This window comes from Polypterus senegalus, chromosome 13, assembly GCF_016835505.1.
Source record: "Polypterus senegalus isolate Bchr_013 chromosome 13, ASM1683550v1, whole genome shotgun sequence".
Lineage (NCBI taxonomy): Eukaryota > Metazoa > Chordata > Cladistia > Polypteriformes > Polypteridae > Polypterus > Polypterus senegalus.
Genome location: NC_053166.1, coordinates 85,647,044 through 85,719,132, shown reverse-complemented (window position 1 = coordinate 85,719,132; position 72,089 = coordinate 85,647,044). Strand labels below are relative to the sequence as shown.

At 36.8% G+C, this 72,089-nt stretch overlaps 1 long non-coding RNA gene across 1 annotated transcript; it reads left to right on the top strand.

Annotated features, from left to right (window-relative positions):
- Positions 1-25,250: 25,250 nt before the first annotated feature.
- Positions 25,251-53,482, top strand: LOC120542014. The gene is made up of 3 exons (XR_005636132.1): positions 25,251-26,227; positions 42,866-42,987; positions 53,369-53,482. It is a non-coding gene; the product is annotated as an uncharacterized LOC120542014 (long non-coding RNA).
- The last annotated feature ends 18,607 nt before the right edge of the window (positions 53,483-72,089 follow it).

The following is a 72,089-nucleotide window of genomic DNA, read 5'->3' as shown; positions in this document are numbered from 1 at the left end:
TTCCATAAAATCAAGCTGAACTTATACAACAAATGACTTCAAAGTCAAACTAGGGAAAAAAAACAGAAAATTAAAAAAGAAAGCAGGAAAAAAAACAAAGCAGAATTCAACGCCCTGCATTTACTCAAAACTTGAAGGCAGCTGTTTTTAATTTGAATGTATTTATTTATTGATTGATGGATTTGCTCTACTTTTCTTAAGTAACTCATCAATTAGAAGATGCTGAATAAATTATTAAGGCATGTCCACAAGCCACACCATTCTAATGTAGTTTGTCTGGCAACTAGAGTCAGGGCAGACTTACTAGGGAGTAGGCCCCTAAGCTTGACCATTGTTTGTGCACCAACTAAGGTTGTGAGGGAAAAAATACAAGTAAACTGAGATGCCATGACAAAGCTTAGGAGTCATCTAAACTTGGGTAGCCACTATATAAGAACAGAAGTAGTGTAAGAGTAGGCAACAGGAGTTTGGATTACGGATACCAATTTAAACAACAAAAAGAACGTTTGACATTATGAGCGCTTTAGAGAGAGGGGGACAGAATATATAATGCTAAAGAATAGAATTATACTTGATAGCCATCAGAGCACAGTATGGCATATCAAATATTAAAAACAAAGTCAGAACAATCCATTTCAACAATCTCTTTTGAGAGAGAGAATAAATGGGAGGAAACATATTTTAAAACATTTTTCTAGCACAGTTAATTTCTAAATATTGGATATTCAAGATAAAAAAAAAAACAATTGAACCAAAAATAAAAAAAGTTAAAAAAATAAAATTAAACATAAAACACATCAGCATGTTTGGGTTTTCAGTAGTATCCAGGCACTTTTGTCCAGCTACCAATAAGCTTTACTTGTTGTTCAACAGAGATACCGAAAAACTAAGTAATTACAAGGTACATTTGTATCTCTTCATTGTCAAATGGCCTTTGTGATTTTTCAAAAACAACATTCTCTTAAGTTATGCAAAGTATACAGAATGATTTTATTTTTAAAAAGAATTTCTGACTTCTGTGCAAAGTGACCGATAAGATGTGGTCAACAAAATACAAACACCTGAGAAGTACGCTAAAATGTTTTTCACTCATGGTGGTCCATAAGGTGTTTCAAATTAAGGTTTTGCTGATCAGAAAATTTCAGTGTCAGGCTTCTCAATTACTAAATACAATAAGTGCAAAGAAAGCTATTAGCTCATTATACAAGTTCCCTGTAATTTGATTTCAGTGTGCAGTGCTTGATGAGCTGCTGTTCGTGTATGTTGGGCTCAGACACAATTATATCTAATATGCAATCACATATTAAAAAACTAAAGATCTCCAAGGGATTATCTGTACATGATAAATCTGCCTTGCACGCTGGAAATTACTGAAGGGCATCTGTGAAAGTTGCCTGAACCCCTTGTTACACCATGACATTCAGAAGTGGCATCAAGAGTTTATCGTTTATGTAAAGTCATCACCTTCATATGTTTCACTATCACTAGTCCTAGGATCTACTGTATAATGCTGTCCCTTTCCATTGCAGAAGGACTATCACTATACTAACACAACAAATCCCATTCTGCAGCATGTGCCTTCCGTTCCAAAAGTTCATATTCAGCTGTTCTACTGCTACAATTACTGTCCAATGGCCATCTTTCCATCAGTACATGCAGTGGAGTGGAAAAACATAAACTCAGGGATGAAGGTATGCATGTGACTAGCGGTGGAAGTTACATAATGCACTAATGAGGCTTCACCTGGAGTACTGTGTACAGTTTTGGTCTCAGAATTACATAAAAGGCATAGCAGTCCTTGAGAGAGTCCAGAGAAGAGTTACTAAGCAGATTCCAGGACTACAAAGCAGGAATTGAACTTTTTTGGTTTAAGCAAATGAAGATTAAGAGGTGACATGATCAAAATGTTTGAAATTATGAAAGAAATTGGTATAGCGGATCAATGTAATTAATTTAAAATAAATTCTTTAATACAAACACGGGGAAATGGTTGAAAATTTGTTAAGGGCATGTTCAACACAAATGCTATAAAGTTTCCTTCATGCAAAGATCCATAGACACATGGAACAAATTACCAAGTAGTATTGCGGAGAGAAGGATTTTAGGATATTATTTTGGACAGTGTAGGTGAATAGAATGAACAAGGTTGTTAGACATAATGACTCGTTCTTCTCACAATTGTTCTAATGTTCTAAACTTTGTATTATGCAGTGACTAGAGGCTCATGACAAAGGAATAATAATACAGTTCAAAGTAATATACTAAAATACAATGCTATTCAATAAACGATATATTGCATTACACAGGTAAAAATGAAGGCATAATGTATGGAAGTAGTCAGATAATATACATTTTAAAAACATAACCAGGATTAGTCAAATTCACTTTTATTTTTAACTGTGTCACACACGTATGCATGGTAAATAGCTAAAGGGCTTGAATGAGGGAAATTCCAAGGCAGACAGGGATGTGGCAGAGTGTACTGACTCTTTTTCTCAATTTTCTACAGACCGTTCATGGGAAATTCTGCCTGGTCCTGATGCTGTCAAGTCTGCTTCCGACCCCTTTGACGTCACTTTCAGGTCCGAGCCTATGGATGAAGACCCTTCCAGGTCTGGCCCCTCTGTTGTTATTTCCTATATTAGCCTTTAAAAGCCACGACCTTTCCCCTATCCCCTCAGTTCTATTTTGGATTCGTACACCTCAGTGCCATCATTTTTTTCAGTTTTTCAGCCAGGAAACAATATATGGGTGGCTGCCCCAAACCTTGTTATGGCTCTTGGTCGAGTTTGTGACATCAGCCTCACCATTACTGTAGTACTGGAACTTCTATCTTTTACGCTTGGAGTATGGTCACTTTTTCTTTCACTACCTTCTTTCATACTGGCATTTCTCACAACCACTTGGTACTATAATGACACTTGTTTTAACTGGATGCTATCACCTGGCAATTGTAACAAGGGGACCCACACATCTCCTACCAAAAATCTCTCCAATCTCCTAGCATATGTATGTGTGAAACAAGATGGCCCCCTTTAGCTGAAGCACCTGGAGTACCGTCTCTTCTTTTTCAAAAATCAGGATCAGTGAAATTAGTACAGAAGATTTTGATTATAGAATTATTTATCCAGACCTCCAATTATAATCCCAGAGGTGTTCTTTATGTATGGTTTGTACATTAGGCACTGAACATGACTTGTATTTATCACTATTTTATTATTTTCATAAGAGTATAACAAGTTGCGTTCCTATTGGATCTTTGCAATAGCCACAGAGTAGACAAATTTTGACAAAGGACAAGAATGAAAAAGAAAAGACATAGTGTTTCAGAAAAGTAAATTCTAGTTTTGACTTGGCATTCTTTCAACTTACAAGTTTAGTTTTCTGTTTTGCTTTGACAAATCATTTACAGACACCCTGTGTTTTAACAAATTACAAGTGGTATTTGACTGTAAACATGCTTAATGTCTTGGAAAAACCTCCAGTGCTAAATAAAGAAATAAAGTCAGTTATATAATGGCCATGTATTTTTTTCCTTAGATTGCAAAACTCATTTGCTATTTGTCATTATTCTGAGCATGCCAGGCATGGTTTTTGTGTCATATTTTTCTTTTATTTGGGAGTTTAATTTCTTGTCTTTTGTCTGGTTTGAATTTAACTATATGCAGTATCAGAATTGACTTTATTATTCCTACGTGCATTATGTATAAGTTACCACATGTTTGTATAGGCTTTCTCTCTTCAAATTCTATGAATTATGAAACAAGGCAGAGGACACTTACATTCAGGGTGATGTCACACATTGCGGTCCTGCTAATCCTTAAAGTATTTTATGATTTAGTGCCAAATACTCTGACAAGCAACTCAGGTTCAACTTAATTTAATCAAACTTTTAGTATTTATTAAGAATTGTGAATATTTTGTCATCTACTGCAAAATGATCAAACTGTGAAGCAATACAAGTAATCCAAAGACAAAAAGTAGATAGTAGTAGTAAAAAGTAAAAACAACTCGCTCCCTGAACCCAAAATCTAAAGCTTAGAAAAAAAATAAAAAGCTAACCGCCGGTTTCAAAAGAAACAAAAGAAGAATATATTGTGAGCAGGGGGACTGAACACACCCCTAGAAGACAGGAACTCTCCTCGAAAAACCCCTCTTAAAAAACACTGATAGACTACCTTCACATTGCTTCCTTACTTGCTGGGCTTATTTGCGGTGGCTCTGTCGTGTGATATGCTTCCCATGCGTTGCTTCGCATACTTAAAAGCCTGAACAGCACCTGTCGGTTTTTGGTTGTTTGCTTCTCTCTCTCGCTCTCTCTTTCTCAGACATTCTCTGCTCCTGACGCGCACTCCTTTGAAGAGGAAGATATGTTTGCATTCTTTTAATTGTGAGACGGAACTGTCATCTCTGTCTTGACAAGGAGAATGTTTAAACTTTTGAAAGAGACATATGTTCGTTTACAGTGTTTGAATAAAATTCCTGTCTCTACAATCTCCTGTGTTTCTGTACAAATCTTTGACTCAAGTGTGACAATATATAAGAAATCTAAACCCAGCTCCTTCCCAAAATGGTATAAGGTTCAGAACACTAGGCTAACTAGTAATAAGTAATTGACCAGTGTCTAACAAAGCCCTAAATTATCCAACTCTTTTCTCACAAGTAAGTAAAGATTTCAAAGATGTTGTATTAATGCATACTGCTGATAGCTCCAAATGGCTTAGACTAGAAAATGACCTGGGAATTAGCCAGGTCACCTTGGTTTCCATCTGAATACTAATGCCATCTTGGCTGCTATGGTTTCTAATAAAAACTTTCTTTTGGAAAGATGATAATAATGACAGGGTAAAAATGGTATTCCCTACTAGCTTGTATTGGCCAAAGATGGTGTCCTTACTGCTGTATTCACTGGCCACTGTATCCTTCCTGCTGTATTCATTGGCCACAAATCCTAAACAGTAATGGCTCATTAACTGCCAACCACAGTGCCTTATATGATATCAAAATTTCAGAGCATGGTCTGAGAGAGGGGGACAATTAAAAGAAAAGCAAGTGTAAATGTTATCAGTTGGAAGGTATGCCTCATCTTTGTGCATATCACAAGTTGTCCATTAAACACCCAGAAGTATTAGTTATATCTTAATGCATGTAAGCATTTCATTGTGCATAGTACTTGTACTTGTATATATGACAATGAACCATTGAATCCTTGAATGAATCCTAATGACCAATGGATGCATGGTGGAACTGTAATTCAAAAGCCCCATGCCATTTGAATGCTCTTCTCTCTTGTACACATGAACAATAATCTGTTTTGAACAGTATTTTAGCCAAATACATTTCAACTATGTGACACAAGTAATTTCATATTTGTTTTTAATGAAATTTTTTATATTTTTTATTATTGTTCAAGCTGGGTCTCTTTTGAAGCCCATTGTATGAGGAAGTTTGTGATTTCTATTCTCTGTGTAAACATGACATTAAAAAAATTTTCTCAACCATCACTACAAACAACAGGGGTTTTATGTAAAAAAAAAAAAACAAAACATAAAATATCATGTTACGGTTGAGTATTATTCCTTCAGTTTTATGGCCAGAAATCATCTTTAACCTAGAAAATGTAATAATGCAAAATAAGTATAATCATATTACTCCTTATAAATCTCTTGATAGCCATCTACAGATCAAATGGATCAATTATGCTGCCATAGCTGAAAGACATACATTTTTTAACTTAGCATAATATTGAGCACAAAACTGCTCATTATTTAACAAAAATGTATTGATATGCCATCTAGTGGGCCACTTTGGCCACGTTAAATTCCATATCAAGGAAGTAATGATATAGTCCATCAAAGACTGCATCCCATTTGAGAGGGATTTACCACTGTCAGGGATGCCAGGGGCAATGACCCAGCTGGGACGCCTTGAGGGACCGGAGGAGGGTCTATGCCCGCCCTGGATAACGTGGGGGCCGCTATCCTGGTTGCTTTAGGGACCACGGGTAGAGGGCTTGGAAGCCCAACCCTGTAGGGACCTGTGGTCACCGCCAGGGGGCGCCCCAATGCCTTGGGGACCCTGGACCTCAGCACTTCCGCCACACCAGGAAGTGCTGGGGGGAAGAGGAGCAGGGACACCTGGAGAGCTTCCGGGAGAACAGCTGGCTCTTCTGCTACACTGGAGCATGGCCAGGGAGGAGTGCCGGGAAACACCTGGAGCCCATCCGGGATGAAATAAAAGGGGCTGTATCCCTTCATTCGAGGCTGGAGTCGGGTGGAGGCAGGACAAGGCAAGAGAGAGAGTGGAGGCGGCCCGAAGAGAAGGCGTTGAGTGGCCAGGACTTTGTGGGGGTTTGTGTGCACGGACTATGTTCTGTAAATAGTTGTAAATAAACGTATGGTGGCGAATTAACAACATGTCTGCCTGTCTGTGCCCGGGCAGCATCCACACCACTTAAAAGTCATCTAACAGACTTTCATAAGAACAACATTTCTGGAAAGTTAAGGAAGAAGATGTAAGATGTTTGGCTAATGGAGAGAGATTGATTCAAATAAGGATGAATAGTTATATTTGCATCAGCACCAGTTGAGAACTGATAATGACATAATCAAGGAATTCAAGTTTAAGATAGAAATACATAAAACAAGGTGGCCCTACGTTTCAATGGTTTCATAACAGTTCCTATTTACAAGCTGTGAGATGTAGGAACTTTTTAAAGAAGTGGTCCAAAAGTTATTACATTGTGTTGCTGTTGGGGAATGATGATGTCATTATTCTTTATGTTGCATATTTATATTAATGTTTTATTTAAATGAGCTACACCAAATCAATTTCCATGCAACTGGCACACGGACACCAAGTTTTACCTAGCAGTAATAACTCTTTGCCTGCCTGCCTCACATACTCCATACAATTCTCACTCACTCCATCCTTAATGTCCACTGATCCTGCTGACCAATGACAAGATACAGGCTGACTCCTTGTGTGTGTGATATTTATTTACAGGCTTTTGTTGAACCAATGCATTCAGACCATGAAGTAAGAAACTTTCTGTTTCATAAATGTGGAAACCTTATCAGTTTCTTTTGTTTAAAATAAAAACATATAAACTCAAAATTAGAAACTTTCATCTGTTGAACACAAAAATCATAGTCAGTACTGACTCTTCAGTTCCTGACATATTGTGGGAACAAAGAAATAGTTTTGACAAAGATGAAGTGATTGGCTAATTTTTCTTCAAGAAAACATATGAGAAACATGTTAATCTAAAATATTTAAGCATCGACCAAGTGATGGATTAGAGAAGCATTAATGAATGCACAAGTTCAGGATATTGTCTACTATTTCAATGAGCCCGAGGGTAACTATTATTTTTTATATATAATAACAAATAATGAAGCCATTTTCCAGCACACATCTGACATCTTACATAAGAAGGAGACAAAATTCCTTCTATCGACTTAAAATCCTTCACCATTAATGAATGAGGATATGGATGCAGACAGTTAAGTGCACAGAAGAATGTTTCCATAGAAACCACTGTAAACTCAATAAATTCAACATACATAATTTAGGAGCTGGTCAGTAACTTTAGTTTTATTTCATTTGCAATTAATAAGTGGTTAGTACAATATTTGCACCAAAATATTGTTATTAGAATTAACTTCCTACACTGCATATCTTTAAGCGCTTAAGTATACTGATTAACCTGCATCTTTTTCTTGTTTGCCTAGTTTCGATCTTTTCAATGAGTGCCATCTCCTTGCTTTGCATTACTAACTGCTCAATAATCACAGCTGGGTTCAATTAGCTGCTCCTCACTTAACAATACATAAGATACACAAGTGTCAGCCCTTGTGTGCAGACCTCCTCATGTGAAAATTTACCATGTTAAAGTCCACCAAGCAAGGACACCAGACAAGGCACTGTTTTTCCTTTTAATCTTCTTGCTGAGTATGCATCTACAATAAATTCCAGTGGTTAACACTAGACATTTATCATGCCCTTTTAGCAGTAGAGGGAGAGACACTGACAAGCTTCACCTACTTGTCAAACCACCTCTTCAGGCACCCTCTTCTCCTATATCTTATGGAATTGCCAGTCTGTAGTCAACAAAGCAGACTTTATTCCCAAAGTGGTCTCCAAATGATGGCTCTGATGGAGACATGGATTCTCACAGAAGATACAGCAACACCAACAGCACTTTTCTCCAGTTTCAACTCCACCTGCTGATCCACTGGTAAGGGTAGTAGGGACAGGTATCATCGTGTCAAAGAATTGGAGATTCATCACCCTGGGTACTCTGTACAACTACACTAACTTTGAATAAGATGCAGTCACTGTCTCCCATCTAATTAACATTAACATCATTCTTTATTGCTCTCACGGTTTGCTCAAGAACTTACTTGATGAGCTGGATTAATTGCTTTCTTCCCTCTCAGATGACAGCAGCCTTCTTCTAATCATCTGGGACCTGAACATCCACCTAGACAGTCCTACTGCTACAGATTTTCTTCCTTTTCTTTCCTCCTTCAGCATAACACAGCTCCCAATCCCACCATCTCACAAGGATGGCAATCTGCTAGACCTTGTTCTCTCATGCAACCACATTCTCATAAATGCAAATGTCACTTCTCTACGTACATGACTACTTTTTCATTCAGTTCTCTCTGCCTTTTCCACCCAACTCTAACCTTCTGCCTTCACCTCCTCTCCCTTTCTTACACCAGTTTCTCTACCCTAGTCTCCTCTACTCTCCCTCCAACCAAACACCTCCTCTCATGATACTAATGCTTCTACTGACAACCTATGCTCAACTCTGGCTTACCGTTTTGACAATGTCTGTCATCTCTGTTCCAGGCCTGCACGTGAAAGAACCTCCTGCCACTGGCTTTCTGAAGCACTTCACACTCAACGGACTGAGTTTAGGCCAGCTAAAAGGACACAGAGGAAGTCAAAGGCTCAGGCAGACCTAGATAAGTATCACTCCACTGTATTATCCTTTTCCTTTGCCACCACCAACACTAAGGTCAATTTCAGAATGGGATTAACAGAACCACTGCCATGTGCTCTCTGTTCTCTACTTTTACCTTTCTTCTTATCCCTCTTTTGCCTCCTCCTCCAATGTCCTTGACTGCTGATGACTTTGCTATCTTTTTCCAGAAAAGTGTGGCTGCTATCAGCAATCACTTCTCATTATCAATGTCAGTCAATATGCCTCTTTCCAAACATCACCCAACATTCTACACATTCTCTCCACTCTGTACCACTAATGTTTCCAACCTCCTCTCAAATCACTTGCTGTCTTCTTGAGCCCATAAACTCACATCTCCTTTATGCTATCTCTCTCTCCCTCTTTTCTGCAATTAAACACATCATTAACACCTCACTCAGCTCAGGTACCTTCCCTACCAAGTTCAAAACATCCTCTTATAACCCCACTCTTCAAAAAACAAACATTCCCTCAATTTGAAGTTAGCAATTATAGGCCTGTCTCTCTCCTTTCATTCTTTCCAAAAACACCCAAACGCACTGTGTCTAAATCAGTCTCTTCCAAATCTCCCCAAGTCTTTGACACAGTCATCCATGAGATCCTTCTTGCCATCCTCTCTAACCTTGGCATTACCGGGACTGCTCTCAGATGGTCTGAGTCTTACATCTTGAGCAGGTTCCACCATATGTCCTGGTGAGGACAGATGTCAAGGGTGCATCAGTCATGAACAGCAGTGCCCCAAGGATTGCTGCTTTGTCATCTACTTTTCTCTTTCTACACCACCTCAATTAATCTATGCTTACGATACACATTTGTACCTGTTGTTCCCTTTTGAGGACAACATGGTGTTGACTAGACACTGCAGGTCTCACTGGTATTTCATCCTGAATAAAGGTTCACAATCTACAGCTCAACCTGGCAAAGACAGAGTGTCTTGTTATCCTGGCCAGCCACTTTGTTCAAATCATCATCTTTGTACAGCTTGGCACATTGTCATTAACACCTTCCAAAAGAGTATGCAACCTTAGGGTGGTGACTGATGAGCAACTGACTCTAATTCATGCAGATTCACACTGCATAACAGCCACAAAATCAGATCTTGTCTGACTTAGTATGCAGCTGCTGGTCCAGGTTTTGGTCTCATCATGTCTGGATTACTGCCACTCACTACTAGCAGGAGGACCTGAATGCACCATCACACCACTGCAGACAGTCCAAAATGCAGTGGCCCATCTTGTATTCAAACACCAAGACAAGCACGTGTCACTGCTATCTTCAAACTCCTACATTGGCTCTCTGTAGTAGCACACATTAGGTTCAAATGTGTATATAGAGACAATGGTAAAGTGCTATGCTACTTTTCATCCTCTCAGGCCTGCCAGTGAACAGTGTCTGGTGATGCCACCTCTACATGGTATCAAATCTCAAACTTGACTCTATTCATATGTAACTCCTTGCTAGTGGAATGCGCTACCCACCTCCATCAGAACTGCAAAGTAACTCAATGTGTCTAAGAAACGATTGTATTAAGAAGTAAATGCATAACGCACACTCGTGCATGTATTTTGTTATTTATGTCTGATAAAAAACAAAAGGCAATAAGTTACAAAAAGAAAGAAAGAATAAATGTTATTAAGAGAAAACAACCTTACTAGCAGAGAGTGATTGAAATAGCAGGTACAGTCAGGTGGGCATCATTTTGCTCACTGGCAACTTTGGTTACTTCTTTATAACAATTAGGAACTAAAACGTTTTCATGTATTACACAGTTTAAACAGCAAACAAACTCACACTGAACATACACGTTTGAAGAACTGGACTTTTCATTTCCCGCTCAGACCTAATAAACTGGGTGGTCATTGTGAGATAACCTTAGGTAGCATAAGAGGTCCATCCATCAATTGTTAATGCTACAGTGGGGGCAGTGGACAACTCGTGTTAGATCACCATTTGTGTATGTTGGTAAAGTGTAGGGATCACTGATGGGCATAAGTGCACATGGAATAGAATGTTGTAATGAGGCTCAAGCACTTTTAAAAAATACCTGAAGATGGGGTCTTCTACTGATGAAATGTAAATGCCAAATGCTTATGTGTTTTTTTGGTTTTGTATGCTGCTGCATCTAGAGACTGCTTAAAAACAGTGGGGATTAGTAGTTGGTGTCCTGTTTGTTTGGGTTTTTTTTTTTCTTTGCCTTGCTGTCGAATGCTGTCGATTATGCATTAGCACACTGTCCTCATCCAATCTACTGCTTGCTCTCCATTGCAATCATAATTCACTGGGAACCCAAAATATTCCCACACAGCTGATTTGGAAGAGCTCATCTGTGGCATTTACACTCACCATAGTGTGACTGACTTTCATTAATGCCAAACAGCCTGTGGCTAAACTTGATAAAGGTTTTTAGTTTAAGGTTTCCGTGTGGCATTCATGCTTGTAAATTTGGTTCCACATTTCGATAATTAATCTTTACACATTTACCACATATTCTTTGTATGACTACATGTACCTAACCAAAACACCTGTACCATGACAGTTCGGTACAAATACATGTATCATTGCAATCCTAAGATTAATATAGTAATTCTATCAGTAATACAATTAATATTGAAATAGATAAAACTGCTTGTATTGCTTTTTATTTCTCAAAAAACAGTACTGGAACAGCAGAATATAGAGAATGATTCCAATCCAGTAAAAATAAGGAAGTAACTGCAACTAAACCAAAATGGCTTTTTTTGTTCCTTTTTTTGTAGAATAGGTAGCAGAAGCAGTAGGAACCAAAAAAAAAAAAAACTCATGTGGAAATGTCATTTGAATATCTCATTTAAATTTTGCACCAAGTCCAGATAGGTAATGGTAAAAAACACAGCTCCGTTATGGAGGTTTAGGATCACACTTACTGTTCAATTCTCTAAAAGAGCACAGTAAAATTATATATCGAGCACATCTGTCTCGACTTAAACTCTCCAAAATGTTTCCTGGGCATGATCCAACCTGCAAACGTTGCAACCAAGCCCCAGCCTCACTGGGTCACATGTTCTGGGCCTGCACCAAATTAGCATTATTCTGGACAAAAATTTTGAATTACCTTACAGACAGCCTTGGACTCACAATCCCTCCTAAACCATTAACAGCTGTGTTTGGTGTTCTTCCAGAGGGGCTTAAAGTGGAGAAGGACAAACAAATTGTGATTGCATTCACTACACTCTTGGCACGCAGACTTATTCTGATAAACTGGAAGAACCCAAACTCTCCTCTTTTAAGTCAGTGGGAAACCGATGTGTTATTTTATTTGAAATTGGAAAGAATCAAATACTCAGTTAGAGGATCCGTACAGACTTTTTTCAAAACATGGCAGGATCTAATCAGTAATATTTTAAAATAAGTTTATAAAGCACAGAGAATTTATTAATTTAGGTATGTTTACAAGCCTTAAATTTTATGCCGTTTGGCTTGCTCTCTCTCTCAGGGGCGGGGATCGATCTGTTCTTAACATAATTCTTTTTTTTGTAAAAACTTGATTGCTATGTATGGATTGTAATAAAATTTAAAAAAAAAAAAGAGCACAGTAAAAAAAAAACAATGTTTTAGCTAGGAAAGCAATGGGTACTGTAATGTTTTTAATGAAGCAGATTGCCCAATTAATAGTGATAGACTATAAAGCAGACCTTTCAATCAGATATTACAACGATGCATCCACTACCAAGCTTTAAGTATTTCTGACATAGTGTCCATTTTGTTTTTATTGTGCATTTTCAATAAATTATAGATTGTTTCTCTTCCCTATATTTTGGATTTTTTTTTTCCGGTGACATACAAATAAAAGTGGCTTTAAAATGCAACAAATAACTAATCTATTTTACTTCTGAAGAATTATAAATGTTGCTGATCACTTTCATTTTATATAAAAAAAAAATACCAGATGAATCAGACACTTCCGTGACCTTACTGGAAACATCATAGCTTGCTGATATTTAGCACTACCAGATGATGTTTTGAATGGGAACCAAACTTTAGATATTTGAGACAACATGACACATGAATTCAATATGCTATAATCCAAAGGATGAAAAGGGCATTCCCAAAATTAGGAACAGCCTTAGAAACTTATATTGTGAAAAATGTCAGTCTCTATACAAACAGTTTTGTTCTCATGGGATATCAAGCTGGTCTCTTCCTATTAGTTTCTTTTTGCACATTTAAGTTACAATAGTCTTTATAAGTATGATATTTTATGTTTCTGTTACAAATTGCTAAATAATAAACAGTAAGTTATTCATGGCTCAAAATCTCAAGTTTTAAGTCTTGCAATTAGTGACACATTAAAGGAAGTTTGACATTTTGAAAATGATTTGGCAAAGTTGAAAAAAGACTGGGAGATGAACAAGCTTGAGAAAGAGTATGTAGTAGTAAGTAACATTCAAAGGCTAAGAAAAGGCAAGGGTGACAAATAACGGAAGAAACATTACAAAAAATAATCGCCAAAAATGCTACACAAACTCATAGTCAAAATAAACTCTGCAAAAGCCCTAATACTCAAAATCTTACACCTTATTATCTCTTACAGTAGATTTTTTATTATTATTTATATATTCAAAAGCATGGACACCCATATTATCATGTTGCTTGATAACTTGGTTGCTAAGCCAACTACAGCCGAGCAGTAGTGTTGATCGGTGAAATCTGCCAAAACATTTTTTTACAACAAATTTTCTTTTCAAATATTTTCCTAGAAATTCATTGTTTGGTTGGCTTAGACATTTTTTTCCACAGCACCCCTTAATCCTTAGTGAGGCCAGCGTGACATTACCGAGCTGTAGCAGCCATGCACTGAACTTTAATGCCTGCAGACTGTAAGATCATTGTAGATCTGCTTCATGCATGATGACATGACCCCATATTTACTCCAGCCTTCCATCCTACATACAAAATAAAAAGAAATCTTCATTTTAGGGGTACATTATCTGACCATAATGAGAATATTATGAGTACTGCTACCTATATAACACTGATCCATGTGTGCTGGGGCAGCGCAACATGGCTAATGTCCATGTATAATTAGCCATGGCCTTGTGCTACTGTCCAAAAGAGTTTTAAAAGAGTTTACTTCTTCCCCATCCCCTAAAAAGAAAACATATATGACCCTGTGAAATAATAAAAATAATTACAAATGTTTCATTACTGCTACTGCTACTACTACAAGGCAAAGAGATTTAAAACAAAAATGACATTCCTGCTGCACCCGGAGCTGTGACTTCAAATAATGGAATGAGGCAGTAACATGCTGTAGCTTCATCACATGGCTAATATGTGCCTCAACATTGGAACTCTGTGAGCAAAGATATACTTATTGCTAGTTTGTGGCCATTTGTTGCATTTTTCTTGTGATTATTATTGCCTCTGTGTCTTTTGTTTTTTGAGGCATAGTGCTGCACTGATCAGAACTACTGCCTCACAGTTCAGATCACATTATAGGCCACAATAATCAGTCCAACATAGTTAATCAAAACACTATTGCACCATTATAATCTGCTCAAATTTACTTCAGATTTTCGTTCCCCATTGAGTTCAATATAACAAAGCAAACTCCGCAAGGTTTGCTCATCACTACTGAGCAGCAATAGGCATCACTTTTGTAAACAATATTGTGACAGCCATGAAAGAAGCACAAAATAGTGGATCCCTTGATAAGACATTGTTAACAAAGGTGTTACGGCATTGTTACCATTAAATTCAATAATTTCTCATTATTTAAAAACAAATTGTAATTTAACGTTTTGAGAGAATCTTGGCCCAAATATTGAAGCAGTGATCCAGGTATTAGTTTTCAGTTTAGTCAAGTGAATTTTCTATGGCTGCTCTAGGTAGTTAACTCAGACATCCCCAAAATGGCCCTGTGTAAGTGATTGCAAATGTGTTTGTAGGTCCCCTTCATCAAGGGCTAGTCTGGACACCCAAAACTCCATAACAAAAAACGGAATTCAAAGATCTCACAGCAGCACCTAATAAAAATCATGCAAAATTATTTATGGCCCCTTCCCTTAATTCCGTTCAGTTTTTGCTGAAATAAATAGAAGCATACATGACTGGATTTTCTTGTCCAACACAAAATGAGCACTCTAAAATTCAGTAATACCAAAACCTAAACTATATAATTGTTTTTTCATGCTCAAAACCCTAACCAAATATACTTAGTGAACTAAATAGGCATCCCCATTTGACTCTGTCAAAGGTTTTTCCTGCATCCAGAAATAGAGAGACCCTGAGAGAACAAACAGTTGTGGAAGGGTACATTACACTATACTAGTGATGAATGAACAAGGAAGAGATGGAGAGAGAGAGTGAGAGAGTGCACCCATGTTGAAAGGAGCTAGTGGCAGGTGGTCAGGAGTGACCCTCAGTGCTGAAGGAGCATGAGGCTGAGAACGAGGCCTGCTGAGTAATCTCCCAGGGAGTAGGAGTGGCCTGATACAGTATGTGGTCACCTGCTGACACCAAGGAAATGGCTGCGGGAGAAGTGTAAGGCTTGGACTGGGAGCCTGCCTGGGTGCCATGGGTAGCAGGGACTCGAACTAGGAGGTGTTCTCATAGACACCAATGGACTGGCGGCAGGAGACGTATGAGAGTCAGTGTGGTGCCTGCTGGGGCCACGGGCAGCAGAGACCTGGGACTGTCAGAGGAAGATGACTGCACCTGTCGGCGGGTGTCTCCTACTACAAGGTCCAGCCAGAATGAGTGGAAGAGACGCCAAGTTAGAAGGGAAGCATAGAGGTTCCTGAGTAGGTTTTAAAAGGTTTTGTGTCTTTGGGAATTTTTACCTTTATTTTAATTGAATATTTTATTGGATGATTTTTAACCTCCACTTCATCACCTTAGGTTTTACAGATTATTTATGAACTTTTTGAATCCCTGCACTATTATTTGGACACTGTTTTTCCTTTACTGGATTTTAATGAAAGCACTGTTCACTTGTTGCACCTACCCCTTGTAGTAAGTATGTGTGTCCTCATGTGCTTGGCTCAACTCTGTAATGACTATCATCGATCTGGGTTCCCAAACAGACGTGGGAGCATGGAGCTGACCCAGACTGTCGCAGGGGGCCAAAGTCTATACCAGCAACATCAGGTGAATTGCAGTAACAATCCTCGAAGAGGGAGATAGTCCATTTCAGGGCTCATTTATTCAATACTAGCAAAATACCCGCGCTCGCAGCGGCAAAGTACTGCCTTAAAATTTTTATTAAGAAAAAATGTAAACATTTTTAAACTGAGGGAAAATATACAAATAATTGTTTGTTAAGGATCTCTTTGCTTACCTGTTCGGCTCTCCAGTTGTAATATGACCAAGCTGTGCGCTGAGCTTACTCTTGAGCATGCAACATACAGTTGGCCATGTGAAAAGCAATCCTGTCTCAAATTAATGCCAACCTTTTGTAGGGTTTGTCTCTGAGACTTATTAATTGTCATTGCGAAGCAGAGCCGCACTGGAAATTGAAGGCGTTTGAATTGAAATGGGAGATCAGAGGGTATAACGGGGATGCGAGGAATAAAAACTCTCTCAACTGAGCCACTGCCAGTAAAAATAGTTGCCTCAATTAGGTTCTTTTGCAGACACGTGACCTGAAGTCTTGTGCCATTACAAAGTTTCAGTGGCTGTAAGTTTCTCAGTAACATTATTGGTGCTCCAACCTTCAAAATTAGATTATGCTCAGGAGTGCCTGGAAGATTCAGAGTGTGGAGAAACTCTATCAGGTAGTGCACCGCATCTTCCACTTCTACAACTAAATTCACAGACTGATATGTTTTCGGTTGTGAAGGTAGTTCTAGAAGTAAAATGTGGTTTATAGTCGTAGTCATGTCATTTCTTGGTGTCAGGATAGCTCTCTCCCTCAACCATGACACGTCGTTTTCGTGGAGATTTCGTAGATTGGAGTAAACATCCAAAGCTTTGTAAGGTATTCACGAGGAGACAGATATTTGTAGGAATACAGTGTATTTATTTTACAATTTTCTTGAATGATGGTGCCATCACCTATACTCATCAGAGGAGCAGAGAACTCCCAGGCTATTTGTCGCCTTTCAAATGAACCTTCATGTTTATTCTTAAGGTAACAACATTGATTTGTGGCCATAGATATAAAGACTTCAGACATGCTTTAACTTTGTCAGCGCCTGTTCCTTTGGGCACAACTGAGGTTTGCCGGAAGTCTCCAGCCAGCAACACTGTCAAGCCTCCCATAAGTTTGTTGGTGTTTCGGATGTCTTGGAGGGTCCTGTCTAAAGCCTCAACACCTCCTCTGTGTGCCATAGTGCATTCATCCCAGACAATAAGCTGACAATGTTGCAGCACTTCAGTCATGTTGCTCTGCTTTGATATGTTACACATGGGAGATTCAGTATGGCTGAGGTTCAGAGGCAGCTTGAAAGCTGAATGAACAGTCCTGCCACCTTCAAGAAGAGTTGCAGCAATGCCAGAAGAAGCCACAGCTATGGCAATGTTACCTTTCACTCTGATTTTCGCAAGGAGGTTAATGAGGAATGTCTTACCAGTTCCTCCTGGAGCATCAAGGAAAAACACTGTGCCAGTGGCCGAGAAAATGCTCCTCATGACTTGCTCATAAACTGACTTTTGGTCACTATTTAGCAACAGCTCGTTATTTGTGACTATATTGGCCAATTGCGAGGTGTTGTAAGATGTCTCTTTCAAGTACTCGGGATTTGACGTAAGTTCTGCCAGTTCTCTGAAAGGTGAAGGCAAACCGTAATGATCAAGAGATTGACCTCCAATAGCAATTATGTAGTTTTCAAGCAACTGTAGACACTTGTTATAGATCAAATGTAAACACTGGTGGACTTCTGTTCGTATATGATCTCTTTCAGTCTGTCTCCTAACATCTTCTGCTATGCTGTCTTTATGTTTTTCCCATAGGTTTAAGGGGTTTTCCATTTGGCAGAACACCAGCATAATAGCAAAGAGTTCACGGATCTTTTGAGGTGACTGAGACAAAGCAGCTTCCTGTAGAGTCTCGTCCCACTTGATATCATCCTGTAAAAAACCAAGTGCCCTGCAGGCCGACTTATAGGTTGGATGTAGGACACCATCAACTGTTCTGTTCTGAGAGATTCGAAAGACGTGGGACCTGTGATTTCATTGAGCAGCAGTCGAAGATGGTAGCATTCAGAGTTATTCGGGTGCACAGTGTAGACCCATCCCAGCACATTATCTTTTTTCACTCCCGAATGTCCTGGTACAGTGTTCCCCTGTTTCCTTCGACGAAACATGTTGTTTGCCCACACATAATATGATGGAATTTCATTATAATGAAGTTGTTTTGTAAAATCATCGTGGTTGCAAAGGTCAAATAATGCTAAAAGTGTCGTCTGTGGTGGATTGTGTACTTTATCGGCAACATTGCCTTCTGTGAAATAAATTCTTTGTCCATTCTCAAGATGCACGGTAAGATGAATGAAGGAGGGGTAACGTTCGTGAATGGGAAAACAGAAAATGTGCCAGGCTGCTTCAGAGCTACTAATGTAATGCCCAGCTTTGTATCGAGATACTTCGTCATTTTGATTTTGTATTGTAAATACTGCCTGGTCACTTCCCTTGTTAACATACAGATGTATTTGATCGATTTTACTGAATTGCAAAATTCGACATTGATGTGAGCATTGAAGAAGCGGCACAGCACAGGACTATAAGGGACCACCTATCTGTTGTAGATATCTACTCCATTGATGTTAATTGTATGACTTTCATCAGCAGGTGCGCGCTGACGGTACTGAGGGTAACCATCTTCTCTGGTCTGGTCTTTCTGAGATGAAGGGACGTGGGTACTTCTTACTGCATATTCCGTTGATCATGCAGGGTGAGTTGATATTATGAGGTCCACTTGGGCCGTGAATCATGGTGGATTTTACTATTTTGTGGAGGGCTGGGTCAGTCTGTGGGTCAGGAATTTCCGCACGGATGACTTGACCAATGACAGCTGGTTTAATCCTATCCTTTAGCCACAACAGAATGTGTGCATAGGGAATACCTCGCTTTTGCCACTCTATGGTGTACATGTAGCAATTTGTACAGCTGAAAATGTTACTCTTCGTGAGCAAATCCATCATTTTGCAAATCTTCAGATGAAATATACGACTGATAAGGTTGTGGCAATCGTGATGTTTTTGACGTGGAAGGAGAACTTCAGTGATGTTAGTCCATTTAGGATTGCAAGTAAATGTGATGAATAAGTCAGGGTGGCCATAATGACGTACGTGCATATAGCGAGGTCCTCCAGTGAAAGACGATGGTAATATCACAGCTTGACCAAGTTCCCTTAAATTAGTGTTGTTTTTGTCAATAGCATCTTTCAAGTGGACGTAATTTTCTGCTCGTAGTTTCTTCTGATTTAGTCTGATATAATTTAGTCTTTCTGATTCAATTTTTGCATACATATCAACTAAAAACTGATTTAATAAAGTTCAGAAGAAAAGGATAGTATTATCATGATGTTGTCTGATCATAAGTCGGTATGAATAGAAGTTTGCTGCAGAGACTGGCAGCATGAACTTGAGGTATAGGCACAGAATAGCCGTCTTCACCATAGCAGAACATGAGGGGATATTGAAGTGCATCATAGGATCTATGGGTTTCCTTAATGCGTTGCAGTTTATTGTTGCCCAACAATCACAACACCAACTTGACGTGCTGTAGGTTTATTAAACCTGCCTTTGTGTGCATGTAATGGTTTTGTTTCGGCGTGAATGACAACTTTGAAGTCTTTGTCTTCATCTGAAATACTGTCGATTGCGGAGTGGAAGTCTTGGATGTAAGTGTTACAATCAGGCAGCATTTTTTGTAATTGCTGCACCAGGGGCGTGTTAACTCCAGAAACATTAGAGCACCACATTTGTGCTTCCTTTTCATTGTTCCTGATGAAAATAAATTTGCAAAAATTTGTGTTCCTCAGTCGGCATAGGTAAAAGACTGCCAATCAAGTGATACACTTGTCCCTGAACTTTAAATGAAGGCATAAAATTTCCCTCAACGATTTGGTTAGTACCAAATGACGTCATTTGAAATGCGCTGTTGTACTTTCGAATGTTGTTCAAGAAATGCTCACTTTGAGGATGTTCGCCATTTAATAGGCCCTCAAGAAGGTCAGGAAGCTTACATAAAGGAGTGAGAGAGACTTTACCACTGTTACAGCACAAACCAGGATACTCGCATTTCCACCTATGAGCTTGACAATAGTCACAGTGAACATCCATGGATCCAATGTGTACTGTTTTGTCAGATTCATAATATATGTTTGGGTCGTACATAAATCCACAATCGGCGTTTTTGAGCCAAACCTGTTGTTTTCGTATGAGCCACTTTTCATTATTGGGATTGTACCTAGAAACAGAAGCTCTATTAACTTGTGGATTTGCCTGCGAATATTTAGCGGCAGCGTGTCTATGAACATGTGGATTTGCCTGCGAGTATTTAGCGGCAGCGTCTCTATTAACTTGTGGATTTGCCTGTGAGTATTTAGCGACAGCATCTTTATGAACTTGTGGATTTGCCTGCGAGTATTTAGTGACAGCATCTCTATTAACTTGTGGATTTGCCTGTGAGTATTTAGCGACAGCATCTGTATGAACTTGTGGATTTGCCTGTGAGTATTTAGCGACAGCGTGTCTATTAACTTGTAGATTTTTCTGCGAGTATTTGGCGGCAGCAGCACAAAGTTGTTTCCATCTAGCTGCATCAGAAAATGTACCACGGCGTCTGATACCCCCCCTTTTTACTGTTTTCTCATAGCTTGGATTGCTGCTGTCATAATCGGTTTGAGTTTTATGATTTGTTTCAATTACATTAGTATTTGCAGGACTTGTGTTGAAGTGACATTCGGCATCTGTCAAGCGATGTAAGCATACAACCAGTTTCATCAATAACGAAAGCGACAACCGAACAATTCAGCGGCAGCCATTAACTCACATGCAGAACCATAGGTGAAGGGCTTAAGCATTTCACTCTTATAGTGCTCCTGTGTAGTATAATTATCTCCTGTACCATCAGTCCACACCTTGAACCTGTCCCAGTCATTCGATACATAAGACACAATGTTCCTCCGGATATCAAGAGTGAGCCTGATATGGCCGTGCAATATCTAACACAGAGAATGGAAAAGGCAGGTGCCATCTCCGGGCATGGAAACCACCCGGTAAGTGACAGTTCTTTGATCGATGGTGATCACCTCGATAGACATGTTAATGGGGGTATGGTTGGAACGATAAAGGAAATGGGTACCTGAACAGTAAACTAAGTCTAAAATACCTACACAATAACTAGAATTGTAAAAAACGAACAATAAAACAGCGGAGAAGCCGTGGATTAAATAAAAAGGCTGCAGTTTTAAGCAGGGAGACGTGAATACCGTGACGAACCAAGGAAGGTAATGAAGAGACCGGAGCGAAGGATAGCCTTATATGGGCATGCAGTCAATTACGTGGGAGGCGTGGGGATAGGGGACGCAATATAGGCAGGCAGCCAACTACATGGGAGGCGTGGTGATGGGGGACACAACGCCGCAAGGAAAAATAAAGTTGCATTTTATGCCTTTTCAGTCTATTACACAGCTGTACCACCACAGAAAGCCTATCATTCACCACCACCACCACCACTTCTGACTATGGCAATAAATGATATTATTGGCTGGGCTACAGACACTATGGGCAGCTGCATGTGATGATCTCTAGTCATGAAGAAAAGGTTAGGTAAATAATGGGTTTGGGTGGAACATCTAGAATTATAGTCAAGAAAGCAATAATGGATACTGGTATACACACAGTTTAAAAAATCACCAATGACTTGAACACTGATTACTTTAGAGCTAAACTATTATTAGTGTTTACTGGGCTCTTTAAATAATGACTTAAATAAGAAAATTGAAATGAAATCTGCTAAACCACAAATTACCATCAAAAGAACAAGCTAACTATTATGCTCATACTGGCCAGTCACACCTTTACGAAAATTGCCTTTAAGGCATGCCAGCCCAATAAGACAATGGTTCAAAGCCATCAAATGCCATAAAGAAAACCTGCTGCAAGACTGGAAATCAAATTGAAATCCAGGGTGTGGATTTGGTGAGATAACCAGGAAGAATGCTAAAACATAAGACATAAGCAAAGTGTAGGTAAAAAGCCAGAGATAATAGATAAAAGTATATTATATACATTATGTGAAGAAAGTAACTTGCATTATGCAGGGAAAGTTACACATGAGTAGATTGTCAAACAGGCAAGCAAGAAGACATATCCAAAATGAAAGGCAGAGACAATATCAATGTTAAAATATTAAAGAATAATGATTGGCAGAGGCGGTAAACATAATGCTCAAGCAACATTCTAATGAAAGGTGTGCTCATATTTTATTCTACAGTATTTTATATTTCACATTTAAGGTGCTTATTTAATTTTTGTACAGTGAATAGAAAAGACAGAAAGAAAAAGATTACTTTTAAACCATACGTTCATATACTGTATGTGGTGAAGTTCTTATGGATAAGAGGAACTGAGCTATTAAATTTATTATAGTGATAGTGCTTTTCATTTTTAGTTCACTCTTTTCAGAGCTTGTTTCAATAATGAAAAAAGCATAAAGAATATTTCTTTTTGTTAAATAACATAGCAGCACAGTTTAATAAAATAATACAATGATGTAAAATTCCTTATCCTAAGGATTTTGTTTAAATTTTTACAGCATTTTTTGCTAACAATTTAGTTTAGGTACTGCAAAAATGCATCTATTACTCATTTACTGTTATATAACAAGACATTAACAAAGGCTTCTTTTGGTCTTCATACCACTAATAAAACATCAGTAGATGGGCTATTCATCTCTGTGCAATGAGGCTTATGGACATGATGGTAAAATGATTTATTAATATAGAGGATTCAATGGTCTTATACCAAATATGTAATATTGTGAGAAACGAGTCTCAGTTAAGCCACCTTAGACCACTCCAAAGTAATATTTTCATATCAAGTCACACTGCAAAGATGAATAAATACTTTACTGATCTGTAATTGTTATGAAGACCCAAAAAAATATGTGTCAAGGTTTCGTTACATAACAGTATATGAGTAACAGATGCAATCTGCAGTACATAAACTAAAGTGTTACCCATTTTTCAAACAAAATTTAAGTAAAGATGTAATATTTCAAGTATAGCAATTTACAGAACCAAGAGCAATGCAGTACTTTTAAGCTTTGATGCTCTAAGTCTGCAAATCTGCTGTAAAAATGCTCTCTTAATACTGAGGGACCAATGTGAGTGCATCTATTATATATGTGTCCAAAAAACTGAACTATTATTAGTTTCAGTTAGGCAAAATACACATTTGACCTTTGAAAATATTGAAGGTAGATTGTGATTGCAAGTTGACTGTAGGATTTACTCCTGTCATTCATGTTGTTCCCATGAGAAAAAGGATAAAATATCAAATCATCTATTGATGCTCTCAAGCCAATAAAATGTAATGCTGTTCATTGTAATTCATGTAAATGTCTGTTGCGAGATCAGTCATATGAAGGTGACTTCATTCCCCATGAAGGTAACAAAGTGTCATGATAGCAAGTACATTATTATTTCAAAATAGAAAGAAAAACTCCATATTTCAGTGTCAGACTGTGGACAAACCCGATTACAACAACAGTTTGTTATTGTAAAGTAATGTCATTTGGTTAAACAAGGTAAACTTTTCTAGTTTTTCACTTCTTATATTATTCTTCAATGTTTAAAAATATTTTGGGACTATAGCCTTGCATTTATTTTCTTAGTGTTTGCTCGGTGATGCTCTATTTTTATAAATCCAAAAGTGTATAAAAATCTTAATAAGCTATAAATCACATATTGTTTTGACGTTTTAGTCGATAACACAGTGTGACAGTCTATTTCTTTAAGGTGCTAGTGCAGTTTGTGCAGTCCAGAATATGCCATGCAAATCACAAATGAAACATAGAAAATGAAGAACAGTCAACAATATTGTAGTGTCATATAAATGGCTGTATATTTGGTATGTGATAGGAAAGACTGAACAGTTAACCATTAGTCTCATGTGACACTATTGACAATCCTCCAATAAGTGTCTTTCGTTTATGGCCAGATCTAAATGGTTACAACACTTTGCTGTTTCTCAGTGATATTTTCTTGGTTTCTCTAATCCATAATTGCAGGCGCTCATTAGAGTGGTTTCTAGCTAATATGGTCGGGACAAAAAGTAGCACTCTCCAAGTGTGAGGACATTCAGGAATGGCTTGCATGCTTAGGTCAGTTGGGTTCAGCTACTGTTAAGGTATCACTGAGATGAAACCATTTTGAATGGAATGACCAGGAGAGAAGTTGTTTCAACAGGCAAGGGATTGAAAACAGAAGAATAAGAGAGAGTGTCAAAACCCATATCGTACCCAAGAACCATAACTGAAAAACAAAAGCATTAAGTCAGAAGCCAAAAGTCAATAAAGAAAATAATGAAAATAAACAAGCAGAGTTTATCAAATTCATCAAACTCATATAATTATGGTTCCAATCTCTATACAATATTATTGTATAAATGATGTGATGCACGCAATTTCCAGGACCGTTCTCCATGACAATTGCATAAGAAATGGCTATTGTGAGAAAAAGTGGCAGCAACTGGTAGCAAACAGTGCCTCTACTGAATTTTTAAAACATAATTAATAAACCCATGTACCTGTACATGGTTTAAAATAATCACAAGAAGAAAACATGAAACAAGGGCAAGAACCATGACAGCTAAAATAACTGGAGAAGTTGAAGTACTTCAATTGTTCAAAATTGAAAGCAAAGTGGATTGTGAGACTACCAAAGAATCGTCAGTTTTTCTAACATTGTATTAACAAATCATTAACAACGCCATTCAGAAATCTATTTTATTTAACAGTCTATCTGTATCCCTATCCTTTTGAGCATTGGGTAGTGGCTGAAGGAATACATTTGCAAATAAAACTCCTGTAGACAAAAGACAAACCAAGTAGTTAGGATGCTTCCTCAGGAACTGCAGAAAGTATTGTCCAATGGGTGAAGCCCCAGTTGCAAACTCAGGTCCCAAGGGATTATCTCTCTCACCTAACCTGGTAACATCTGTGATTTATTTCAGACTACATTTGAAGACTATTAGGGGGGATAAGGTGGCCTGGCCTGTCTAACACAACAAGGTGATAATGTGAAGCTCACTAGGACAAATAGTAAGAAGGAAGACATTATGGTTTGATCCTTGTCTTTTGCTATATATAGTATACTTTTTATCTGTATTTATTTAATAAAACATAATAATAACAGTATGATCCTACATGTAGGCAAAGCACTAAAGGAAAACCTAATTCTGCTTACAATACATACATTTAATTAGCAGAGGTTTGGCATTGCTCACTTTTTATTAATGATTGACATTTTAAAACAGAGCAGAGCAGAATGTATTACAACCATCTCACACATAAACATACTTAAACACATTGCTTCAGCCAGCACTAGGGTATCAAAATGTGGCAGAACAGCACATGTTGCAAAATCCTAACAGGACCGAACATTGGCCTGAAAAAATAGGAAGCTAATGGCAGAACTGCACTAAGACTGCAAGAGTTTGCTTTATCCCTCAACTCTAATGCAGTCTTTGAGAATACATGTCTACATAACTAGCCTATAAGGGTTAAGCCACTAGCACCACTGAAAAGAAAGCGGAAATGTCTTAAACAAGAAAAAAAACCGACACACTGAACATCAAAATGTACTCAGTAATGCAAATGAAAACACAGATGATACATCCATCCATCTATCCATTATCCAACCCGCTATTTCCTAACTACAGGGTCACAGGGGTCTGTTGGAGCCAATCCCAGCCAACACAGGGTACAAGGCAGAAAACAAACCGTAGGCAGGGCACCAGCCCACCGCAGGCAGATGATACAACAATACTAAAAACAACGGAAAACATTTTCCATCAACTGTCAAAAAAAAAAAAAAATCTAAATTTGAAAATCTGACCCTGTATCTATTTGTTCTTTTAAAGAATCACAAGATGGCTACTGTGGAATCACCCACTGGCACTGAATGACCACACTGCAGGAGTCACCATGCAGCAACCATCATGAAGTCCCAAAAAATAAATAAAGAGATGATAAAACGGCACAGTGCCAAAATGCCATGAAGCAGCTGTGGACCCTGACAATGTGGTAAATTTAGCCATTAAAATATGACATTAAAATGTTTAGTAAGTAAATTATTGGTTCCAATTATTTGCTACAGGTGTACTATTCTTGCAGACCATGTTATTACTCTGCACTAATGAAGGACTTATCTTGTTATATATGTCTTGGATTAGGTTATGCTTTATGCTGTAAAACAATACATTCCACTGCCACTTAAGAAACAGTAAATCAATACTATGAAATAGAAATCAGAAGGAGTAATGACTATAATGAAAGAATATCTGGTAAAACAAGTCAATAAATTATAGATGATGCCACATAAACTCTTGCAGACTGTCACGAACGTTACTTTTGTTAGCAGAGAATAAATGTGTCAACTTTATGTATACAAAACATTCATTCAGAGAGACCTACTATATAACTAACATTCAAAGCCTGTAAATTGATTCTGTTACCTCCTTTCTACATTTCCTTATTGGGCTGATGCCTTTATCCAAAGCAATTTACAACATTTAAGATACAATTGACTATATTTCTTTTCTTTTTCCGATTGGAGCACAGGCAGGTGAAGTGATTTGTTCAAGATAACATAGTAGAAGTGGCAGGATTTGAACCTACAAACTTAGGGATTGAAATCCAAAGCCTTAACCAAAGTGTCACACTGCCTTTCTGTTTGATTTTCTGAATTAAGAAAGCACCAGACATATATAATACATGTTTTTAGACTGTTACTAACAATCTTTCAGTATAAACTCTGTTAGGACTCAGCTGACATGTAAAATATTGTGACCAAAAGCACACCTTGCCTGGTTCACCCCGAAAGGTCCCCTGCCAGATAGCCAAGTGCTTTTCCTAAAACAATTATTGCTAAAGCAGCAGTAGCAACATCTGCCGACTTAGCCCTGCAGGTTCTGTCTACATATGGGACAGAAGCCACTACAAAAACAACAACCACAACATTTAATTATATGTACATTTGCATACAAATGTGTAGCTTAAAGACATTGACAAATAACAATAGACACATTAAAATAGTAAGGATGATTATAGTGACATGGTCAGTGTCTGATTTGAAACGACAAGCTTTGTTAAATGGTCATAAAGGTCAGTAAACAGAAAAGATCCACTGAGTAAGGATGTCGTTCCAAGGCCAAATTACTACCCAGCCTCCGAGGTATTCTACGGCACTTGAGTGTGAGAAAGTTTAAAAGTTACTATCTGAAACAAAGATGTTTCAGATCTCCAGCTGCTGACAAGAAACAAAACCTTTAAGGAACACCCTCATATTTTTGTTGTACTCTCAAGAGGTTCTTTGCAGTAGTTTGTGTATAGAACAGCTGTCACAGATTTCTGTCACACTTGTGAGGATGTCTCTGCCTGCCTGAGGAAGTGCTCTTTATGGTAACGCACCACTCCCAAATTTTGCCGTTTGGCTGTGCTACATCTGTCCTCTGAATATTGAAGTTTTCCAGGTTTTTCCACAGTGCTTTGAATTTGAGATATAATGCAAGCAACAAAAGGGGCCTTGTTTCAAGTGTTTTCAGCACTGCAGAATACAAATTAGTGATTTTATACTGTCTATTCAACTAATACCCAATAAACACAATGCACTAGCAAACTAGAAAAACATGTAAGCAAATTAAATAGCAAATACACATGCCCAAAAACAATGTATGAAATGAACAAGCAAGAGAACTAAACAGGGAACACATAGTGAAGGCAAAATGTGTCAAAGCGGATAGTCTTTTGACAATGAAAATAACCTTTGTGTCATCACACACCAACATTTCAAGCCAGGTAATGACAGATATCACAACACTATGACTATCTCAGAGATGGTATTTTGATATCTTAGAGACAACTAGGAATAATCAGAAACTAAGCAATTAAAAAAAAAAACCTGAATAAATACAGAAAAATAAAAACTGTTAAAGCATATTGAGCTAACTGTACAATCTGACAAATCTCATCTCCTATTGCAAGGTCCCCTGAAGCACCCATTCAGCTTTTCCTTATATTTAAGAATCATTTAAATTTTAAATTAAATCCGGAATCTAATCCTTCAGTAATTAACTAAATAATAGAAAGTAGATCAATTCCCAAAACAGACTGTGGATGAAGGAGAAATAAGCGAAAAGAAATTGGAATTTAGCATGAGAAAGTAGGGTGCAGAAACAAAAACAAACCGTTATTATCAAAGGTAAGAAATGAAAAATCCAAAAGTCAAAACTGGTAATTTAAAACTATTACTATAAGAGCAAAATAACTTAGACACACTGTCTAGAAATGAGCTTTGATAGATTTAAACAAAAGTTTGCAAAAGAGGCAATACCAAAGTAAATGACTTATGAATTCCAGAGGAATGGAGCAGGTAAATGCTTACTGATACCACAGTATAAAGCTGTGCCATGCAGAAGACAGATTGTAGAACAAAATGGACTAATCCAAATACAGGACTACAAAACCAAGACAATTTTCAAAGTATGCTGCTGGGAAATGCAAGATAAAACAAAGGCAGTATAATGATGTGCGATCCGGGAAAAAGAAATGAAGCAAAAAATAACTTAAACAAGGGTGACAGTCCTGACCCTAAGCAATTACATTGGCTTGAGGTGAAAGAAATGGAAAAAGAGGAGAAGCAAAATTAATATTATGTAAAGCCAAATGGTGCATAACAAGTTCCACACATTTAGCTGTTTTGTAAAAAAGGCCTTTGTTGTGAGAACCTATTTTCTGCAAAGTAATAACCCTTAACCATGAGTTCTTCTGGACAGTCCCACTCTCCATCCCTTGGTTTTACTGTACCTTGCTTGTTTACACTGACAATGATGAGCAAATTTTCATGAAGTGTGGTGGATGAGAAACAGTTGAAAGAGTAATACTACATACCAACAGAACCGAAAGACTGTACACATTCTCAACGTTCAAAAAGTGTGCTTCTGCTGATACGGCACTATGTGCATTTCTTGCAAATTCTGGCTAGAACAGGTATACACTCAAATTAGTCTGAAATATGTACGCACCAGAAACACTGTTCTATTATTTATTATTATTATTATTATTATTATTATTATTATTTTACATTTGAGGCTGTAGTAATGACATACAACTTTAGTCTCTAAACCTGCCTGGGCACCAACTGTAAAAAAATTGTAAACATTTATAACAAGCTTCCCTGGGAAAAGACATCATACATAGAACAAATACATAATAATAATAATAATAATAATAATAATAATAATAATAATAATAATTTGTTTCCACATCTAGGAATTATTGTCTCTGTTAGTAAAATTCAGGAATCGGGCAAAGGCAATAAGTTTACATTAAAAATGTATAGCTCTGTAATAGGCATTAAAAAGGTGTCAGGAAGACATGTTGGAAATGTGAACATTTTAGATGTAAAGTTCATCAAGAATATGTTCATAGTCTGTTGTTATTACTCATAATGATGGAGGTAGCGGCCAGAGATTTATTTCAAGGCAGCTCTTGCATGCTGATCATATTGAAACCATTACCTAAAGGAAAAGTTGAACTAACTGATGATATTTGGGGGCAAAAGGACCAAAGGCATGGAAGTGACAGGTGAAGAGATCAACAGAAGAATGGAGGTTGTGGGAAAAATGATAACTGATACACACAAGTACACATTGGTAAAAGTGGGATCAAATATGTTCTGTTTCTAATTTATAAAATTAGATTAGGGAAAACAAGTTGTTTTGGAGAAAATACGAAAAAAGAATAAGAAAAAAAAAAAAAAACTTTGGCCATTTAGATGAGATGTTAAATGAAAATGGAGTTGCAGATCTTGCCGTGGAAGAAGCAGACATTTGCATTGAAGAGGTTTCTGAGAGTCTTCTTTCCTTCATATGTCTAGATTAATCAAGGCCACTGAAGGAGAATGCTAATCCAAGCTGAGATATATAGTTGGGCGTATGTAAATAACCAGGGAATTAATATTTTAAAAAGCTGCAACCCCTGGACTTGGAAGGAGGCGACAAACATGACAGGCATTGTATGATTATTTTACAATAAATTTGTATATGTTACATACCCCTTGCAGTTTGTAGTGATGGCTGCAAAAAAGTTTAATCTTATGCTTCCATGTAGAATGGAAAGAAAAACATTATCTGATATAAGAGAATCCAATGGTTATCAAAGCTATTAAGCACATTCCCATAATACTGAACTTTTGAATTGAAAATCTGCAACTCTCCTTTATTCGCTGACCAGGATTCCTGCCTTCAATTCAAAAGTATTATAGGAATGTGTTTCTCGTGTATAATGTGTCATAACTTTTCCAGAAGTAAGTGCTTAACAATATTTTAGCAAAAAAAAAAGCATGTATGTGTACTCTCTGAGCATACAACTGGATAACTGACAAATGGATTATGCAATGTAACATGATTTTTTTTTTCTTTTCTTTATGGACATTTATCACATCATTTGGCTTTGTAAAGCATTGGCTATAATTGGATTCTATTATAAACTTTTTTCTTTTTGTTTTGCATGAAAACCTGAGGTTAAAAGGTTTTTCTACAAACTACATGAGTTAAGTAATATATGGAAAAAAGAAATAATTTATGGGTGAAATATGCCTTCAATCTAATACAGGACCTATGCAAAACAAACCTTATCTCAATGGTATAAGATGACCAACTTGTGTGCACACCTACATTCACACTCATAAGGCCAATATAAGAAAATAATAGACCACTTTGGAATGTGGGAGAAAACCAGAGTTTCTGGCAAAAAACAACACTGAATAAAGGAGAATGTACTAAATTGATTCAGACAGATGCTAGGCCTATCCAACCTGAGTCATAGATAGATAGATAGATAGATAGATAGATAGATAGATAGATAGATAGATAGATAGATAGATAGATAGATAGATAGATAGATAGATAGATAGATAGATAGATAGGGGAAATATACAGAAGCTCAATGAATAAATAAATAAATCTACACCAGAATAACTAAAAAGAAAGAAAATAACTGACTTGGCCATCCCAATACCAGTGAGGCACCATCCAGGCATATTACCGTTGGTATAAAGGAGAGCCGTATAATTTCTTGACACACTTCTGATAGATAATTTGTTGCCTGAAAGTCCTCAGTGTTTGTGTGTCAGAGAGACGATCTGTAGCATTATTCATAATGGCATTCAGTTTTGTTTTAACCCTCTCCTTTACTACTAGCTCCAAAGGGTCCAGAGTGTGTCCCATAACTGAGCCTGCATTTTTAATAAGCTTATTGATTCTCTGAGCCTCTCTAAAAGTGATGTCATCATTCTACCCCAATATAATGCATATAGTAAAAGATTTTGCAAATTGTAAAATCACAAGACAATCATTACAGTACTGTATGTATTAATACCCACAGGAATATAGAAGGTGTAAGAAATAAATGCATTCTAGCAGCAGTGGGGAGGATATAATTTCATAGAAACATGAACCATGTGGTCCAGTACAAAACCTGAACAGTTCAAGTACCCTGGTTGTTGACCTGCAATCTGTTAACACCAAGACTGTTGAATGCCATACATTGTGCATATTACATTCTAAACTGTATTACACACAGTTGCAATGCATTGTTGTGCTGTAATGTATTGACTTTTTATTCTGTTTTAGATACACTGAAGAATTACAATGTACATGTTATCTCTGGGAAATTAAACCTGTACTTGAATTTTATCTTCTGGCTGCTCTTTTCCTGATCATTTATTAGAAAATTATTGTTTTTGGAATTTGTTATACCTCTTAGAAATTGGCTACTGCTGCTGGGATTTTGTTCTTTAGGATTCCAATTCCGGGATAAGAAGGTTCAGTAAATAGTTAGATAGCTCAGAACAGACATTACCTATTTTGTTTTGCTTTGTCATGCATCTTCTACTTATGTTATAGCTCCAAACACCCTTTTCAGTTGACGTTTCACTTCAGATAAAGTGTACTTTACATTCCCCTCACAGATCCTCTTTTGGAATACAATTTTTGAGTACCATCTGATAAAAGTAATCAATCATAGTCAAATGATGTCCAGAAATGTTTCATGGTAGCACTCTTTACTACATGTGGCCAGCAAACAAAGTGGTTTAACTCAACCACTGGCAACCTTGATGGACAAAACTTTACATCTATTATCAACAAAAAGGATGAACCCATGTGCCCCCAAAAATAATAGCAAGCTGTTTGTCCCTTTGCTTGTAACCCATTGAAAGCACTACCCCTCTGCACTCTCTCTGCCTGGCCTTAACTTCTGCTCGATAGTAGGACCATATTATCTCAGGCATGGTTGAGTGACCCTTCTACTCCAAAGGGTAGCCTAGTGCCATAGATTTTATGCTTGCACAAGAGGACAACAACTGTGCAAAATCTCATACACTGTAAACTGTAAACTGTTTGGGTAAGCTTGGGTAGGCCAAGACAGAGAAAAACATCAAGACAAAGAAATAGGGAGCTGAAGCCCATTTCACATGTGCCTGAGAAATTCTCCACAGATCCTGAAAGAATCAGGACAAAGCATCACCTCCAACCATAAACAATCAGAAACAAACAGACAAATACAATTTATATTTTATTTTGAGAGTATTATTTATAACTTTATAGTTAGGGTAAAACCAGAAATATAAACATATTATTATGGTTAATGGTGTTTACTGAAATTAAAAACCTGTGTTAAGCATATGTCTTTAGCTGCTATGGGTATCTCCTACTAAATTTAAACTATAGTAACCTTCTATTAATTCCAAACAGTGTGTGGTACGCACACATCCTCACAAAAGAGATGTGCTGAGGGGGTAAGCAAGTGTTAGGGAGCTGTGAAGAAATAAAGGGTATGTACTTTAGAAACTCCATAGCTACCTAAACACTAATACATCTAACTGTCTACAAGACCAAACAATGAAAAGAACATTTAGAATTTGGTCCTGAATGAGGTAATTCTTAGGTAAAAATTAAGGAAACAAGAGGGTTTTTTTTGCCTTTTCCCTTTAGGAAAGAGAAAGGGCTAAGCCACACTAAAGTTCATGTTATGGGTTGCTTGTGGTTGCTTCTAACTAAATATACAGCATACTTGCATATATCCATCTTATAAAATCCTTATGTTATGAAAAATTGACATCATTTTATTTATTGCAGTAAGTATGTTTAGTTTTTCTGTTGAAAAATAGTCTTATCACTATATCCATCATAAAAGCAGATGAAAGTGAAAGTGATTTGTCTAGATTTTGGCCAATTTTTAAACTTCATTCAGTAAACTAAACACATTTCTTCATAGTTCTGGCATACCAGCTGGAGTGTGAAACAGCGATCTTACACAATAGCAAAGAATTCCAATATTGGGGCTTCTTTTTTTCCCCATGATAATCCATCCATTCCTTTTATCAACTCACTTATCCAGGGGAAGGTCGTGGGGAATGGATTTTAAGATATCTGGAAATGCATTTTAGATATCTCAAATTGACTTACAGATATCTAAAAATGCATCTATTTTAAGATATCTAAAAAGCATTTTATGATATCTTAAATAGATTTCAAGATATCTTGAAATTATATGCTGTAGATTTTGAAATATCTGAAATGCATTTTAAGATATCTTTAATGCAATTCGAGATATCTTGAAATACGTTCCTGTGCATTTTGAGATATCGCAAATACATTTCGAGATATCTTAAAATAACTTCCTGTGCATTTCAAGATATCTCAAATACATTTTGAGATATCTCAAAATCACTTCCTGTAACATTTCCTATTCTTTCAATGGGACTTCCTGTCTATTTCGAGATATCCCAAAATGAATTTGAGATATCTTGAAATACACAGGAAGTTATTTTAAGATATCTTGAAATGTATTTGAGATATCTTGAAATGTGCAGGAAGTCATTTTAAGATATCTGAAAATGCATTTCAGATATCTCAAAATGAATTTGGGATATCTTAAAATGAGAAGGAAGTTATTTTGAGATATCTCGAAATATAATTTAGATATCTTAAAAGCATTCAAGATATCTTGAAATTCATTTTTTCAGATATCTGAAATACATTTTTAGATATCTAAAATTTATTTCATGATATCTTAAAATGGGTCTCTGCTCCATTTCAGATATCTAACAATGTATTTCAAGATATCTCAAATTGTATTTCAAGATATCTAAAATGCATTTTAAGATATCTTTAAAAGGACACTCAATTATTTCAAGATATCTCAATAGCATTTTCAGATATCTACAATACAATTTAAGATATCTCAAATACATTTCCAGATATCTTAAAACAGCTTCCTGTCCATTTTCAGATATCTCAAATACATTTCAAGATATCTTAAAATGACTTCCTGCACATTTCAAGATATCTCAAATACATTTTAAGATATCTTATAATAAACAAGTAGTCCCATTGAAATAATAGGCAATTTTACAGGAAATGATTTTGAGATATCTCGAAATGCATTTAAGATATCTTAAAATGCATGAAAGGTCAATTTAAGATATCTGAAAATTCATTTGAGATATCTTGAAACGCAGACACAATTATTTTGAGATATCTGAAACTGTATTTGAGATATCTTGAAATACATTTGAGATATCTCAAAATGTATTGTAGATATCTTAAAATGTAAAGGAAATTGTTTTAAGATATCTCAAAGCGAGTTTCAGATATCTTAAAAAGTAAATTACATTTTAAGATATCCAAAATCCATTTTGAGATATCTCTAAATGTTAATTTGGCTTGCCATACAAACCAGGAACCAAACCTAGACAGTGCACTAGGCCAGGGTTTTCATGATAACTTAATAGAAAAATATTGTTTTGATACTTTAGTTTTCTTGTATGCATGGCTTTTGGTGCTGGGACAGACTCTGACTTCCTGCAGCCCTGAAATGGAATAAGCAGATCAGGTAATGGAGAAATCTGGGGATCTTTATGTAATTTTTTAAATGAACTGTTGTGCTTTAATTCGTTTAGTTAATCAATGGATAATTTTTATCATTGAGGGAAAGATTTCCTGAAGGAAATACAATTTTGAGCTCTAGTAGCAATTATTATTATTACTAGACATTAAGCCCGTTACAATAACGGGCGCTAGAACAGTAGTGCATAAACATTTCTATGAACAGTCTATATTAAATGGCAAGGGACCTTGTATGTGGCTGTAATATGCGTCACTGTATTGTGTGCCTTTAATTTTCTCTCTCAGTAATACTGGTTTGTATTTCCGTAAAATTGCCTGTAATTTTGTCTGACAGTAATACAGTGGAACCTCAGTTCACAACCATAATTCGTTCCAAAACTCTGGTTGTACCCCGATTTGGTCGTGAACCGAAGTAATTTCCCCCATAGGATTGTATGTAAATACAATTAATCCGTTCCAGACCATATGAACTGTATGTAAATATATATTTTTTAAGCACAAATATAGTTAATTATACCATTGAATGCACAGCATAATAATAAACTAAATGTAAAAACATTAAATAACACTAAGAAAACCTTGAACAACAAAGAAAACTAACACTGCAAGAGTTCGTGTTATAGCCTTTGGACCCGCTCGCTAAAAACACTTTTTTTTTAATGAGTTTTAAGCACAGGGGAAAAAATGAACATTTGAAAAATCCGTAATTTAATAAACAACCAAGAAAAGTAACATTGCACAGTGCACGCGTGCGCCTGTGTGTGTCTCTCTTTCGCGGGCCTGCGTGTGTGTGTGTCTCTCTTAAGCGCGCACCTCTGTGTCTGTGTGTCTCTCTCGCCTGTGTGTGTGTGTGTGTCTGTCTGTCTGTCTGTCTGTCTGTCTGTCTGTCTGTCTGTCTGTCTGTCTCTCGCTCGCGCAAGCCTGTGTGTGTGTGTGTGTGTGTGTGAGAGAGAGAGTCTCGCGCGTGCCTGTGTGTGTGTCTGTCTCACGTGCACCTGTGTGTGTGTCTGTCTCACGCGTGCCTGTGTGTGTATGTGTCTGTCTGTCTCACGCGTGCCTGTGTGTGTGTCTGTCTCGCGTGTGCCTGTGTATGTGTCTGTCTCACACGCGCCAGTGTGTGTGTGTCTGTCTGTCTGACGCACGCCTGTGTGTGTGTGTCTCGCGTGTGCCTGTGTGTGTATGTCTCGCGCGCGCCTGTGTGTGTGTCTGTCTCATGCGCACCTGTGTGTGTGTCAGTCTCTCTCTGCACAGGAAGAGACTGAACTTGTGCTGTGTGGCCCCACGCATGCACACTTCACCAGAAGACACACACATGGGCACCTGGATTCACACAGGGGTTTTTATTGAAGAGGATTATTATTATTATTATTATTATTATTATTATTATTATTATTATTATTATTATTATTATGGAAACAGATGATCTGCTGTGGCGACCCCTAACATGATCAGCCAAAGAAGAAGAAAAAGATGATGATATATTATTATTATTATTAGTTTGGTTAGGTGCTTATGAAAGTATTTCGACACAATGTCTTGCAGAAATATCATAGCAGCAATTTTGATAATAAGATACAGTAGCCTTACACGAACCTAAGCAAACCAGGTTAGAAACTTTCAATTTTGATTTTTTAATTATGCATTTTTGATTATTGCTTTAATTATAGAAAGATGTGTTCATGACATTTGTCTTCTTGACTTAATTTCTTCTTCAAAAAAAAGAAAGCCCCCTGTTTCTGCCACTTTCAAAATAACACAAATTGCTTTGGAGAGGTATAACAATAACAAATCATTATGGACCATTTCCCCAAAGAAGCCTACTGAAGTCACTGATATGGATGCAGTTCAGGGGCAAACAACTAAGAAGGTATTCCCAGGATAGCAAAACAAGGCTACTCCATTAGCTGGAGGGCAGGTTCTTACATTAGGTAGACCTAGATAAAATTACCATGGAAACCATGAGGTTCACATACATACAAAGAATAAAAAGATAAAACCAAGGCATTGATTTGTAAAAACAACCTGCTTTACATCCGTTTCTAATTTGAGATTTTCATTTGTTAAAGGTTTCCTTTTATTGTCACCTTTTTTCTTATCCATATCATAAAATCAGTGAAAGTGTTAACTTACAGTTTGTTATTATGGAAAAGACAAAAAGCAAAACAAAGTAATATTTTTATTATTGTTTCCCATGTCTTTCTATTATGAGAATTATCGTCTCATAGGTTTAAAAATATAACTGTTTTGAAATTCAGCAACAAAACCATAGTTCATGTCTAATTTGCCATTTGTCTGTATTTTCTGTAATGCTCAAATATAAAATACAAGTAAGAGATAAAAGAATTATCAGCAATACAGTATGGTACTCACTGTTATGAAAATTAATTTAAAACTCAAGAGAAACATTTCAAGTCTGATACACTCAGTCATTTTCACCTTTAGACAAAGAAATGATTTTATGAATTAAAAATGTAAACATATGCAATGGCTATAAAAACTGCAAATTAAATTAATAAACTGGCTTAATATTTACTAAAATCTCAATGGTACGGTTAAATCATTAGCCAACATTGCACAAACATTCAATATAAAACTGTTTTATACACATATCCAAAGGAAATTTCTCTAGAGAAGAAAATCAGAACAGCAACATTCACAAATCCCTCCACTTCCACTGCATCAAAGCACTCTGCAAGCAGCATTTTGCAAACTAAACAATGTCTAATGAGTTAAAGACCATTTGAGTGACTTGGGATCCAAACCTCATTATAGGATGTACTGCGTATACAACTGAAGACAGATGTAGCCAACAGCAAAACTAATTTCCCTTTTAAATATCATTTACATGCAGATTAAGTTCCTCTTGTTTTACTGTTGACTTTCAGTAGTTTTGAAATATAAAATTACAATATATATTTGAAAATGTAATTATAGAAAAAATGACATAGGCAGAGAGGTATGCTTTATTACTTTATTACTGAAGAAAGTCAAACTTAATATTATATCATCTTAAAACTCCTATGTTGTAATTTCTGAGAACTGTGGTGTATTTTTGTTTTTTCTAAATAAGAATCATTACTATACAGTTCATGAAATATTGTGTTTTTAAAGAAAACATCCATCCATCCATTATCCAACCAGCTATATCATAACTACTGGGTCATGGGGGTTTGCTGGAGCCAATCCCAGCCAACACAGGGCGCAAGGCAGGAAACAAATACCGGGCAGGGCGCCAGCCCACCCGCAGTTAAAGAAAACAATGTCTTATAATTTGTCATTCATATTAGACTTTTAGAATTATAATCCTTTAGATTTATACAGCCTTAGAATTTCTAGTGTATTTTATAGAATGCTTTGTAGCTCATAATGAATATCTTCCATTAACATAGCTTAATATTTACATTATATGGCCTTGCTAGTCAACAATATACATTGTCTGTTATTGAGGTTATTTTCATTATAAAATGAATTTGAGTTTCTACATTTTTATTTGCTTTTTACTCACATTTTTACAAGTGAATTCTGAAATTTTCAGCAAACGATATTTTTGAAAGCAGTTTAGGTTTGTCTCATTACCTTTTGCAAAATGTTTACAAAGTAACAGGAATGTTGGTAAATAACCATTGCTCACATATACACAATGTTTTTATTGAAGATCCTTGAAAAAGCTAAAGTAGAAAAGAGAAGGTAACCCGTCGAAGTGTAACACTAATGCAGAGTTTTAGTGTATTTATTTTGTATGCCCAGACACATTCATTTGTTTATTTCCAAAATCCTACTTTAGATTTGTGGGGTTGTGGGACCTGGAATAAGTCTAGACAATTTAGAATGCAATGCCGTAATCACATGGCACAATCACGCACACACCCACTTAACTCTAATATAAATATGGCCACTAACCTAATTTAAATATCTAAGAGACTGGCTTTCGTAGTTCAGTCAGAATACCTGAACAGACATGGGAAGATGAGCAAACGTAATACAGAAAAGTGGACTGGATATCAAACCAGAAAGTAGGTGATTTCCAATGTCTGTTCTTAAACTGTGTCATCACGTGTGACAGTAATTCACAGACAATTTACTTTTTGGGAATTTAGTGCATGAAACTGGCAAAACATTGTTTGTACAACTCTGCTCTTACTGTACACTAAAGGTGAAACAGAATGGAGTGCAGAATGAAGAATGCACCTAATTAAACGGCTTCAATATTAAAAAACTGATTAGTCTACAATTTTTAGGAAGTTTAATTTTCAACAGAGTACAATCACAGAAACTCTGTTTTTGAGTGAAAATGACTGCTAAAAACTTGCACAGTAAACCTTTCATTTACATGAAAAAATAACGATATACACTCCATATTTTCTGTTCAAAAGCACTGTATCATTTTTGAGTTTAACCTTCCAAAGCTAAACCTGATTATAACAATGTGTCTTTTTTGTTGTTGTTGTTGTTGGCTTCTTTTTCTCACAAATGTTTCGGTTCAATTCACAGCTCGGTTCATTTTTGATATCTGCTAAAATGAAAACAGTAGCTTTAGATTGTCTTTGGCTAATGTTATACAGTGTGAAAAGAATTTCTTTCATTGAGCTTTTTTTTTTTTCAAAGGCCTTTAAGATTAATGAACAATTATGAGTGGGGACAGTGCAAAGAAAGTTTATATAACTAATTGTAGAAATTATTTAAAACTAGATGAAGTATCCCACATTATCTGGGTATATATGTGTCTAATGGGTTAATGTAAGAAAGCAAATGTTTGTTTTTTTAAATGTTGACCCTGTTGTCATTGCTGACTGAAATGCAAGCATCCTGTTCATCATCTACATTAACTCTCTGACAACTATCAATTTTTCTGTTCTCATGAGCAGCGCCAGTGCTAGGTTATTTTGTGCCCTAGGCCAAGCTTATTAGTGCGCCAACCGTCTGTTCAGCAGCTAACCCGTGCAGGTGGGATTTTTTCCCCCCTTATGATCTGCACCCTAGGCGAATGCGTAATTCACCTTAATGGTGATGTGGGACCTACTCATGAGTTGAGAATTTGTCCCTTTTGTGCATGAATGGTTTCAATAATTGTGGGAATTCCTTATGGGTTGGAACCATGAATACTACTTCTTTCTATTTCCTGATTTAATCCTACATTAATAAACTGTATAGTTTGTTGAAAAATAGAATTATATAAACTGAGCAAAAGTACTATTTTTGTATTGTTCCCTCTATCAAATCCCTATTTATAACAAAGCTGTTGAAACTTGCTAAGATGGGTTAAATATACTATACATGCAAAATTTCATGAACATCCATTTAGCTGTTTTGGTGTAATTTGTGGCGTTTGTGGAGTTGGCCTTTCCATTACAACTTCCCAATATTACTAAAAGGAGTCTAAATGAACAATAATATAACTATAAAATTGCATGAAGGTACCTATAGTCCATTTTTGAATGATTCATGATTTTTATGTTTGTCCCCATAACACCACATCCACACGCCTGCTGTTATTTCCATTGAATCACTGACAGTGAACGTAGCCTTCGCTGCAAGTAGAGCCAAACCGAAATAATATGCCAAATTCACAACCTTTGGCTGAACTGTTTTGGTGTTGCGCTCCCTCTCATATTACACACCCATGTCTGGAACTTTTGAAAAGCCTTAAAGTCTAGATTTTAAGTTGTATGCATAGTAATATGCAAGCAAAATATATTACACTGTACATGCAAAATTTAATTAAGATCAACTTGGCCATCTACAGTGCACAGTTTTTAGGTTATCATTCACCATTAGATCTCCCTCCCTCTAATTTTTGAAATTCCATATTGGGTATATTTTAAGTAGGACCAACAGTAACCTACATGTAAAATTTTGTGAAAATAATTTCAGACATTTTTGCCTGATTAGCAACCAAACAAACAGGCACAAAAACGGAGAAGATGTTACGTTATTTTATCTGAGGATTGAAATGAGATCCTTAGTATGCAAAATTATAAACAGCATCAAATAAAAACAGGCAGAGGGTATTACAACTTTATTTATTTAAATGATTAAAAAATTATCTTGTGTTCTGTGCACACTCAAAAGCTCATTCAATCCATTTTCTTTAGCTGCAATTTAAAGGAAGGGAAATTATATATTGTAAAGACAATGCATCTTGAACTGTTTTCCTTTTAAAGATAGAGATATACATAAATATTTCTTGCTCAGAGATAGCAAAATTTTAAATGTATTCTGTTTCATCTTGTTATTTTTACTTGTTCATATATTCCATGTTCTGAGTATTGACCTCTGAATTTCAATTAGTATTATACACATTCAATATACCATTTGGAGATTTTAGTCCATTTGTATTACTTTTTACATAATACTTTTTAAATAATTTTAGCAATTGTTTTTGTTTGGCAGTTAGTAAGACTCTCGGTGACAGCTGGCGGACTTTGGAGTGAATGTGTCATTGTTAATGATGAATCCACTGATAGAACTTCAGAGTATTCTGGTTTAATCATTGTCATGGGTTTGCGCTGTGATGCATTGCAGAGTGCACCTGACCTAAGACAGTAGAATCTGGGACTAAAAACCTTTCAATAATTAAAAAATAAAACTTATTAGGAAAAAAAGTGAGAAAATACTGCATATTTCTTTTAAATGGGTGGATATTTTTTTCTTTTGGGGTTCCAACATTCTGTTTTCTCTGCTTTTGTTGTTTTGTACTGCATTTTGACTATGCTGTATTTTTTTATAGGTGTGAAAACCGTTGGGATTAAAAATGACAAGGAATTTCAGAAATTATGAGAGAAATGAGTGATGCTTTGGCTTTACATTTGAGCATATTAGTGCTAATTGCACTTGCCTTCCTCTCTGAAGCATTATGATATTTGGTATTTAAAAAAATTAACAAGCTTATCTGTATCTTGGGCTTAAAATGGAATATGATCACTGCTTCTGAAGTGCAGGTTAAAAAATAAAATGTAATCATAACATCATGAAATAATAAGGACTTACCTGCAGAAGTTAAATATTCTGTTTTAACTGCTGCAAACATTTCAACTGAACTACGCTTACCCAATTTAAAAACGATCAGACATATAAGCACAATTTTAATCTGTTCATTCAGGTAATCATAAATAGCTTTTCTTAAGTTGATGATAGTATAGGAAAAAACATTTTGCCCAGTTGCCACTACTTAAAGGGCAATGATAGCAATATCCATCCATTTTCTAACCCGCTGAATCCAAATACAGGGTTACGGGGGTCTGCTGGAGCAAATCCCAGCCAACACAGGGCACAAGGCAGTAACCAATCCTGAGCAGGGTGCCAACCCACCGCAGGACACACACAAAGCCCAATTTAGAATCACCAATCCACCTAGCCTGCATGTCTTTGGATTGTGGGAGGAAACCCACGCAGACACGGGGAGAACATGCAAACTCCACGTAGGGAGGACCCGGGACTCCTAACTGCAAGGCAGCAGCGCTACCACTGCACCTGCATGCCGCCCATGATAGCAGTATGCTTTTGGTAAAGATCATATTTAGGCACACAATTAATAGAATTTCTTACTGGCAGGATCTGATGCTATTTAAGATTATTTTGGAATGTTTTTGGCATTTTTCTTTATTTGTACTTTTATTGGTTTATAGTTTTTAAGGAATGTCACGCTCGTGCACATAGGGGATAACTGAAGGGCTCTAGTAACTGTAATTTTACCGACCCTCCAGAGTTTGGCGCTGTGTCCTAATGCTTTTTTCTCTCCCTCCTTCTGCAGTCCAGATGATTGACAGCTATAACACCTCTGATGTCACTTCTGGTGTCCATCCGCATAGACCCGACTGTTCCTGATGGATGGACTCAAATCTGGAAGCTCTGTCATCTTTGTTGTGAACTTGTGTATGTAAAGATGTCTCTGAAATTATTAAGTGTTTTTTTTCTTTGTTTTTATAAATACAATTATATATACAAATATACCTCTTTATCGTTGTTGTCTCATTCTCTTACTGTGCATTGATTATGCCTTAGATGTCATTTTAATTATTTTTCACTGTTACTATTGTGAGGTAACAAGTAAGTAACAATTTCATTGCACTATAAGCACATGGCAATTAACATAATTTGAAATTGAATCAAGAGCCAGGGGTCAAACGCTTTTCTTCACTAATCTTTAGTTAAAAAATAAAGGGAAGATTCTCTCTCACAAAAGAATCGAGTTTTGTTAACAACTTCTCAATCAAAATGAACTGCTCATAACTATACTTCTTGTGTTGCCCTGCAAGGAAAACTGTCTGATCAACTAACCCCTGCTTTGCTCTAGGATTCAATTTATGGTTTGCTTATTTAATCTTCTGCCAAATAAAAAATGCTGTCAGTGAGATGGTCTTTTTAAAGTGAGACACACTCATTGGCCATACCTGCTTAAGCGTATCTCATTATATCACTGAGTAAGCAAGGCAGATCCCTAAGACAACTCTCCACACTTGTGTATAGCTCATGGTTTAACCAAATAATTGTTTTCCTGAACAGGATTTTTGTATTTGTTATACACTTTTGTTCTCTTCAATTGTATCTGGATTCCCTGCTAACTTGGTGGTAAAATAAATTTGGCGTGAAAGGTTTTGGCTGCCTTTAGGATTGAATGTTCCCTTGTGTGCATTTACATAAGCAATTTATCTTTACCATGCATTAATCTACTTGGAGGGTAGAAATCCTGCAATTGATTGTTAGAAGAAATGCAAATTCTAAAGAGCTCACAAATTGAGTCATAAGAAAGTAAATGAACTGAGAGCAGGGCAAGGATATAAATGGGAATAGTTATAAGATTCAAGGTGTAATTCTTATTTTTATTTATTTATTCTTTGCTATAACTGTCACTACCAAATAGAGTGCTCAGTCATGTCAATGTACAAACACGCCATACTACATACACACACACATCTTAGAGATATACGCAGGAATCTATCCCACTGAAATTCAGATATTTATTTATCATTAATGGTACTTATGACTAATGAGTATAGTTCACCCTGTACCTTTGCATCAAAGACTATACACACTATTTGACAGTTCAAGTGGCATTCCAGTGCAGCATCTGACTTTCACTCCCCAGCCTATCTTAATATTTATAGTATCTGTAATAATTTCAAAGTAGATGAGGAGCTCCATAGGTTGAAAGGTACCAGGGCAGGCACAAGGGCAGCACACAACAGTCAACTGCTTAAAGCATCGTAATGAAATAGGTTTTTATTAGTATTCCTAAACTTTGTTCATGGTCCCTCCTAGCATATTTTTCTAGCACAGTAACTAATAACGTTCTTTGACGCCTCAGTACATTACACTTGGATGCAAGTTAATATTAAGCACTGCAAAAAAATACATTTTCAATTTCTCTTAGCATACAAAAGATCAAGATACTTCTTTTATAGACACACTACTATGCTTATAGTTTCAGGGATTTTTTTTATCAGATTATTGTTGTTATACTTAGTTGAGGTAGGTTTTAAGCAAATTTTATTTAAAGTCCAACCATCCATTATCTAACCCGCTATATCCTAACTACAGGGTCACGGGGGTCTACTGGTGCCAATCCCAGCCAACACAGGGCGCAAGGCAGGAAACAAACCCAGGCAGGGTGCCAGCTCACCGCAATATTTAATGTCTGTTTTATCAGTATATCAAGAAAAACCTTGAACACCCTTTATTATTTCAGTCAAACTCCAAATGAAACATGGTAACATGAAAAGGATTTCACATTCACAGTACTTAAAAATTATGTAAAGAACAGTATACAGTCCAAGTTCCCAAAGTTAATACAATATAGGAGACAACCCCCCATGCAGCCATGCTGCTGTAGGAGAGATCTGCCAGAAAGCAGGAAGCTCTGCCAGGTTCTCCTTAGTAAAGGACTTTACAAACCTCAGTTTTGCATAAATGCCATCTGTGACTTGTAACAACATACTGGGGAACTTGTCACCACTATTTCTCCTCAAAGCCCACTGTAAATAAAAGCACCTGTTTCATCTTTCATAGTCATTTGAATAAGAACTTGTCAGTTACAACAAATTGCTCTAATTGACAGCACAGAAAATAAGTAGGAAAAGGTTTCCTTTTATTTCTAAGAGGTTACAGTTGGCATACATATGATACAACATACTCAGATTTCGCATTGCAAAACAGTCCCTGTAGAACAGTAGCACTTAAGGCTTAAATTTTTACATTTTTTTTTTCTTCAAGTATATTGATACATGACTTGATTGTAAAAATCTTTGAATATCAATAAATGTGCATAGTGATAATTCCATTAATTTGCATTATATTTTTGGAAGTAGTGCTCTAACAACAAAAAATATGTTGTTAGACAATACCAGTGTGCAGCATTTGACAGACAGAAATGATTTAATATTCTTATTATAGCATGCCAGAACAATAATAATTTGCAAATACAGACACTACGATATATATGTCTTAAACTAGCAAGAGAAAGCCTTCAAGCATCAGGGAGGTGCCATGAGCTGTCAGTCACAGCATAATAGCAAAACAGGCATCAACTCCCTGCCTGTACAGCAGCAGATTACATATACAGCTTATCCTTGTGTCAAGAGGATTATTCATGTGTGGCACTATCCAACAGAAGGTACATTTTGATATGATTGGCTTTAGAAAAGCTTTTGACAGTTCTTGTCATCACTCACATTCTGATCTGATTTTGATCCGTTAAACATTATAGCAATTTTGAGAAGAAAAGAAAATATTAAAGCAAGACCTTGAATATAAGGAGTTCTTGAAGGTCTTCATACCATTTGCAAGTTATGTCTTATTTTTTGCATGATTAAGTTTCAAATTAAGCATGAAGTTGCCATGGCCTGAAAGACTAATATATTTATATAGTAAATGTCAACAGATAATTGGAGGTGTCCCTTTCTCTTTTTAATGTTTCAGAACTTAATAAAATATTTAGATGTGTTTCTTGGTATTAATTAGACTAGTTGTTTAAAAATACTATATTATAAAACCTTAGTGACAGAGGAATAAAAAGCATTACTGGAGTCAATTCAACTTAACTAAAAAAACACTCTCATACCCACTTAATCCAATTCAGGGTTGGGGTGCCAACAGCCGGACCACCTCTAGACAGAGCAGCACTCTAATTATTGCATATACTGCTGTTTTGTCTGCTGTAATATAATATAACTCTTATATGTTTTGTTGAGCAGTATTGTTTTGACCCTGATAAATGGTTTCTTCACCCAGCCTCAAAGACCTTTCATGACCTTCTCCAGAACAGTATTGCATCTTTTTCTGCAGAACATTTTCTATTATATAACACTGAATAGGCTGTTATATTGAAAACATTTGAAACATCTCATGTGGCTGTTAAAAAGAGTATTTCTTTATTTTTCTTCCAAGCCCTTTCATAAAGATAAAGATCTCAGCATGATGCAAACACATCAGCAGTCCTAACTGAGAGGATAAAGGCAGGATAAAATAAAGTCACGTGGAGCAGTGAAACTGTTTCATAATTAACATGTTATGTAAATAAATACTGTATCTCCCTCTTTTTTTCTCATAAAAAAGCTAAATAAAGCTCAGTGAAATTTACTTTTGGTATTCTGCATATTAATCCAAAAATATACTGTACTGCAGCATTGTATCAAAATGTTTTTACTTTACCCAAAACTGTTTAAAATCTCTTTTAAAATAATTCTGCTATATATTTAATACTTCCCCAAGGTAAACATTATTTTAGCTTGTACTCATTTTAAGCAAATACTAGCAAAGTTTATCACTAGCATGTTAAGCCACTAAAGGACTAAGAACAGCCTTGTACATCAGCCGGAAGCACAGTAATTCCAAACACCAGGGTCACATATATCATTGTGTGGTCACCATTATTCTACATTACAAATCATTTACTTTAACTGCATGCATTCATTTAACTTTCTGTTCTCCCTAAATTCATAAACACTTGGTTAAAAAAAAAATCTAAGCTTTTTACAATTTCATTCAGACCTGCCGCTTACACCGTGTCTTATAGTTTGTGAAAGTCTACAGTAAAGGCTGCTTAGTACTACTAAATATATTGCTTTGTGTTCTTCTAATGTATATGTTGTAGTCAAATGTGTATATAATTTTTTTAAGAATTATGCCACATAAAATTACCATTTATGCTATGTCATGTGCTGCGGTGGGTTGGCGCCTTACCCAGGGTTTGTTTCCTGCCTTGCGTCCTGTGTTGGCTGGGATTAGCTCGAGCAGACCCCCGTGACCCTGTAGCTAGGATATAGTGGGTTGGATATATAATGGATGGATGGATGTCATGTGTGCCATGAAGATGTAATTGATAAAGATTTGCCCTGAAAGAGGCCTAGTCAAATAGCACTAGTCATTTCATGTTTGCTTGCTCCCACCAAAGACACTGCAATGTCTTTTTCAATCATGTTTCTGTATATGAGATGCTGCGAATTGCAAAATCCCGAGTCACTGCCTGGAAAGGCCTGTAGGACTCTGGACTAATGAGGAGGTGTGAGGACTCCAAACCTTTTTGGAGAACACTAAATACAGCACATGGTCTTGGACAAGTTAAAGTTAAGTTGAGGTTGACTTGAGGGAATTAAACTGAAGGTTTTGTAACATGGAGGCCTATTACCTGCTTCCTGTTTTAACAGTTTGTGCGGCTGGACAGAACAGATTAAGGTACACTTGTTTTTGAAACACACATAGGCATTTATGTATTGGTAACATTGTATCTCAATTTTGTATTTATATTTAATTTCTCTTCTGTTGCCATTATTTGAAACAATTTATTTACAAGCAAGAGGATCATCACAGAATTTACATGATGCGTGCCTTTTATTGCAGGCTAACTGTAACAAATATTGCTATGTGTAACTGAAATATAATTAAATAAATCTGAACCACATATCCTACAGCAGGAGAAAAAAGATTAAATATAGAATGAAAGAATGCAAAGATAATTTACTATATTGCAATTTTTGGATAAATGTGTGATTTTTTTTGTGCAGTAGCAAAGACATAGTAAGTGCTCTCCCTGTGTCTCTTCTTGCCCTGTGTCATCTTATTTATCTTTTTTTTTAACTTATTGCTTACTACTATAATTTAATTTTTTTTCATATTTTGCTACCAATTATGTTTTAAAAAACAAAAATAGCTTTGTTAGGCTGTTGTTCATTTGGGATTCTTTTTATGATTTCTTGCCTGAGGACAAAATAACTATCCATCCATCTATTCATTCTCAAGCATGCTTTGTCCAATTCAGGAACTAACAGCATGAAGTGTAAATACAATAACTAATGTATATTTTTAAAAAGGTTATTACATCAGTTATCATATAATAATTCAGCATTTTAGATTCCTCCATAATATAACATTCATATTTTATGCAGGGTTCCAAGGTGGTGGAGTGGTTAGCACTGCAAGAATATAACTTCATGGACGTGATCTGTTATTCCTATGTTCCTACGAATTTTGTCCTTATGACCCATATTTCTCCAAAAAGATGTGCATGTTAAGTCACAAGTGATGTTAAATTGTCCCACAATTAATAACACCAGGTGTGTGAATCAATGTGTTCTGTGATGGAATGACCTCCCATCTAAAATCTAGGTATTTTCATCCTTGTAATGGAAAAAGTGGATTCACAAAATAGGAGGGGGAGACAAATGACTTGACGGATGTTTTCTAGAAGCTGTGCACTCCCATTACAACCTGTTTGTATCTGTCTAGAATGTCATCACTGTTTATAGCATTTAAATTCTTGTATGCCTCCAGTGTGGCAGCAATGCAATACAATGTACTGAGCAGATTGTTTAGATAGTCAGGAAAATTAAGTATAAAACTAAATCCAAACGATTAGATTACATTAGATAAAGTTGATTTCCAAAGGGAAATTTAGATGAATCCAGCAGAAGAAACATAAAACACAAAGAAACAGACACACAGGACAAATAATAGAATAAATCAATAGTTAGATAGTTAAATACATTGATTAATTCATAAACTAATAAATAGACAGTATAAGCATTTAGTCTGGGACTTTGGGAGGAAGCATTGAATATCCTGATAGCAGTGGGCAGAAAAGACCCCCATAGGCGCTTCTTAGCACACTGTGGTGGAAGAAACCTGTGACTAAAAGTGCTCCAACAGCGCCTCCTGGAGGGGATTTTTCATGATGCCATCCAATTTTGCCACCATTCTCTTCTCCACAACAGCTTCCAATGTGTCCAGGGTTAGCCCAGGCTCTTCTGATAAGTTTGTTCAGGCATTGTGAATCTTTGGAGCTCAAGTTGCTCCCCCAGGAGTCCACAGCATAGAACAATACAATCACTACTGTGGACTGGTAGAACATTTCTAGCAGCTTGCTGCATACATCAAAAGACATGAATATCCTCAGTTTTTTGAGTTTTTTTTAAACTTAAAACTAAAGCTACATCTTTAGCTTTACTCTTACACATACTGCTTGTTTTCTTTGTGGTATAGGAATAAATGTCAGACATATTTTGTAAAAATGGAAGGTAAGAAGAAGAGTCGATTTTCCACTTTCTCAAAACAGGGTTGCTTTTCCTTTGCAAGCATTTTAGAAGCATATGGAATGGTAATGATACTATATGGTTAAATAGTGCAAAGGTTAAACCTTAGACAGCCATCCTTATTTGTTCCTAGTACAGCTATGGGCATTTGACATTGAGCAAAAGAATCTGGGTAGAAAAGATGGCAACAAGAGGATGCAGAAACCCAGTTTAAAAAAAGTGTAATAGATAAAGAGTTTTAAATGGCAGCAGATATGCTACTGTAAACTCATGGAAGATTTTCCCATTTACATGATTTGGTGGGATAGAGCTGTCACAGGCAACCATTAGAAAAAAAAATTAAAAAGTGTGGAAAATGCATGAATGAATGAAAAATGTCAACCATTTTAGGACACTGAGGATTACAAACGAGATGAAAGACTGGAGGTCATCTTTTGCAGATTAATTAAAAGTTAACTGTGACCTCTTGATTCACCTCTGTCACTTTAACTAGAAGGAACGTATTTCATAATATAAGGCTGACATTAATTATTTTAACAAAGACTAACACACTGAAAGATAGTATATTTGTGGAAATATTCAATTGTTCCTTTTTTTTTTACCAAAAAAGCACTCAAAATGTATTCTTTTAAGAGAGTGCTCTTCTGAAGTATTTGAATGAATACCTTTGTCCTATTGATATGATCTCCAAATATCAGGTGAACTAACAATAAGTTCATGCTTCTTTGCAATTTCTCAATGTTACACTATTTAATGAGATGATAGTTGTTTTTCTGTTTTTTTTATACAGTCCTTATAATTGTATCCTCTCTTAATATCATAGAGCAAATGGTGCCTTGGTGTTCCCTATTGAGCTGTTCTCTCATTCTCTGTTCATGCATTCAAGTGGAACAATGCAGATGCCAAACATTACATAAATACATTTATTTTTCCAGTCAAAGTATTTTTCTCCTTGACTATCTAAAGTGTTATTTTTAACTGTCTTTCAGATTATGATTAGCTTTAACTATGACCAAAACTGTGTTACTGTTTTGTTGTATGGAATGTTTAAAGTTCACTTAGCAATTCTGTAGCTTCATAAGCTTGTTTAAGTACTTCTGGCTTGAATAAACAGCATCCAAGGTAACAGATTATACCCATGTTTAAGCCATAAATATAATTATACAAAGATCTGTGCAGCTCAGTGCTAGCTTTCATCTTTGTTGGATCTGCCTTTGCCATGAAAGATTTCTTACAAATTTAAAAGTATATTTCTCATTGTTATGTTTCAAATGTGCATTTTTCAGTTTTTGCAGTACTTTCTAGAGTCCCAACTCCTGTTTGACTACAGTCCAACAGAGATGAAACTATCATTGATGTTGAAACATGTTTTACATCTCTGCTTGTGATAGCACACAATATGTTAATCTGTGAAACAACAAATTTGCATCTGCATCTGATAGGCAGTGCTTAGTACTTATGTACTTTCTGCCAAGCTGAAAATGAATTGTCCCATTCCTGTTCATTCTACAGCCACTGCTTTCTTCTGTGGCATTTATGCTTATATGACAGAGGTGGTGTTTGACATGTGTGCATGTCTCCTCTTAAATCACACTTGCCTCTGTCTCACTTTGAATTCCAGCCCCAAACATATTCTGTTGTCTAATGTTAAATATTTTTTTTCCTTTTTATTAATTTTATTGTAATCCATACAAAGCAATCAAGTTTTTACAAAAGAAAAATTGAGTTAAGAACAGGTCGATCCCCACCCCTGAGAGAGAGAGCAAGCCAAACGGCATGAAATTTAAGGCTTGTAAACATACCTAAATTAATAAATTCTCTGTGCTTTATGAGCTTATTTTAAAATATTACTGATTAGATCCTGTATGGATCCTCTAACTGAGTATTTGATTTTTTCCAGTTTCAAATATTATAACACATCGGTTTCCCACTGACTTAAAAGAGGAGAGTTTAGGTTCTTTCAGTTTATCAGAATAAGTCTGCGTGCCAAAAGTGTAGTGAATGCAATCACAGTTGGTTTGTCTTTCTCCACTTTAAGCCCCTCTGGAAGAACCCCAAACACAGCTGTTAATGGGTTAGGAGGGATTGTGAGTCCAAGGCTGTCTGAGAGGTAATTAAAAATTTTTGTCCAGAATAATGTTAATTTGGTGCAGGCCCAGAACATGTGACCCAGTGAGGCTGGGACTTGGTTGCAACGTTCGCAGGTTGGATCATGCCCTGGAAACATTTTGGAGAGTTTTAGTCGAGACAGATGTGCTCGATATATAATTTTGAGTTGTATAATTGTATGCTTTGTGCATATGGAGTTCGAGTGAATTCTCTGCATTGCTACTTTCCACTCCTTTTCTGATATATTAATTGAGAGATCTTTTTCCCAGTGTCCTCTTGGATCTTTGAAATAATTTCTAATGTTAAATATTAAGGTAAATGGGACTCCATTCTACTTATAGGTGGGTGTATAAATTAATTGTAAATCATTCAACTTTCATTTCTTCGAGAGCACATTGACTGAATGTGACAATTACATTCTCAGAGAGGTCTCACTGCAAAGTGACCTTTTTCTGTACCTTCAACATTCTGGCTTTCAGGTAACACAAGTTGCTGATGTCAAAATATTATTCCCACATCATTGTAAAATATCAAATTTTTACTCTAAACTAATCAATGTGGGTATTAACTGTTCTCATGCTGAAAACAGCTGCATGCTCATCACTTGAACAAACTGGGTAGCATCCTTGCTTCAGCTCTTCCTTAATGTTGAATGCAGCCTTTCCGTTTCTCAGAGTATCATAACAGTTTCCAGCATAAAAGCCAAATCTATCTGTAACTTCTTTCATGGCTATTTTTCAAATATTCGCACTGTAATATACTTTTTGACTTTGTGAAATCAAATACATATGTTTCCTGGATTTTGTAAAAGCTCTTTATGCACACTTATTCCTGTATAAAGTGTTTCGCTGAGTGCTGATAAAAGCACATTCTTCATGACCTTAAAGCATTAAGAATTTGATCAGCTTACACGGTATTCTAACATAATAATCTTTATCTCCTCAATTTTTTAATCTAAATGCATAAAATGCTTTTTTCAGCTCTTATTCAAGGGATACACAAAATTGTTAACCAAATGAGCAACTGCTAAATTGTACTGTATTTGTCAAACACACACAAAAACATGTACAGTATACATATTTCACATAGGATTAATGCATAGTGCATTTCTAAACAGGAGAAAATGTAAATACTCCCTTGCGTTTAAATAGTGCAAATGGGTAGAGTATTTATAAGTCTGTCAGACATGTAATCATTAGAACATTAGAATCCCTAAAGCCATACTCTCCACCACACTACTTGATAATTTATTCTACATGTCTATGATTTAAACATTTGTGCAAAATTCACCCCTCATAAGTTTCTACCTGTGTCCCCTTGCTCTTTTTAAAAAATTTATTTTAAAGTAACAGCAGGGATTCACTATACTGAGTCCCTTTAATTTTAAATAATTTTAAACACTTCAGTTATGTTACCTCTTAATCTCTGTCTACTTTTCTGAAAATGTTCAGCTCCTTACATTTTACCTTATATATTTTTTTCCATATTTCTCAGTCCCAGAATCAGCCTAGTGTCACACACACGCGCTTAAGGGACAGCCAAAGGGTCCAACACAGGGTGTAAAAGACACCAGGAAAAGGGCTGGTAACAAGCATTAAGACCTTTTCTCTTTCCTCTTTCAGAACCACTGAAGACTAAGCCAAAATTTGTCACTTCCTTCCTTTGTAGATGACCTCACTTCCGTCCCGTCCTGATGACATCATTTCCTGTCCATACCAACGCCATCTTTTCATTTCCTGCTGTTTTGTATAAAGCTGATCTATTTGCCATATTCACTTGTCTTTATTATTTTACTGAAAGACCCATATCAGTTGCTATTGATCACTCAATGACAACATACGGGGCAAATCCACAAATGTTTGTTTTGTGTGGTTTCAAGTACTTCATACTAGTCACTCTTCTCTAGACTTTCTATAGTGCTGCTATGTCTTTTTGCAATATAGAAACAAAAACTGAATACAGTACTGCAAATGTGGCCTCACTAGCGTGTTATATGATAACCTTCCTTGATTAGAACTCTAAACATTATGTTATATAACCAAACATCTTACTTGTCTTCCTGAACACTTTTGCACACTTTTTAGATGTACATAGATAATAAGAGATCCACTATGTCTTGTAAATCTTTCTTACAAGGTGTACTTTTAAGTTACAAACCTCCCATTGTGTATTCAAATCGATCATTTCTTCTTCATGTATAACACCTTACATGAAATCTCATCTACCACAAATCTATACAAGGCTGTATGTTGTCCAGGTGCCTAAAAAGTGATCTGGCTGATTCTACATTATCATCCCTTCCTCCTGTTTTATTATAATCTGCAAAAGTAACTGGGTAGTTGTTTATATTCTTACTCAAATTGTTTAGATTAAAATGAGCAGAAGCTCCTGTGCTAATCCCTGCTGGATACCACTTAGGACTCCTCTCACCATAACTGTTTTTTCACAGTGTTTAAGCCAATTTTGTGCTCAACTAGACAATGCACCTTGAATTCTTATTTATTTTAGTTTGATTACTAACTTCTCATAATGCACTTTACCAAAAACCTTCTGAAAATTACAGTGAATAATACCATGTACACCTCTATGATTATATGCCTTTGTTGCTTCTTCAAACAATTCCAGCATATTAGTAAAACATTGTCTCCACAGCCTGCACCCACACAAGCACTCAGTCACGGGTTCATATAAAGGATTTTATTCTTCCTAATGTCTATCAAACAATATAGAATGTAAATGGACGGCGAATCCTTCCTTTTCTTTCTTCTTTTCTCAACTCCTCTTACAAGTATTGTCCTCTGTCTCCCGACTACAACTCTACAAGGCAAGGCTGAGCGACCCTCTTTAAACCAGATCCCGGATCCAGTATCTGCCCATAGCCTAATGTCTGGGTCAGGCAGAAGTCTCTAGAATGTAGGGGTAGTTTCTCTGCGCAGCTCCCCCTGGCAGTAGGCATGGTACAGTATCCAACAGGGCTGTACCACAGGACTACACTCTCAGCATGCCTGAAAAGAAGTGGCAGCAATACAAGAATGTTCCCCACTGGTGTATTGGGGGAGTATAGGCTCCGGGAAGGCCAACTCATCCAATGCCTTCATCCTCTGGCCTCCCTTCCTGGCAAGGGATCAGTTGTTGACCTCGACAGGAGGCCAGATGATCTTTGATGATACTATACAGTGGTGTGAAAAACTATTTGCCCCCTTCCTGATTTCTTATTCTTTTGCATGTTTGTCACACAAAATGTTTCTGATCATCAAACACATTTAACCATTAGTCAAATATAACACAAGTAAACACAAAATGCAGTTTTTAAATGATGGTTTTATTATTTAGGAGAAAAAATCCAAACCTGCATGGCCCTGTGTGAAAAAGTAATTGCCCCCTGAAGCTAATAACTGGTTGGGCCACCCTTAGCAGCAATAACTGCAATCAAGCGTTTGCGATAACTGCAATGAGTCTTTTACAGCGCTCTGGAGGAATTTTGGCCCACTCATCTTTGCAGAATTGTTGTAATTCAGGTTTATTTGAGGGTTTTCTAGCATGAACCGCCTTTTTAAGGTCATGCCATAGCATCTCAATTGGATTCAGGTCAGGACTTTGACTAGGCCACTCCAAAGTCTTCATTTTGTTTTTCCTCAGCCATTCAGAGGTGGATTTGCTGGTGTGTTTTGGGTCATTGTCCTGTTGCAGCACCCAAGATCGCTTCAGCTTGAGTTGACGAACAGATGGCCGGACATTCTCCTTCAGGATTTTTTGGTAGGCAGTAGAATTCATGGTTCCATCTATCACAGCAAGCCTTCCAGGTCCTGAAGCAGCAAAACAACCCCAGACCATCACACTACCACCACCATATTTTACTGTTGGTATGATGTTCTTTTTCTGAAATCCTGTGTTACTTTTACGCCAGATGTAACGGGACATTTGCCTTCCAAAAAGTTCAACTTTTGTCTCATCAGTCCACAAGGTATTTTCCCAAAAGTCTTGGCAATCATTGAGATGTTTCTTAGAAAAATTCAGACGAGCCCTAATGTTCTTTTTGCTTAACAGTGGTTTTGCGTCTTGGAAATCTGCCATGCAGGCCGTTTTTGCCCAGTCTCTTTCTTATGGTGGAGTCGTGAACACTGACCTTAATTGAGGCAAGTGAGGCCTGCGGTTCTTTAGACATTGTCCTGGGCTCATTTGTGACCTCTCGGATGAGTCGTCTCTGCGCTCTTGGGGTAATTTTGGTCGGCCGCCACTCCTGGGAAGGTTCACCACTGTTCCATGTTTTTGCCATTTGTGGATAATGGCTCTCACTGTGGTTCGCTGGAGTCCCAAAGCTTTAGAAATGGCTTTATAACCTTTACCAGACTGATAGATCTCAATTACTTCTGTTCTCATTTGTTCCTGAATTTCTTTGGATCTTGGCATGATGTCTAGCTTTTGAGGTGCTTTTAGTCTACTTCTCTGTGTCAGGCAGCTCCTATTTAAGTGATTTCTTGATTGAAACAGGTGTGGCAGTAATCAGGCCTGGGGGTGGCTACGGAAATTGAACTCAGGTGTGATACACCACAGTTAGGTTATTTTTTTAACAAGGGGGCAATTACTTTTTCACACAGGGCCATGTAGGTTTGGATTTTTGTTCTCCCTAAATAATAAAAACCATCATTTAAAAACTGCATTTTGTGTTTACTTGTGTTATATTTGACTAATGGTTAAATGTGTTTGATGATCAGAAACATTTTGTGTGACAAACATGCAAAAGAATAAGAAATCAGGAAGGGGGCAAATAGTTTTTCACACCACTGTATATAATTCTATTAAGATATATCTAAATAATAGATTGTTAAAAGCAATAACGTAGTTAAAAATAGGGTCTACGTGATTTGAATTAGAGTTCCTTTCTTATTTCTATATTCATCTACATTGTGAATTTTCATCATTTTTTGTTTCAAATTGTGTTGAGGTTTCTTACTTGCTTAATAGCTAAAATGTTCCCATTTTACTATAATTTAATTTTGTACTGGACGTGTTGCTGTGTTCTAGGCAGGTGCAGTTCCGTTTTTGATTTACAGGACTGCCAGTTACAATGACAAGGACAGTCTGCTGTCATTTGCTGTGACAACATTATTAAGTATAAAGTATAGTTAAGCTGTCACACAGTAACTTAAAACATTTTTCACCCTCTACAAGGCATCATTTTTTTCATTAATGCATATAATTGTTTTAAGTAAGGCATATTTTAATGCTTATACATCCCTGAATTCAATAAGTGGATTAACGATGGATGGATATTTTGACATAATATATGATTATTCAAAAATGTGAAATCAAAACAAATGCTACCAAACATTCTAGATTTGATGTTTTCACATGATACTTAGCTGTAAATTTGAATATAATAATTAAGTATGCACTATACCAGAAACTTGTAATACCCTTGGATGTGAATATATTACAGACCTCAGGCTACCAGACAACAGATGCTCTATGACAAGTTAATCATTGCTAGGATGCTGAAGCGACTTAACATTGAAGGTTTGTAGCACAATCTAGTACAGAAGAGGCACTTGCTTGGATGCTGAGGGATCTTTTGTTAAAAAAAGTGAAAATGTTTAACTGAATGCACATGCATACATCTGAAGAAAAAACATGAAAAGATATTAGAACATTAGAACAACTATGACGAGAATAGCCTGTTCAGCGCAACAAGCTCATTCATCCTGTTCACCAAGATTGCCCAAAATAACATCAAGTCAAGATTTGAAAGTTCTACTCTCCATCATAGCTTTTTGTAATTTATTACATGTGTCCATATATACAGTAAAAGAAAATGAAAGTAATAACACAGAATTATTTAATGTCTACAGCATTATGACAAAATGTTTACATTAGAATTCATTATTTTTCAGCAATACATCACTCAAGCGTTTTTTCCGTGGTGTCTGTTTGCTCAGTGGAAGTCGTTAAGATGTGTGAAAATGACTGACACATGATTCATTTCAAGTATAAATCTTACGTCTTAATATGATATGACTGTTCCGTTACTGGGTTTGAATTTGACAGAAAGTAAAGAACAAATTCTGTATGTGTCAGTGATGCACTTCCTTAAAATAAACACACTGGACTCCATCACAAGTACCCAGTAAAGATGCACATATTTCAGAACATTCCTGTACACTCTAAACATTAGCACTAAGGCAATACTGCAACAGCAAGAATTAAATCACTGAACTGTGGAGTCAGCAAAAACACAACAGGGAAATAATTGCTTTGGCTTTCTTATTGAACAAAACTGTTACAATTTGACCTCACAGTCTTTACAAATAGTTATGTATTATAAAAGAAAAATAGGGCATAATGTGTTCAGACACACAAAGAAAAATAATTCACTTATATTTTTGTCTCTTGAGATGGGGGTACTTAATGCTTGACATTAAAATGATTCCTTATGTTAAGGCTGTAAATCTTTCACACGATTCTTTTCCCTTCCTGTCTGACTTCTCAGGGTAAAGCATTTAATGTGATGGTTGGGTAACTAACACAAGGCAAGTGCTCTAATAAAGACAGCACATAATGCAAAAAATGTGTGCAAAAATAACAAAAGGAAATAAACTAGTGACTTCCAAGATTACAAATATATGTTGTTTAGTTACCATGTACAACCTACACTGTGAAACTTAAATGTCGTTGGGTAGTAAAGGCATTTAATGCTTTTAGATACATGCAGTATATCAATAACATACCGCCAATGCAAAACTATCTAAAAATATTCAATATAAATGAATGTTTTGTATAGGCTTTTCCAGATTATAACTTATATACAAATGAATGCATTGATTTGTTTAAATTTGTGCAAAATAAATAATTATAATAAAGAATGTCCATAACAAGATGTAATAAAGCAAATTACTAATTGTATCCAAAATGTAAATAATAGCAAGACAAAAGAAGTGTAACCTATCTAACAGAAATTAAGAATGAATCCTAACAATGGACAAAAAACTGTTATCTTTTTAAATATCTATGTTATTATTAAATTAAAATATCCACAAGCTCATTATATTTTCAAAGGTAAACTATAATTTCAAACCAACCCGTGCAGATGTGAACTAGTCAAATATGTATCCTTTCTCTTATCCTTGAAACAAAATAAGTGGTGTCATTTGACTTGTCACTTCAAAATGATCTCCTTTTTTCTGTCAATTTGCCAAAACTAATGAAACACTCCATGAGGTACTCAGCCAAAACTAAAAAATTGGCACTCTCAAAATTCAAACACTAGTCATCATCAGGGCTTGGGGTGGCATTCAAATCAGCTGAATGTCATTTACTTTGAATAATCCTCTCCTTATTTATGCAGCTGAGCATTGAGATCTTTTATTTCCTGTGCAGATTCAAAGAAATGCTTGAATAAACCACCTTCAGATAAATCACTGCATTGCTTAACTCACTGATACCGCGCATAAAAAGTCATTTAAAACGATGCTGTTAATTGCATTTACTGTGTATTCATTGAAATTCAGTTATCAAATACAACTCTAAATCAATTTCATATAATACAGATTCGGTCCATTTTTGTACTCACGGGAGTACGCGTATCTGTGTGAAATTGTTCACTTTTACCTCCATCTTCTTTGAATTAAGATGTCCCATATATGGGATGCTTTGCCAAACAGAACGGTCAACAGCTGCCTTCAGTGGTCTCTGCCGTTATTGACTTAGTCCACCTGTCAGATAAACTCATCAGTTCTTCCTCCAAGGATATCAGATGTACCACAGTGGAGAACTTTACATTGTGCCGATTAAATATTAGTCTTCTGAGCGTATCTCTCACATGTATATTAAATTGTGCTTTATAATATAGCCGCTGTCCCTGAATGTCAGTTTTCTTATACTTCTGCGTGTGTATTTAAATAGTGAAACTGAAAAAAAAAAGATTTTTGATCAGTTTTTAACCCATGTGATTTGGCATTACTCATTCATTTCTCCTTCCGTCTTTGCCCATATATGAATATGGGTATAGAAAAACAATACGAACACTGCTGTTATCAGCTTATTAAAAAAGCAAAGTCTTCGTATTAATCAACGTTGACACAGCTGTTACTTCAAGGTCAAAACTGAGACGAGGTTCGCATAATTAGGCCACATTTTTAAAGAGCACTTCAGATTCCAATGTATTGCAACCAAGCTTTTTAAACTATGCTAGATGTGTAAGAGCGGTTGTAGTATTACTTGCAATTAGCGATTGTTCTCTTCTAAGTGCGAGACAATAAAAGAATACCTGCCCGTACAACAAGTGCACATTTGCATGACTAGTCTGGGCTCCTTCTCCCGTCTTTTAGTAACACTGTCTGGATGTCTGGCGCCTGAGCCGACACAAGCTTTCCCCGTTACTGTATTTTACAAATGCTCACAGTGCTCACGAGGCGTATTATTAAGGACCACTGGCACGTTTACGTTTCTTTCTTCTTTCTCCATACTTAGACCCTTTCTAACACTGATTAGTATTCCAGAGCAAATAGACTAGACGTGTGGCTAAATATTATAATTAACCCTTCAAGAAGGGGCAAACAGATTCCGGCTTTTTCTGCAGCACAGGCTGCACCTGTTTCAAGACGGACCCCACTTTTCAAGGGCACACCCCTAAAACAAAGGTGAAACTTGCGTTAAGAAAGAAAGGGTGAATGAAAGACGGAAAACGAAAGGCGTCTTAACAATATAGGCTGGGTATATTATACAGTCTTATAGCTCGGTTACCATGACAACGGTATGATTGGGAGAAAGGGTGCCAAAGCTGAATTGATCTGCTAATACAGCTGTTTTTATAATAATGTCCGTTAAAAAAATGAGAGAAAGAAAAACAAAAACGTTTTTCTGGAGATCGTTTCAAAAAGAAACTTGATTGTTAAATGAGATCGTTTTCCCAATGCCTTTAATTCTAATATAATATTTCATAAACATTTTAAATCCTTAAAATAGCCTGACAATATTTGCTCTCTTAGAATAAAGCATGTGGTTGCACTGAAGTGCATGTGCAGCACTAATTGCGTTGGGGCCAAACAATTACTTAAATAATGCATGTCTAGATTTGAAAATACCTAATGCCTTCTCAGCAGTGGGAAGGAGTACTTCACAAATAATAGTAATAATAATAATAGTAATAATAATGCTCATAATAATCGAATTCTCGCGTAGAACAATGCCATTAAAAATATGAAAACAAATTTTAACACAAACAAAACCCAATTTGCACCTTATGAGACCAACCGTCGCCACAACTAGCTCTGTTTAATCCGTACTCACCGAAAACAGGGAAGAGATGGTTTTCTGTGCAGCTCCCTTTTCTCCTTAGCCATCCATGCAAAATAATAAGCAGCGGCTCCGAATCCACGTTCTTCCCATCCCCCAACCCGCCGGCTGCACCAAGCGCCTCCGTCCGTCGCTTTTATAAATTAGCTGCTACGCTCTTTTTTGCTTCTACTCTTCTTGTCTTGTCTTGTCTGGCTACCGCAAGGCAGTCAGGGGTCCGACATGAGGAGTCTGCGAGAATACAGGCACTGCAAGGAATTGTGTTCCAGACTAAGCGATCATGCTTAGAATGAGATCTGCGCACGGATGCCTGCTTGTCGTATAAGCAGGGATGCAAGAATCAGCAGATCGACATCGAGACACTACGTTAGTCTACAACGGTCTAGGTGTGTACCATCAGTTTAATAGACGTGGGCAGGGTGTGCTAAAACAAGAAAGGAATACAGAAAAATCTACAATCATTTGATGACAAAGGGAATAAGTACGGCATGTGTGTGTGTGTGTGTATACATACATATATATATATATATATATATATAGAGAGAGAGAGAGAGAGAGAGAGATAGAGAGACAGACAGACAGACAGACAGAAGGAGCGTGCGATGGAGAGAGAGAGAGAAAGAGAGAGAGAGAACATATCACCTGGGACCGTTAAAGCAGAGATCCGAGAGGTGACAGGGATGGGTTTGATGGACTCTTGACAGCTCTCATTTTTAAGTAATTATAAATGACATTATTACGAGGCTGTGTATGGAAATACCTTTTAACCAGGCGCCGGAGAGTTTGTGCTGATAGCACCCTATGTAATGAAATATTTGTTTAAAATGTATATTCATCTTTAATAGCATACTATGCATTTCTGGTCCTTCCTGAATTTTTGATTCTTTGTTCAAATCTGCCTTAAAGAAAGCACCTTTCAGATAGCTAACACTACCAACTGTTTACAACGATGCACATATTCAGGTAAAGAATTTTCACAGGTACTTATTAGTCACCAGTTATTAGTTCCTTTGAAGGGCTTAAAATACAGGGTTTGAGATACCAGACTAGCAAACTCCATTATTTCTGTAAGAGATACAATTAAAAAAACAACTCGGCAACTGTAGCAATGAAGTAAAAGGATAAAAAGCAAAGCAACAGTTTAAAAATTAAATCCATTTCTTAGAAACACTGTGAATAAGGCACATTATTTAAAATTTTTTTACATCTGAAATTGGTCATTTTCTTTTTATAATATTAAAAGAAATGTTTGTACAATGCAGAGATCTTAATGATTCAAGTGAGATGCCCACAAGTACAGTATGCTACAAAAAAGGTGCTTAGAAAGAGAGCTACCATTGTTAGGACTTGCAGACAAACCAGTTCAAAACCATCCAGAAATAAATAAATGAAAACCTATACAGCATGTTCCTTATTATGATTACTGCATGAGTGTTTACATGGGTTGAAACACTGTTGATATCTTGCAGTCATTAAATATTAATCTATGAATTCAGTTGAAAGAAGATATTTCATTTTCAACATCAAACATTTCTGTTTTCATTTACCAAAGCCACCTGATTTCAGGAATTTAGGAGAAGCCATGCCCTATAATTTGGTAGTACTGGTACACAGGAGCCAGCCCTGGTCCCCAGTGGGGAATTTGGCTTTTTACATAAGTACTTTAAATTAATAAGACCATAGATAGATAAATAAATATTTACACACCCCAGAGTGACTATTAAGAAAGAAAACTTCTGAGTTGGCAGCCCCAGTCCCAGTGAGGCATTATGCAGGAGTATTACAATTGGTATAAAGGAGCCCCCCAGTAGCGTTTCTTGACACACTCTTGCTGAACAATCTGTTGGCTAGAAGTCCTCAGTGTTAGTGGGTGTAAGAGAGGTTGTGCAGCAATGTTCATAGCAGCACTCAGTTTTGTTTTAATTCTCTGCCCGGCTACTACTTCTAGGGGGTCAACAGTGCGTCCCCTAACTTGTTGATTCGGTGGACCTCTCTTGAAGTTGTTACCAGCCGAGCACACCACAGTGTAGAAAATCACACTGGCCATTACAGAGTTGTAGAAGATGCAAAAGACATCACTTCCCACTTTAAAGGAACACTGTCTCTTAAGGAAAAAGAGCCTGCTCTGTTCTTTCTTATGTAGTTCCCCAGTGTACCGGGACCAGGCCAACCTGTCGGTGATGTGGACCCCCAAGTACTTGCAGCAGTGCACCACCACAACAAGAAACAAAAGTACTTCAATCAGAAAGCATCTGAGAGATTTTAACACTAAATACTAATATTATATAGAGACTAGCAAAATACCCACGCTTTGCAGCGGCGAAGTACTGCATTAAAATTTTTATTAAGAAGAAAATTTTACCTTTTTAAACTGAGGGAAAATATGCCAATAATTATTTGTTAAGGATCTCTTTGTATACCATGTTGTTAGTTCAGCCCTCCGGTTGTAACATGACCAAGCTGTGCGTTGAGCTTACTCTTGAGCATGCAACTTACAGTTGGCCATGTGAACAGTAATCTTGTCTCAAATCTCACAGCTTGGATTGCTGCTGTCATAATCGGTTTGAGTTTCATGGTTTGTTTCAATTACGACAGTATTTGCAGGATTTGTTGTATTGAAGTGACATTCGGCATCTGTCAAGCATTGTAAGCACACAACCGGTTTCAGCGATAAAATCACATCCAGCTTTTGAGAGTTTAAACATTCATAAACATCAAAGTGTCCACTACTGAAATCGTCACCTGTGAATCTAAGATTTTTAAGAGGCATTGGCGGTTGTCGAAAGGTGTAAAATATTTGGCCATTTCGGTACACTTTAAAGCGACAACCGAACAATTGAGCGGCAGCCATCAACACACATGCAGAACCATAGGTGAAGGGCTTAAGCATTTCACTCTTATAATGCTCCTGTGTAGTATAATCACAACAACATTTATTTATATAGCACATTTTCATTCAAACAGTAGCTCAAAGTGCTTTACATATTAAAGAATAGAAAAATGAAAGACATAATTATAAAAAATAAATCAACATTAACATCGAATAAGAGTAAGGTTCAATGGCCAGGGGGGACAGAAAAAACAAAAAAACTCCAGACGGCTGGAGAAAAATAAAATCTGTAGGGATTCCAGACCATGATACCGCCCAGTCCCCTCTGGGCATTCTACCTAACATAAATGAAACAGTCCTCTTTGGATTTAGGGTTCTCACGGAAGGGCTTGATGATGATGATGGTCACGTAGACTTCTTCCTTTTAATCCGTCCATCATTGTTGGAGCATCATGAAGCTTTGAGTAGGTGGAGGTGGCGCAGGCCACCACCACAAAGAAACCGGAAAAAGAAACAGAAAAGAGAGTAGGGGTCAGTACCGATTTTAGAGCCACCATGAATAGTTGTTATGATGAATTGAACATACAGAGTATCAGGATTAAGTTAAATTACGATTAAAATGAAGTTATAAAAGGCCATGTTAAAGTAATATGTTTTCAGCAGTGTTTTAAAGTGCTCTACTGTATCAGCCTGGCGAATTCCTATTGGCAGGCTATTCCAGATTTTAGGTGCATAACAGCAGAAGGCCGCCTCACCACTTCTTTTAAGTTTTGTTCTTGGAATTCTAAGGAGACACTCATTTGAGGATCTGAGGTTACGATTTGGAATATAAGGTGTCAGACATTCCGATATATAAGATGGGGCGAGATTATTTAAGGCTTTATAAACCATAAGCAGAATTTTAAAGTCAATTCTGAATGACACAGGTAACCAGTGTAGTGACATCAAAACTGGAGAAATGTGTTCTGATTTTCTTTTCCTAGTTAGGATTCTAGCAGCTGCATTCTGCACTAGTTGCAAACGATTTATATCTTTTTGGGTAGTCCTGAGAGGAGTGCATTACAGTAATCTAGTCGACTGAAAACAAACGCGTGAACTAATTTCTCAGCATCTTTCAGTGATAAAGAGGTCTAACTTTACTTATGTTTCTTAAGTGAAAAATGCTGTCCTAATGATCTGATTAATATGTGATTTAAAATTCAGATTACAGTCAACAATCACCCCTAAGCTTTTTACCTCCGTCTTGACTTTTAATCCTAATGTATCCAGTTTATTTCTAATAGCCTCATTGTATCCATTATTGCTGATCACTAAAATTTCAGTTTTCTCTTTATTTAACTTGAGAAAATTACTATTCATCCATTCTGAGATACTAGTCAGACATTGTGTTAGTGAATCAATAGAATCGGGTCATCAGGTGCTATTGATAAGTACAGCTGTGTGTCATCAGCATAGCTGTGGTAGCTCACGTTGTGCCCTGAGATAATCTGACCTAACGGAAGCATGTAGATTGAGAATAACAGCGGACCCAGGATAGAGCCTTGTGGAACACCATATTGGATATCATGTGTCTTCGAGTTGTAATTCCCACAACTAACAAAATATTTTCTCCCTGTCAGGTAGGATTCAAACCAATTTAAGACACTGCCAGAGAGGCCCACCCATTGACTAAGGCGATTTCTAAGAATGTTGTGATCAATGGTGTCAAATGCAGCACTCAGATCTAAGAGGATGAGAACAGATAAATGGCCTCTGTCTGCATTTACCCGCAAGTCATTTACTACTTTAACGAGTGCAGTTTCTGTGCTGTGATTTGTTCTAAAACCTGACTGAAATTTATCAAGAATAGCATGTTTATTTAGGTGGTCATTTAACTGCATAATGACTGCCTTCTCTAGAACTTTACTTAAGAAGGGCAAGTTAGAGATGGGTCTAAAATTTTCAAGAGCGAGGGGTCAAGATTATGTTTCTTAAGTAGGGGTTTAACTACAGCAGTCTTAAGACAGTCTGGGAAGACCCCAGTATCTAGTGACGAATTTACTATGTCAAGAACATTATCAATTAGCACGCCTGATACTTCTTTGAAAAACCTTGTTGGTATCGGGTCAAGGACGAGGTGGAGGGTTTTAATTGAGATATTATTTTTTGTAAATCAGGTAAATCTATCCTAGTGAAAGAGTTTAATTTGTTTATAACAGGATGTTGGGGTTTAGGGGATCCTTAGTGTTGGGGAGATATACTATGTTATTTCTAATATCATTAATTTTTGATTGAAGAATACAGCGACAGCCTCACAGGTTTCACTGGAAGCACTTAGGAGGCATTCCTTTGAGCTACCTGGGTTTAGTAGGTGATCAATTGTTGAAAATAAGACTCTAGGATTACTAGCATTGTTATTTATAATATTAGAGAAATAGCAGCGTCTCTCAAGACGGACAGTGTTATTGTATTCTGTTATTTTGACTTTTAATATTTCGTGGTGGATAGTAAGTTTACTCTTCCTCCATTGACGCTCAGCTCTACGGCATGTTCTCTTTAAATCAGACACTCTTTGGGTCTTCCATGGTATACCAATGCTAGAAGATTTTTTCACTGTCTTTTCAGGTGCAACTATGTCAACAGCAGCTCTCACTTTAGAATTAAATCTTTCCACCTTACTATTTACATTGTCCTCGCTATTATAGCTGGCACTATAAACGGACTGATTGCTTAAAATGTTTGTAAGTTTTAAAGCTGCTGCCGAATCAAAGAAGCGTTTTTAACAATATGCTTCTCATGAGTGTTTTTTATCATTATTTCTATATTAAAAAGTAGAAGAAAATGGTCTGATAGACCAATATCAATGATCTGTTTTATATCAACTTTCAGTCCTTTAGTAATCACTAAGTCTAATGTATGACCTGCTTTATGTGTAGGCTGATTTATGAGTTGTCTCAAATCAAAAGAATCCAGGAGGTTCATAAATTCTTTTACTTTTAGATCACACTGATTATCTATATGAAAATTAAAGTCGCCAACTATTAGGAGTGTGTCATAATTAGTAATTAAAATTGACATTAAGTCAGAGAATTCCTCAAAAAACGACGCGTTATATTTAGGAGGTCTATACACGGATAGTATTAGAACTTGAGAATCTCCATGAATAACAACGGCGAGATACTCAAAGGACTTGAACTTACCAAAACTGACATCTTTACATTTTAATCGGCTCGAGTAAATGTTAGCCAATCCGCCCCCTTTTCCTGGCGGTTTGAATGAGTAAAACTGTAATCCGGAGGCAGATTCGATTAAAACTGACGCGGCATCTGAATTCAGCCATGTTTCATTTAGTGCAATAAGATCTATTTTTTTAATCACCTCCTGTACTGTCATCCGTCCACACATTGAACCTGTCCCAGTTATTCAATACATAAGACACAATGTTCCTCTGGATATCAAGAGTGAGCCTGATATGGCCGTGCAATATGTAACAAAGAGAATGGAAAAGGTAGGTGGTATCTCCGGGCATGGAAACCACTCGGTAAGTGATAGTTCTTTGATCGATAGTGATCATCTCGATAGACATGGTAATGGGGGTTGGAATGATAAAGAAAATGGGTACCTGAGCAATGTAAAGTAAGTGTAAAATACCTATACAATAATTATAATTGTAATAAACAATAAAACAGCGGAGAAGCCGCGGATTAAACAAAAAGGCTGTAGTTATCAGTAGGGAGACGTGAATCCCGTGGCGAAGCAAGGAAGGGAATGTAGAGACTGGAGCAACGGACGGCCTTATATAGGCAGGCAGCCAACAATGTGGGAGGCGTTGGGATGGGAGACCCAATGCCGCCTCACACGGTGACCGAGCTTCAGCCTTCTACCTACACGGGAAGTTGGAGAATTAGTGACGTTGGAAAGTTCAATATGGCGGCCAACAGTGGTGTCATACCAACGAAATAAGTACGGACATCGGTTTCCGGTAAAAGTTCAATATGGCGGCTGACAGTGGCGTCATACCACCGAAATAAGTACGTAAATCGGTTTTGGTTAGCGCAGGGAAGCCACCTACCAAATTTCATGAAGATGGGGCCATAAATAAGAAAGTTCAACATGGCGCACGTTGTCGACCGTTATCGACCGTTATGACCGTTACGTGTAGAATTTCGAAATGAAATCTGCTTAACTTTTGTAAGTAAGCTGTAAGGAATAAGCCTGCCAAATTTCAGCTTTCTACCTACATGGGAAGTTGGAGAATTAGTGATGAATCAGTCAGTCAGTCAGTGAGTCAGTCAGTCAGTGAGAACTTTGCCTTTTATTATTATAGATTATAAACTATTGAATCAAATTGTAAAATATTATCAGTTCTAGGAAAAAAAACTATTCTAATAGATACAAGAGAAATGTAATTTTTGCCATAAAAATGTATCTTTGATCATTTGAACTCCCATAACACATTGAATGAATGGACTAAGTATTATATGTTTGATAGATGCCATAGCTTGAAGTGGGCTGTGTTGTGATGTGAGATTTTGCATATAACTTGATAAATGTTTTGTATGTGTGATGGATAGGGGGCGCTATCGCTCCCTTGAACCCTTGTCCATGACTCCAGACACCAGGTAAAAGTCCAAGATTTGACTTTATTTTAATGCCACAGTGCACAAAGCACCCTCTCCTCCACTATACTCATTAACTAATCACAATAACCAATAACAAACAATCCTCCCAGATGCGTTGCCACCCTTCCACCCAGCTCAGCACACCATCTGGGAGTTCCCACAGTCCTTTTAAATACCCTGACCCGGAAGCATTCCAATCCCCAGTCCATGTGACTCTCAATCACTTACGGGTTAGGTACAAGTCCTTTCTTTTCACCCCGGAAGCACGTCGCTCTTCCTCTGACGCACTTCCGGGTTGTAGGGCACGAAGAAGTCTTCGGTCCTCCCTGCAGCTCCCTCTTGTGGCCCCTGTGGTATCCAGCAGGGTCTTGTATAAAAACTACATGTCCCATGACTGCCAGGAGGGCTCCATCGGGCGGCCTGGGGGATTGGTCGGCCACATCTCACAATGTCTTTATTTATAATTTAGGCAAAGCAATGTAATTTAGTGTTACTTTGGTGAGAGGCATTTGTATTTGCCTCATTTACAACTAATTTTACGACAGGATTTGGGAGATGTGTCTTAAGCAAGTTTGATGAGTATTTCTCTGCTAAAGTCTTTCAACACCCGCAAGGAAGCCAGGTTAGCTTAACATATGGTCTTGGGGGGGTGGTAGGTGTTAAGATGTTCTATTTCCCCCATTGGTCTGAGGTATGGCTGTTTGGAATTGGCTTGTCTCAGAGTCCTTTAAGTATCATGATGTCCTATTGGCTGTAGGGGTTGGACAAAAAACCCATATATTTGCTTGCTCAACCATATTCTCCCTCTCTCTAACCAACGTATGATGAAGAAGCATCTCTCTCTTGCTAACCTGTGATGATGTAGAAGTATCTTTCGCTTGTTAACAACTGATGAAGATCATCACACCATGAACTGACAAGAACAGCGCAATGAAGAGCACAGCTTCAGCCATATTGAGACAGGCTTGAGGCCTGTTCTGAAGAAAGCTGAGCACCAATGATGCCTTAACTAGAGACATTTTAAGTAACTACAAGTCTGTGTGCCACCTGAGTTACACATCACCATTTTATCAGGTTGTATGGTTGCCAATATTCAAATGTACTTTGCATTTTGTTATTTATGAATATTATCAATAATACATTATTTTATGTGTAACTTAACTCCTGCTTGTCTTTTTACTACATCTAATTGCCTGAGTTTATAGATATAGAAGGGAAGGTGAGGATACGTTATATATAATAATACCTTATAAACAGTGGTAAATCTGTGAGATTAGGCATTCTAAGGCTACATATTAATAATACAATAGGGGAAAGTAGAGCAATATATATTACTCTACCAAGATAAAACAGGCTGGATAAGAGTGCTGATATTAACAGTGTACCTCACACTCTGAACCCCAAGCGGGAACCCCCTAGAGATTTTTGATATAATATAGTAGATTTAGAAAGTGTGTAAGATTTACAATGCATTACAAGGAGCACCAAGGAGCCGTTAAAAACAGGGCACTGGCAGTTACTGGTTTCCACTCCAAGCACTAGTAGATGCTACATAGGACATGTCTTTCCTTAAATTATGTTCCATTACATTTTGTTTAAAGTGTCATGTTAGAGGACCCAGTGATTTCTTTTCACTGAACTCTGAGGTGCAACAACACTTTTCTCCAATGATAAATATCTAGAGGTTTTGTGGTCTGGAGCAGAAAAATACTTCAAAGCTATATTTCTGCTGCAAAATTCACTTCAGGTATGAAATACTCAAATTTTACAGCTTTGTATTTCATCATCACAATAAACTAATATTAGGACCCTGGTAAACATTTTAAATTTATTCCAATAGTCTACTTTGTATGATATACTCATGCAATATACTGTACATACTGTACTTCTGAATGATTGTGCCAAGGTGGATGAAAACAACTACAACTAGATATTTGGAAATAAATGGAGGTGATTATAAAGGGAAAAATGGAGAACCAGCCATTGATTACAATATGAGTAAAGAGGGAGAAGATAGTGTTTAACTAATGTGGTGGAGTTTTATGACCAAGCAACACAATCTTTTTATTACAGTGGAACATACTATTTTATACTTCAAAATTCTACTAGATTTTGAGGAATATTCCATGAGAGATCAGTTATCAAACTGCCTAGGAATACAATTCAGAAACATTACTTTAACCACAGATATCTGCAAGATGGCATTGTAAAGTTTTCAGAATTTGTTGAGAATTCTGAATTTTTAATTTATATTAATGATTTACATTAAAAAATGCTAAGGTTTTATATCAATTTGCACATGACACTAACCAACCATAGGTGGATTAATATACATTCAATTACAGTTGTCATTTTCTTACCTGCTTAGTTCTAAACAGGGTCACAGGGGTTGCTGGAGCTTATCCCAGCTAGCATAGGGCACTAGTCCATCTCATGGCAAACACAAACACCCATCCCAACCACACACTAGGGCCAATTTAGTATTGCCAAGCCATCTAACCTGCATGTTTGGATTCTGAGTGGGGAGAACATGCAAACCCCACACTCAGAGGACCCAGGACACGGACAATGATCTCCTTACTGTGAGGCAGCAGAGCTAACACTGCACCACTCCATTCACCTACTGCAGTCAGTAAAATGCTAACAAATGAACATATGATCAAGTCACATATGTAGCCTATGAATAAATGTACTGTCTCACAAAAAGTCATAATTTTAGACATAATTAAACCTTTAGGGGACAGGACGAAAGCAAATAGAAATAACTCATGAAAAAAATGTGGAAATTCTAATGAGCTAATCACTGTTCACAACCAGTGTACAGAAGTGACTAGAAAGGTTAAGAGGTTATTATTTAGTTTTATAATGTGCTTGCTGTATTACATAGGGAATAAAAAAAAAAGTTCTATATATAAGGACTCTACTTCCCACTTAATTGTATATCTATTTTATGTTAGTGTGTATTGATTCATTTTTGTACGTTATTTATTCATTATTATTATTCTCTAATTTTATTTTTTTTCGTTTGTTATAGCTAATTCTTTGACATCTTGTAAAGTACTTTGAGCTACGTTCTACTATATGAAAATGTAGTTGTTATTGTGCGGTGGGCTGGCGCCCTGCCCGGGATTTGTTCCTGCCTTGCGTCCTGTGTTGGTTGGGATTGGCTCCAGCAGACCCCCGTGACCCTGTGTTAGGAGATAGTGGGTTAGATAATGGATGGATGGATGGATAGTTGTTATTGTTGTTGATGATATCCGAAATAAGCAGGTTTTTGTTTCCTTAGTTAAACTAGTGAACCCAAAGAGAAGTCTTGAAAATGTAAATTTTATACCACACAGTTGCTGTATGCATAATAACCTCAACTAAAATAAGAAGGTCTGAATTGCTGAAAAAAACTGGCCCGCATATCCCCCAGCTCTCTTTCTCCTAGGATCTCCATCATGCACTTGAGACATTCTTGCAACGGCACGTGTAGATGTGCCATTCTGGAGGTGCTGGACTACCTGTGCAACCTGAATCTACTACAGGTACCGCCTCATGCTACCAGTAGTGACAAGGACATTAGCAAAATGCAAAACTGGAGAAGAATCAGTCAGGAAGGATAAAAAGAGAGTAATT